Source organism: Furipterus horrens, unplaced genomic scaffold, assembly GCF_987537825.1.
Source record: "Furipterus horrens unplaced genomic scaffold, mFurHor1.1.pri manual_scaffold_7, whole genome shotgun sequence".
Classification (NCBI taxonomy): domain Eukaryota; kingdom Metazoa; phylum Chordata; class Mammalia; order Chiroptera; family Furipteridae; genus Furipterus; species Furipterus horrens.
In genome coordinates this window covers 30,956,410-31,028,498 of record NW_028327177.1, presented here as the reverse complement: position 1 = coordinate 31,028,498, position 72,089 = coordinate 30,956,410, and the positions used below count along the sequence as shown (strand labels likewise).

General features: G+C 40.9%; 1 pseudogene; it reads left to right on the top strand.

Moving 5' to 3' along the window:
- The first annotated feature begins 44,999 nt into the window (after positions 1 to 44,999).
- Positions 45,000 to 45,830, top strand: LOC150004211 (serine/threonine-protein kinase MARK2 pseudogene; annotated as a pseudogene).
- The last annotated feature ends 26,259 nt before the right edge of the window (positions 45,831 to 72,089 follow it).

Sequence of the window (72,089 nt, the reverse complement as noted above, 5' to 3'; positions counted from 1 at the left end):
TCTGAAGCATTTGAAAGAAAAGAAACACCTTTCAGCATGCTTAAACTCAGAATTAGACTACAGATGAAAATGAACATAACACAATGAACCCTTAAAATACCTTCCTGCCCAAGGATTCCTTTCTGAGCCAGATTCTGTCTAATGCTTTAGTCTTTCTTTGATTAAAACAGAAACAAAACTAGGTTTTAAGAAAAGGGGCCCTGGCTTGTGTATCTCAGTGGGTTGAGTGCTGGCCTGTGAACCAAAAGGTTGCTGGTTTGATTCCCAGTCAGGGCACATGCCTGGGTTGTGGGCCAGGTCCCCAGCTAGGGGCATGTGAGAGGCAAACGATTGATGTATCTCTCACACATTTATGTTCCTCTCTCTTCCTAAAAATAAATAAATAAAATATTTTTTTAAAAAAGAAAAAAAGGACAATTCTTTCAAGTGGTTAGGTTGCCAAGGAACCAAACTAAGGGACCTCCTACAGGCTTAAAAGGGCTAAGTTGTTTTCTTAAAACACTCCTCATTTACATAGAACTTTAGATTTTTCAGAGCAGTTTTAGTCTATTACCTAGATTATCTTAATATGACCATATGTGAAAGGGCAGACAAATTTAGGGCCAGAGGCCCAGGGATGTTAAATGCTCCTTACAAGATCCTGTATCTGGTTAAGAACCAAAAAAGCAGGCCTTGAGAGATGGCTGCCGGGTATGTGAGAGCCTGTGAGCCTCTGAGACTCTGGAGATTTTCATCCAGGCTGAGACCAATCACAACTGTCTCCCTTTGTCCCTGTAGTTAGGGCACTGGGAGGGAGTGATGGAAACTGCTGGTGGGAGAGACATTGTTTACGTACAGTGGAAGAAACCATGACATTGGGTGTGGGTGGGCTGGGCACGTCAGATGCCTCAGAATTACCAAAGCACTTTTTAAAAATCATTAACAGCAGCAACAAGCATTTATTAAGTGCTAACTGTGGCAAGGCCCAAGGCAGGATGCAGCAATGAATAGACATGATGTTTGTATATAGTTTATCGGGGGAGGTAAGACACAGTTACTTGAGAAAACACAAATGTCAACACAAGATGGTATTTGGTGAATGCTGAGTGAGTGGTAGAGAAATAAGAGCTCAAAGAGTTTGCAGATGGGAGAGAAAACATGCTCCTGAGGTGGTCAGGGGAGATTTCTAAAGATAGGATCTGGAAAAGTGCAGAAAAGCAGAAAATATTTATGGTTGAGACAAATAATGTAGGAAAATACAGTCAAGAGAGTCTAAGGCTGCTTAGTTGGGATGGGGGGCATGAGTAGATCATTTGGGAGGAGTTGATTTAAGAAAAGGAATGGGAAATTATCCTGGAAAGAAAAAGAGAATGGAGCTAAAATATCAGGCTAAGAGGACTTGGGACTTCAGACCAGGAAACATTTTTGAGTGACATGTAAAGCTGAGTACAGGGGACAGCCCATTCTTTATGAAGGCAGTCATCATAGTTCTGGCTTTCCAGAAGGCAGTCAGTGAGTGGGGCTTTCATATATTCAGTTGCAACTTTGTGCCAGGCACTGCGTTAGTTCCTGGCCATGCAAAGGTGAATAAAAATGGTTTCTGTTTTCCAGAAGTTTTGGTTCAGGTGTTTGGATTAAACTCTTCTTAGTAAAGCAGAGCTACTGCCTACTGCTGCCAATCTGACTTTATTTTTTCTTCCAATGTCTTATTTCCAACCAACATGCTTTTTATGTTTTTCTTTTAGTTCTGTCAATATCTCCCATTAGGTTCCAGTGAGATCTATTAGAGCCTTTGAGCCACTGTCTCTTCAAGGTGACTTTGAATACAGGTTATTTTTGGTCTCAAGTCCAGCATTATGTGATGACTTTATTGGATGATCCTTTTTTGTTTCATCTTTAACTTATGAAGGAACACTTCATAAACTTGAAAGTCTAGACTTTCTGGAGTATATATTGTATTTTATTATGTTTATAAAAATAGGTTCAGAAGTTGCTCATTTCCAATCTTCAGATACCTTTCCATTTTTCACATTTCATGTTGGTAACTGACAGTGGCAGCTTCTCTTTCTTTTGAGTGTAGGTTTGATTTGAGCCTGGAGACCCAAAATTTATTTAAAGCTATTAAATGTTCTCTTTGTAGCTCCTCGACTACTAGAGTTTCAGTCCTTTCTCCACCATCATCATTACCGCTGCCACCTTCATTTTTGAAAGTCTTCTATTTGCTAGGACATGTACTAAAATATACTAGTTCTTTTAAAATTATTTTAAAAATTTGTTGATTTGAGAAAGAGAGGAAGTAGTGGTGGTGGGGAGAAAGAAAGAGAGAGAGAGTGAGTCTGTGTGTGTGTGTGAGACAGAGAGAGTGTGTGTGTGTATGAGAAGAGAGAGAGAGAGAGAGAGAGAGAGAGAGAGAGAGAGAGAGAGAGAGAGAGAGAGAGAGAGAGAAAGAAAGACATCAATTTGTTGTTCCACTTATTTATCATTCTTTGGTTGATTCTTGTATATGCCCTGACGGGGGAATCAAACCCACAACCCTGGAGTATTGCTATGCCCCTTCTATTAACACTGGAAGTTAGCTATTAATATCCCCATTATGCAGGTAAGGAAACTGGGATCAGATTATGTGATTTGCTCCTAAGTGGAGTACAGATCTGAAAGCAGGTCTCAAGTCTCAAAGCTTGAGACAGTCCATTAGACTCCCTCTTACTTTTGTGCCCTGATCATTTGTAACCACATGTTACAATTTGTGGTTTCCTTCAGTACCTTCTCCTTTAAGATACATCCTTGGAGAAGAGGAATTGCTGGAACACTGGCTGGGTGATAAGGGTCAAGACAGACTAGAGCTTGTATCCTGAATCTTCCACTTACTAGGCACCTTGGTGATATTACTTCATCTTGTTGAGCCTTTGTTTCCATATCTGTAAAAGAGAGATAATAACTATTGCAGAGGATGTTAGGAGGTTTCAGAGAGACATGTATGGCTCCTAGGACAGGGCCTGGAATAATAAGTGCTTGACAAATGGGGCTGTTGCTCACAAGGTTTGGATTCACAGCCTGGAGGAGCTCCAGCAATGCCCTTCCTCCTCATCCACTCTCTCCTCTCTGTCAAGCTCTTCCATATACCGCCTCCTTGCCTCTGGTTCCGATTCTCCTCTATTTCAGAAACTCTTTTTTTTTTTTTTAACAGATCTTCATCTCAGCCTGCCTTCTACATTTTGTCCTGTTAACTGGAATGACTTTTTAATTCTTTTACCCTCTCCTTGAGCTCAAGAGTCATTCAGATGTGTAGCACACATAATTGGTGGCTGGCTCAAGGAATTAAAAAAAAGGCAAACATAGTACGTACCCTGCAGGTCATTGGCATTGATTTCTTGCTGTCAAAGTTTTAGGATGTGTGTGTATTGTGCTTTCTCTGAACTAGGGGTTCTTGGGCCCGTAGTCTCAGCATCAATGTGAAAACTTGTCAGAAATGTAAACTCTTGGGTTCTACCCCAGAAACTCTGGGGGTGGCTTATTATTTGTGTTTTAACAAGCCCTTCAGGGAAATTGATCCACACAGTGTTGATGAAGCACTGCTAGAACCCCCTGAAGAGTCACCCATGCATCAGGACCTTGACAGTGATTGTGAACCTCCAGGCTTCCCATCTGCTCCCTCCTTGGGGCTAGCCTTAGCCTGTGGCCAGGTGTTAGTTACTGGTTCTGGTTTGCATATTCTGATTTGTAAACTTGTGCTGAGATCTTTGCTCTGGTAGCTCAGGTGCTGTACTTCTTTTGTATAGACCAAATAGCTTCTCAGAACTTACTCTTTAGAGCTTCATTTTATCTGATTTGAATTAAATTTACGTTAATTTCCTCTTTTTTAAAAAATATATAGCATTTTTATTATTTAGTCTAAGCATATAGCTTCCTTTTTTGCCCTGGCTGGTTTAGCTCAGTGGATTGAGTGTCGGCCTGCGAGCTAAGTGTCGCTGGTTCGATCTTCCAGTCAGGGTACATCAGAGAAGGAAAACTCTGACTCCAAAAAACCTCCGCTGCCTTGCGGCATACCTCTTCAGGGGAAAGGCTAAGGGAGTAAACCCCGACAGAAAATCCGGAGCCGGAGTCCCTAAGGCGGCTTGACGTTGTAGTCAACACCGGCAACTCCTGCGGCGCACCTGAACCCAAGCTGTATCGACTCCGTCTTTCCCTTGGACCCTTCAGCTGCGAAGAGAGGGGGGGTCTGCTGCATGGGCAACAGCAGACCCTCCATATTACCCTGCCCAGGCTCTGTAGCTTCAGCGTCATCACAAGATGTCAATTCAACACGGGAGGAGACAGATACCATGTCACTCCCGAGTCGGACTGCACAGCCATTCTCGGCGGTGCAGATAGACTCTTAAGAAGCTACACCATCGTCTCTCGAGACGGACGGCTGCCGACGACGATAGCTTCCTTTTGTTATATAGCTTAAGTATCCATCTGTCTCTGAAGGATTACCTTTCTCTGAAATATTTGGGATGTGTTATTGTTAGGGCTACTACTTAAGACAAATCTTAGATGAAATCTTGCTTGAGGACTATCCTTGTATTATTAGGAATACAGATTATATTGTGAAGGGGTAAATATACGGATGCAACAATTTATAGGGATGGTATGGTTTGCAGATTGAAATAGATTCAAGAAGAATTAGTCTCTCAGATTGTCCAACTCTTAAGGAGAAGGACCATGCCTTCTTTGCCTTTGTGTCCCCTCCATCTGGCATCATGACTGTCAAATATTTTTTGAGGGCTTACTGTTCACTAGGATTTGGGGCTATAATGATGAAAAAGTAGATGTGGTTTCTGCCTTTATAAAGTTTACATTCTGTTGGTACTCAATGAATAAATCATGATTTAGTGGGAAACAGTATATTATGTATTATTAAGGAAAACTAAGAGCACCTGGGATTTCTTGGGCCCTGGAGTTTATATTGGGGAGGATCACCTAATGAATGAAACTGGGTTAGTACAATACTTAAAAATATTCTTAGAAAAGTCATCACTGTTTAAAGAGATGAAAATAGTGGTATCACTGAGCACCTTGGGGTAGCAGAAGTAATGGTAATGGTAACAGTGACAGTCACAGCCAACATCTGATGAATGCTCATCATGTGTCAGGCAGGGTGCCAAGTGCCATGTAGCTCTTATCTTTTAGTCTTGTGGTTAAAGTGAGCAATGGACACACAGAGAATCCTGTGTCTCCCAGCTCTGCCACCAACCTGCAGTGAGACTCTAGTAAATAGCTTTGGTTTTCTGGGTCTCAGTGTTCTTGTTTATAACATGTGGGGATTAGATGAAATGTTGTCTGTGACTTCTAAGATACCACTCTATTTTTGTGTATCTTGTTAACAGTTCACAGAGAAATATTAAGTCAGAAGTTTAGGCTTATACTTCACCTATTTCTCTCATGTATAATACTCTCTATAACCATGTTTGAACCTTGGATAACATGAAACTATAGAAAGTTTTGCCCATATACTAGGGCATGGCATAGTATCTACAGAGGATATATCCTTAATCACGGCCCTGAGTTAGGAAGGAACAAGCATGAATATCTCTAGAACTATCCTGTTCTTTTGGATTGAATTTACCTCACCAACTAAATTTTTGCTTCTTATAAATACAACGAAGTAATATGTTTAAAAAAGTGTGTTTGTGATATATTATTTTGCTTATTAACAGGCATAGAACTTATGCTAAATTTATGAGACGTGCAACAGAATGTTACAGCGTTCTTGAGCCACCACTGTTTTACAAATTTGGCATCTGCAGGCCTCAAAAGGCTGAAATGTTTTAAATTTATTTACACCCTGCAGTTTCCTTAGGGAACTGTTTTCCATAAGCTAATGAGGCGCTGGTGCAAGGCCTCTCTGTTATTCCTGGCACGAACACTGAGACACATCGGCCTGCTGCCCCGCTTTTTTCCTCAGTAGTCCAGGGCAAATAATAAATATGGGAAAATACATCATCCCTTTGAATGTGGGAGCCAAGCTGCAGGGCTGCCAAGGTTAAAACAAAGCAATTGCGAGCTTGGAGTCCGTTCATGTCCTGTACCACATGTGCCTGTGTTTTAGGGACACTCCGAACGCGGCCTTTATCATGTCCGATTACTTACTCTGAGCACATAGGCAATCTTTTGAAATCTCCTCTCTAAAATAAGTCTTTCTGAAGAAGTTTCCTTTTAGAGGATTAAAAGCTATCCTGAGGTCGGGGAACTTGTCTTCTCGATTATGGGTCAAATGAAATGTATCGGGCACCTCCCAGGTGCCTGACGCTGTGTTGGTAATGGCAACAGGGAGAGGAAGGGAAGCAGGTATGACGTGACTTGCCTTCGCAAGTGCTCGGGTCAGCTGGAGGGGGTGTTTCAGATTATACACCCTTGGCACAGAGTAGGTGCCCACTGAATGAATGAGTGAATGAATGAATGAATTGAGGTTGTTGCTTTGTTTCTGGTCTCTCACAAGAGAACTCCAGCTGGTATTTAACATGGGCATTAAACTAGATTAAATAATTTAAATAACCTCCAGGTTTTCTGACCCCGAGACTCAGCCCCTCTTGCATGCAGATATTCCCACCTCCAGCTGTCCTCTGATATTACCCTGTCTAGCTTAACTCCATATGGGTGATTAAATCTTACTGATTTAATTGGACACATTTTCCTCCTTCTTGTTTCTGCTTTGTTTTCTCTGCTTGTCACTCAGAGCTGGTTGAGGTCAATCTGCATGTGTTTCCTGAGTTTGGGGAGGTAGTAAAGAGAATTTAAAAAAAAATCTATTTGATGGCTCATAAGAAATAAAGACCTCTTCAATAATTAGACATAGCTCCATCTTCGCTATAGTTCTTAGGTAGTCTTACGTCTGGGGCAGAGGATGAACGTGATGATTTTAAAAGTTCTGGGTCTTTACCAGGATAACCCTATCCTTCATGCCTGGGGGACCCTGGCCCACCAGTCAAGCTGACCCACAAGGCTGTGGAGTGGATGAGAACTTTCTCTCTTAACTACTTGTTTGCTTCCTCCAGCTTTCTATGATATGTCCTTGGATTTTGCCCTTAGCTGGCTATCCCTTGAGGTGTTATTGGAGAACCAGAATGTTAGCTAAAAAGGGCTTAAGGAATTACTAAAGTAAAAAAGAGCAGCAAAAGGGTGAATAAAGGAGCTAAAGCCCAGGTTCAGATAATTGCAAATTAGCTAATGTGCCTGTGGCCTTCGGATATACTATTTGGGGCACATGTAGGCCTATTCTGTCAAGTAGGACACAGCCTGTGTTTGCTTCTGTGAGACAACACACCTGAATTCGGGAGTTGCTTCATTCTGCTGTGATTGGAAACAGTCATTTCAACTTAGAGTGTCCATGTGGAGAGATAGGAGTGGAGAGGAAATCAGTTTCCAGGCAGTGCTCTGAGCTGACTTCTCTGGGTGATAGCTGCTTCACATATACTGCCTGTATAATTGCATATTTAAGACAACTTCATGAGATGTATATTTTTTATCACCATTTTACAGATAAGAAAATGAGGGTTCTGAGAGTTTAACTAATTGCTTCAAATCACATAGCTCTTAGTGGCTGAGCCAATATGCACACCGAGTTTTTTGCCCCTTACGGTACCTCATTCAATCTATCAGCTCTGTGAGGTTGTCAGCAATTGATTTACGTTTTCACTGACCTTTGTAGTTAGCCCTTCTGGCTGAGTCCCTAGAGCCTCTTTTCCAACTGTAGTAAAATCTGCAGCATGGTTGTGGTTAAGGGCTGGGCATCTTTTACTCAGACAGAACTCCTGGCCCTGCCCTCCCACAACTTTAGGCCTCTGCACACATTCTCCCCTTTGCCTGAAATCCATTCTCTGACCTCATCATCAAGAGAATATTAGTCTTCTGTAAATCCGCTCCCTTAGGGCCCCGTGTGTGACTCTCAGAAGGAGAGCATCTCTCATGCTGTGTTGTTCTTATTCACCTATATGTCTACCTTTATCTAGAATACAAAATTTGGAATTTCATGGAGACCTTCTTAGGCCTCCATGCCTGGCATAAGAGATGTTCAATAAAGATTTAATAAGTGAATGATGCAGAGAGACAGAATTCTCATCACCCTTCTCTGTGTTTCTGGATGACTTACAACTAATTCTGTCTCAGCGTGGGAGAAAATGAGTCCTGTGGAGGTTATGGTCTATCTTCATGAAAAGGCCAATGGTAGACTGGAAGTGTCAGGGTATACGGCTGACCAAGGTCCATCTCTGCCCAATATAGCTCCCCAATTAGCAATTCCTTTAAGTTGATAAAAAGTCTTTCTTAAAATAGAAGCACCTGCTAAAGGGGTTAAATCTACTGATGCTTCAGTGACATCTATTTTTCTCATATTAGTTACTGTTATTTTAGTCATTTTTAAAAACATTAGATTTACACTACTTTCAGCCTACCTGAGGAGGTGATCTCTTTGAGGGAAATAGAACAGGGAATGTTATGGGGGAGCGGCTTGAGGGAGTGGGGCATAGAAATCCTATAGGTAAAGCACTCCTTTGGGAAGACCTCTTCTCCCCATCATTAGTACCTAAAAGAGGGGTTGTGGGCAGCCAGAAGCATCATGAGGGGTGAGAGTGGAAAAAGGAAGAAGGAGAGAGGAAGCCAGAGAACAGTGCCATAGTGAAGACAACCTTGCACGGGATGATTTCTTCTCATGGTGGATGATTGGGTTAGAACGAGGCTTGGCAGAGAAATGACGATATTTGTGTCACTGTAAGTAATTGCCCTTGAAAAGGAGGCCCTCTGCTGGACGTAGGTGGCATCCATCAATCTAGGAGGTCTCGGTGAGCATAAATTTAACTTGTGCTCAGACACCTCAGTTACCTGGAACGTAACCGACCAGAAATCCAAATTATCTCATGTGTTTAGGACAATTTACAATTAAGATAAAGTAGCAAGAGAGAGCAAGGTAGCATCTACTATTTATAAGGGCTGTTTATAGGGGCCAGATTACAATACTTTTATCTTGCTAATGAGAACTGATTTTCTGAATGAGAACTACAGAGCCTTGCAAGAATCTGATTTATCAAAGTTAGATCTTCTGGTGAAGATGTGGCTAGCAGGTGATAAGACTGTTCTTTGGAGAAAGGCATCGGAACTTGCACACACATATGAGTTTATCCACTAAGTCAAAGTAGCTGATGTAGAGATCTGTACTATAGTTAAAAAAAAAGATTTTATTTATTTATTTTTAGAGAGAGGGGAAGGGAGGGAGAAAGAGAGGGAAAGAAACAATAGTTAGTTACCTCTCACACTCCCCCAACCAGGAATCCAGCCCAAAACCCAGGCATGTGCCCTGACTGGAAATTGAACTGATGACCTCTGGGTTCATAGGCCAGCACTCAATCCACTGAGCCACGTCAGCCAGGGCCTTCCCAGCTAAAACAGTAGTTGGCATCAGGACCTTTTCTGCACATCTCTAAGAAGACTATCAAAGCAAAGAGGGGAGGTCTTGGACCAACACTGATACATGTTCATGGGCCCCTGTAGGACCTGTGGGAAGGCATATTGTTGCAGAGTAGTTAACAAGCAATGAAACATGGGCTTTGTGGTTTGCAGAGCTGGATTTGAATTCTAAGACTAGCTAGCCCTTATGAATCATGAGATCCCTCATAGTCTCAGTTTCCCCATCTCTCAGACGGAGGTAAAAACCTTCGAAGGTTATTAAGAGGCTAAAAGAGAAGACATAGAAATTGCCTAGCATATAGTAGGCTCTTCTTTTGACTAACTCTCACTTATCCTTAATGGTTTTGCTTAGATGTGCTCTCCTTCAAGACATCTTTTGACCTCTAAATCTGTGTTAGGCATCCCTAACAACATTTGTTTTCTAAGCTCCACACTTGAAGTAAACTCTGTCTTATCCCCCAACACCTATCATAGTACCTGACATACTGTTGGTTTGTCATACTCAATATTTGTTGAATGAATAAAGTAAATTAATAAACAGCAGATAGTATTGGTTCCAGTCTTTCGACGGCTGAGGAAGAGGCTCTGTGGTATGGCAAAGCAAGTCTGGACATAAGAATTTTATGGGTCCAGTTTGGTGCTGCAAAACAGATCAAACTGCCTAAATTCCTGATACATGTCCAGGGCTAAACCAAGATTCTTCATATGCCATGTTAGTGCAACACCCGTACCCCTTCAATCCCATAAGTAGACTCAAGCCTGAAATAAACAACTCCACCTATTAACTTCTAAAATTAACTCAAAAGAAAATATTTAGAATTTTTTCTAGCAACCCTATAAGCACTGACCGCATGCACCAAGTGGCCCTCCTCTGCTGTCCGTTTCTTTGATGAAATCAGCCATCAGACTCTGGTTGGTTTAGATGTAAATAGAAAAATAATATGACCAAAGTAAACAAAAGTGGGAGATTGCATTTGTATAATTTAAAAATAATTTATTAAAAAAATTTCAGTCATTTGCTTTCATTCAAACCATTTCCTCTTAGTTTGAGTGAATTATTGCTTTGTCATTAATTGCACTTTGCTTAACATTTTCTCCATTCCATTTCAAGACTAGATACTATTTCTTTGTTGATATAACCACTGACCTTATTAAAATTTTGTCCAGATAAATCATGATTTATGAGATAAGAGGAACACCAACACAAATGTGGAAAGCTGGTTCCCACATGGAGGCTTGGAAAAGTAAATGCTCTACAATTGGTTAATGGGGCCACATTTTACGGTTCTGATTTGCCTTTTCAATTCATTTGCAGACTCACTGGTAGATGGGGAAGGGCTCAGAGTTTACTTGCACATTTGCACAGAATGTTACACTTTAAAGACATTTCCAATGCATTTGATCCAGACAAGCTTTTGTTGGGTGGGAAATTATGTGATGCACCCAAAATTCTTTTTCAGTGTGATACTGAGTGCCATTTTATTCCCATGAACTAGAAGTTCAGTACAAAAGGCCAGGATTGAGAAACACAGTTAGACATTTTATATACTTACATATATCTCACTTAGGATTGAGCCACTGCTGAAAGTTAAAGTTTAAATCTTCCAAATATACCTGGAGGGACCCTCAAAACTTAAGAGGTGCAGTGGCATCTCATTTGTGGGCCTTTTCAGACTTTCATTTTCTTTATTATGTGTGCACGATGGGAAGCTCTTTAATGTTAAAAGCAAACAATGGCCTTTAAGACATAAGCACTCAGATTAGTGAGTTTAAATATTGTTATGTATTTGTAACTGTAGCCAGATTATTTGATAGCACCTGTCTCTGTCTATTATCAAAACACACTTGGAATGCTGTTCTCTTATTTCATGAAGTTTTGCTTCTCAAGAGGAGGTAGATGTTTTAAAATAGGATAACAAGCTTATGAAACCTTAGTTTCAGATGTAAAGAATGGTTGTTTGTCAATGAGAACAGCACATGCCCAAAACAGATAGGCTTTTATTATCACCATCCAGGAGGACCTGCTTTAAATAGCAACAGCCAAGTTTTTTTGATGCTAGATAGGGAGGAGTGAGTGTCCTCTGTTGAAATGTAACTGTTTTACTTATCTTCCCTTGTCTTACTTTATCTGCATATATACTTATTGGGAATGTAATTATCACATTTATCTGCATTTTCTCAGGCTGTGAGGGGGAATTTGAGCACCCTTCCTACCATCTTCCCTCCTATCAAGGCCCTACATTCAACTCTTCTATTGCACATGACTACATCAAAGGCATCTAATACAGACCCATCCTCTGCCAACCAGCAGACTAAAAACTACCAGTTTTCAACTAGTCAATAACTTGAGTTACCATGTCCTGCAGATTTCCACTTTGCAGCATCTAAAGATTCCGATCCCTTGTTCAGTTCCTTTTTCAGCATCCCTCTGACTGGACTCTAGTACACATATAACCAGACTAAATGCTCATCTGCATAATGCACTTCACTCTCTGTGGTGCTGTCAGCTGAACTTCCTCATGGGGCACTTTACTCTCCCATTTCCCTGCTTAAAGTACCACCAAGGTTTTTCACCACTTGCTGAATAAGTGCCAACTTCACCATCTGGCATTCAAGATGCTTATAATATGGTTCCAAACTATTACCCATTTACTGAAAAAGCACTTCAGAGCCTTCCTCATGCACACTGATGGGCTCAGTTGGGAATGTGCTTGCCAGGTAGGCAGCTCGCATTGTTTGCTCACTCTGTGCAAGTGAAATGACCAAGAAAGTAGGGTGAATATTGATGTTGGGGGTTACAGACAATTTTTAGTGAGGAAATTTACAAATATGAAATCTATGAATAATGAGAACCAACTGCATATTAGTCATGTCAAATTTCATGGATGTATATAATTTTTATAATTTGGTAGAAGTTGATTATTTTAACCATCTAACATACCTTCTCACACTGGAAACTTATTATCTTGGGGGTCAAAAACAAATTGGACCAAATGCCTATAGCTTTTATAACTAAGTTGCAACATAGTGAGGATATATTCAGAAAGATGATGGTCCATTCTCACTCTCAGACTTGTAGATGGTTATGGTGGCTTTAGGCATCCCTTTCATACACAACAGAAGAGAAATTGTTTCTTCCCATGTGTCTTCTATTAGTGAAGAATCCTTCCCAGAAGCATTCTGAGAGGTTTCCTTTTACATCTCATTGTCAAGGAGTATGTCACATGTCTAGCCATTCACTGGCAATGGTAATGAGCTATGATCATTGGCTTAAACCAATGCTAACTCATTCCCTGGGTCTGGGGATGCACCCACTTCTTCTGAGGCACATGGCTGTGCAGAGAATGTGACTATGGCTCTGTCAGGAGAGGAAAGGGAAATGGATTTGGGATAATTAGATAATATACCTACTAATGAAGAGTGTGCACTAATATATGAGTAGAATTTTAGCCTCACATTGAAGTTGTCCTTTACTTTTTGTTAGAGTTTATACCACCCCCTGGCACTACCAGACCAATTGCACAGTGACCTCCTGGATACTTAACTTCTCCCAGAGGAGACCTTCAGATGTTTTTTTCAGACACATATAAAATGAGCTGTCATTAGAACACAGGGAAAAATTGTAGGCAAGAATTTATGGGCTTAATCTGTGGTAGAACAGCTAAAACAATTCTGCATCCAGTTCCAGTGTGCGTGTATGTTTCTCATACCACCAAGCAATTCTCTATCTAACACCAGCTGGGTATCCTATAATTCAACTGAATTCTGATACTATCTGCCTGGGGTAGTGTCAGTTCCTCAGGTTAAGGTCTCAGTTTTATAAGGTGGTCCTTGACTTCAGATGCCAATCACAAGTCCAGGTTTTTACCTGTGCTGACTGGCTATAGACTGAAGGTTCCAATGATACCTTCCTTGGGTTCAATTAATTTGCTAGAGTGTTTCACAGACCATAGGAAACTACAGTTGGCCCCTGAACAATCAAGGGTTAGGGGGCTGACCCCATTGCATAGTCGAAAATCCATGTACCAATATATCATTTGACTCCCTCCAAACTTAACTAATAGCCTAATATTGACCAGAAGCTTACCAATAACATAAACAATTAACAACTATTTTGAATGTTATGTGTATAAAATACTGTATTCTTTTCTCTCTTTTTTAAAGATTATTTATTTATTTATTTTTAGAGAGAGGAAAAGAAGGGAGAACGAAAGGGAGAGAAACATTGATGTGGGAGAGAAACACTGATTGGCTTCCTCTCACATGCCCCCAACTGGGGACCTGGCCTACAATCCAGGCATGTGCCCTGACAGGGAATAAAACACAGCAAGATTTTGGCCTGCGGGCTGCTGCTCAATCCACTGAACCACACCAGTCATGGCTTAAGTATTGTATTCTTAAAATAACATAAGCTAGAGAAAATATTAAGAAAATCATAAGGAAGAGAAAATACATTTACAGTATTGTACTGTAGTTATTGATACCACATGTTAATGTCATCTGTTTACAGGATGAATTATCTGTCAGTATCTATGTCAATATTATCTTATGTGCTACAAAACACTAGATGTTACACATACCTACTAGACATAAAAATAAGATAATGTGAAAAAGAAATTAATATTTATTTATAAGTATACAATTAAAATATAATGTGATAAAATTAATATTTATTTATAGGTATAATAATGCATGGATTGATAATGAAGAAACAGCAATATCATCATTTTATGGTCAATAAGATTGCTTCACAGTAGCCTAGTGAGATAAATAACCTGTTATAAAATTTTAACAGTCATATTCATAATATAGTACTGGAAACATTGTTACATTTAAAAATCCATTTACCTTTGATGACAGGCTGATATGCAGTTTCTCCAATTATAAAAGAGAGAGAGGCACACTGTATGGTAATGCACTTCTTGAGAGCAAAGTTCTGAAACAGTAGTAAAACTAGCACATCATTAATTTTATATTAAATATAACTCACATTATGGCTATGTAAGGATAGACTATCCACTTCCATATGAGTCTTACAAACGACATTTTACATGATAAATACTTAGGCGATGATGCTAAAACAAAAATGTCTCATATAGTTCTTGCCGAGCAGCTATTAAATTTTCACACACATACACAACAGGTAAATTTATTAACTGTATAGCATGAAGGTTATTTACTATTCATTAGGTGGAAGTGGAACATCATAAAGGTCTTCCTCCTCATTATCTTTATGTTGAGGAGGCTGAGGAGGAGGAAGAAGAGGGTTGCTCTTGCTGCCTCGGGGGCGGGGGGCAGATGCTGAAAAGGTGGAGGAGGTGGAAGGGGAGGCAGGAGAGTCAGGCACATTGATGTAACTTTATGGAAATACATCATAATTTCTGTCTGATATTTTTGCTTTTTCATTTCCCTAAAGTTTTTCTATGTGGTACCAATTCTTCTTCCTCTGTTGGCTTTAGTTTCAGTGGCTGCATCACAGAAGGGTCCATGTAAACATTGTTCCATGTTGTAAAGGAAGTCCAAAGCAGTCCTGAATGATCAGAAGCTTTCTGCCAGGTTGTCTAATGCCAGTTTGTTTTCTGGCACTGCTTCTTCCATGTCTTCGTCCTCATCACCTGGCGCAGGTTTGGAAGCACTCACTTCCACCAAGTCATCTTCTGTTAATTCCTCTGGTTTCAAGATAAGGATCTCCAAGATCTCCAAGATTCCCATCTTGAAACCCTTCACCCCTGATCTTTTTTTGCCATATCCACCATCTCTTTCACAATTTCCTTGATTGGCTCTTTCGTAAATCCTGTGAAGTCATGTATAACATCTGGACACAGTTTCCTCTAGCAGGGATTTGTTGTTTCAGGCTTGATGGCTTTCATGGCTTTTTCTATAATAACAATGGTATCTTCAGTGGTGTAATCCTTCCAGACTTTTATGTTCTCTCTGCTGGAGTTCTCTTCCATAGCATTGATAACACAGGGAAATAATTTTTAAAATAGTTCTTGTTGAGTTCAATTTTTCAGCTGTTTTAGACGTAAATAGGCATGCTGATTTCAAAACTGCAGTTAGTTTTCTTCTATCACATCAAATTTTCTCTACAGCTTATCTTAATATGACCACTCTAGGCTGGATTGAGCCTGGATTGAGGGAAGCACAAGTACTCTCCTATTGGCTGAGAGCAAAACTTTCTCGAGTGAGGAGGGGTGGGGGGTGACCTTGGAGACCAGTGACAGGTTCATACTTGTCTAGGCTGTTCAGTTACACATGAGACAGTGTGGTGAGAAGTTGTGTGCCGCTCTATATAGTGAATTGTATTCCGAAGTGTAGTCCGAGTTCTGGTCTGTATACAAGGAGTTAGCAGAATTTATTATTTTATTTACATATGTACTTATTTCCTTTCCTTCAGATCATGTCTGCCTCTGCTATTTCTCATCATAAGTGCCTAAAAACCCTGATTCCTTTTGTTATATCTGTGGCAGTTTCACTATTTCTAGTCAAAGGACAAACATCAGCGCATTTGTGAGGCAAGCCTATATTGCATATTTTAAAGCAAAACTTGGTGATCAAGATAAGTCTTGGGCCCCTCACAAGATGTGCAAGCAGTGTGTCGAGAGTTTACGAATGTGAATGAAGGGAACACGTGATCAATTGCCATTTGGTGTACCTATGGTTTGGTGAGAGCCTAGAGATCATTCAAGTGACTATTACTTTTGTATAGTGAAAACGTCAGGATATAACAAGAAAAGTAAATGTAAAATAGAGTATCCTAGTCTACCATCAGCTATACACCCAGAGCCTCATTCAGCTGAAATCCCAGTGCCAGTTTTCATTGAACTACCCTTTTTCAAAAAACAGGAGTATGGTGAAGAATTAAGTGACAGCAACGATGAATATTTTGAAAATGAAGATGACTCAGTTTGTAAGGGATTTAATCAGCATGAGTTGAATGATTTGGCATGAGATTTGGGACTATCCAAAGAGACTTCAGAACTCCTAGCATCAAGACTGCATGAGAAAAATTTACTTAAAAAAGGAGTGAAGGTATCCTACTTTCGATCAAAAGAAAGTGTATTTCTGCAGTACTTTAGAAGTGATGGTGGCTTTGTGTATTGCCATAACATACATGGTTTAATGGAGGAATTGGGAATTTCAATCTGTAACACAACTGAATGGCAACTGTTCATTGATAGTTCAAAGCAGAGCTTGAAGTGTATCCTCCCCCACAATGGCAATTTATTTGGTGCAGTCCCAACTGGCTATTCAGTTTGTTTTCGTTAAGAACAGGAAGACATAAAGAGAGTCATGGATATGTAGCAACATCACAAGCACAATTGGATCATCTGTGTTGACCTTAAATGGTCTGTTTCCTTCTCGGCCAGAAACGTGGATACACCAAGGATCCCTGTGTTCTGTGTATGTGGGACAGCAGAGCTCATGAGAAGCACTGGGTGGAGTTGAATTGGCCCCCAAGATCTGACCTCGAACCTGGTGATCCATTCTACATGAGCCACTTGTTGACAGAAAGAACATTATATTCCCACCTCTGCACATAAAACTGGGTCTCATGAAGCAATTTGTTAAAGTTTGGCAACTGAAGGAGACTGTTTCAAGTATCTCATTTTGGCATTTCCTAGCCTGTCATTTGAAAATATAAAATACCTTAGTATGTATGTTTGATAGCAGAACTTTACTACTTGTACGCAATTTGACTTACAGTAACAATATAAAGCCTTTATATGAATAAAATAACTAAATAAACAGTCTATTCTGGTAATTTTTTCTTTATTTTCCTTTGTATGTACATTTTGTATGATTTTTGGGTCAAAGAGTGTGTATTCTGTACCTTAAAAAGTTGATGCGATAGAGAAAAACTGGGGTCATTTTTGGATTCAGATGCCAAAAGTTAATCAAAAACAAGTGTCAGATCTAACTCAAAGAAAATTGTGTTCCCAGTGTAATATTTTCCATAAAGCACTATGTCTATTGAATTTTAAAGGCCCTTATGATCCCCTGATCTCGAGGCTGAATCTGGAGGCAAGTAGACCACTCCAATGTCTTTGGTGTTGAATTCATGAAGTTCTGGGTGGCAGGGGTGTTGTCCAATATCAAAAGGACTTTTAAAGGCAGTCTCTTACTGGCAGGATACTTCTTAACTTCAGGGACGAAGCATCAGTGGAACCAATCCAGAAAATGGGTTCTTGTTGTACAACCCAAAGACTGGTAGCTGGTGTAATCTTTCCCCTTCAAGGTTTAAGGATTAGCAGCTTTATAGATAAGGGCAAGGGCAGGCCTGATCATAAACTCAACTGCGTTTGTGCAAAACAATGCTTTAAATCCTGGGGCTCACCTCTCTTTCTTATAAATGAATATCTATGGTGGCATTTTGTTTTTTCCAGGACACTTTCACCTGCATTGAAAACCTGTTCAGTCAGGTATTCTTTTTCAAAGATTTTCTTAATGACATCTGGGAACCTGTTTGCTGCCTCTTGGTTCACAGAAGCTGCTTCTCCTGTTATCTTAAAACTTTTTTTTCAGCCAAAACTCTTTCTAAAATTATCAGAACATTCTTTGCTGGTATTAAATTTTCCAGTTTCAGATCCTTCACTTTCTTTTTTGCATTAAGTTGTCATATAATAAATTAACATATTCTCAAATCTATTTGAGTCTATAGTATGCCTCTCTTATAGCAATCCTGCACTCACAGAAAAGCTGCACTTTCAGTATCAGATAAAAAGGTACTTCGCAAACATGGCAAAATTTTTTCGCCTCCTGGCATAGGTGCCATGACAGCTTCATGAACTTCCTTTCCTTTTTCTTTTTCTGCAATGATCCTTATGCTGGATCGATTTATCCTGAAATGCCCAGCAGCTGCAGACCTCAGTCTACAGTACATACCAAGCAATTCCGCTTTCTCTGTACTGTCATGACTTTCCTGGGCTTCTTGGGAGCACTTCCAGCATCACAGACACTTTGTATGGGTCCCATGGTGTTATTCAAGGTTTATGATATTACACTAAATACAATAAAAAACACAGAAGCACTGCGAGAGATCACTTTTTACTGCAATGCACAATCTACTGGAGAGAGAAACTGCTCACATGGAGATGATTAGCGCCACAAACTTTTAAGTGGATACTTGCAACACTTGTGTTCACTGCAATGGCAACAGGACGTGGCTAGAAAATTATCACAGTAGTACAGTGTGTACTACCGTGGATTTCCTGCAGTTACGATTTAACACTGCATCCTTATGCTTGTTTACATTTCTCTTGACTTTAAATGGTGCCAAGTACAGTCTGTAAATGTTTATGTAAGTTTTGATAAATTTTAACTTTTTATAACAAATTAGTGTATCTTTTATGATAGTAAATGATAAAACAGACTAGTATCTACATATATTTTATGCATTCATGGCATAGCTAACTTTTTCTTATTTTTTAAAACATATTTCTAGGCTTCATGTTTCATCTGCATGTTTTCCAAATATTTGTAAACTTCCCCAAAGTGTCCTAATATATTTACTGAAAAATATGCATATAACTAAATTTCACACAGTTTAAACCTGGCTCAACTGTAGTTTACTCACTGTATTTCTGGTTTATTACAAATGATAGAACTCAGGAGCAGCCAGATGGAAGACACATAGGGCAAGCCATGAGGAAGGGGCTCAGAACTTCCATGCATGACACTCTGGCAGTACCTCCACGTGTCCGCCAACTCAGAGGGTCCCTGAACCTTGCCCTTTCTGGGCTTTTATTGAGGCTTCTTTACACAGGCACAATTATTTCAATCATTGGCCATTGGCGATTGAACTCAATCTCCAGCCCCTTTCTCTTCCCAGAGGTCAGGGGAAGAGGGGTGAGACTGAAATCTGTAACCCTTTTAATTGTCTGGTGACCAGCTCCCATCCTTAGGTGACCTAAGAGCATTCCAAAAGTCACCTTGATAACATAACAAAGGCTCCTTTATTTTTCTCATCACTTAAGAAATTCCAAGGATTTTAGGAGCTCTATGCCAGATACAGGATGAAAAGCAAATGCATACTTCTTATTATAAATCACAACATCACAAGCTACCATAGCTAATTGCCCAGCCCTCGAGTTGGGCTGGTCTTTGTGGATGGCCTGATCAATAAAATGTAGTGGAAGTGAAGATCTGAAACTTTTGAGGCTAGGTCATGAGAAATCTTGTAAATTTCACCCATACCTCTTAGAATATTTGCTCTTGAAATATAGCCACTATGGTGTGAAGTCCAAGTATTCCAGGGAGAGGTCCTGTGGAGAGGAACCAAAGCCCTTGGATGTCAGTTCTGCTTGAGGTCTCAGCCAATGGGCAGCATCAACTTGCCAGACATGAGACTGAACCATCGTGGGAGAAGATCCTCCAGTCCCGGTTAGCCTCCCGAGCTGAAGCTGCATGGAGCAGATATGAACCATCTTCACCAAGCTGTACCCTAACTGCAGATTCATGACAAAAATGAACGATTCTTCTTGTTTTAAGCTCTACAGTTTTGGGTGGTTTGTTATTAAGCAATATATAATCTGAACACTTATAAGAGAAAGCAACACAGGCTTAAGATTGCAATAATTCTAGCTGTATGCTTCAGAAACTGATAGGCCTTTAGTTAGACTCTAATTAGCCACCCTATTCCCACCATTGTGCTCAAAAAATGCTTGTTGAGTAAATGAATGAATGGTTATTTCACCCTTGTTGCCTTCAGAATAGTCAGTGAATAAGAAAATTCGTTCAGGCTGTTTTTTCGAGGAATATGATGTCAAGCTTTGGTCCTTTCCAGTTTTTGGAACATCTAGAAAAATCCTAGAATCAAAGGGTTGAAAGGGAGTATGTGTGATTTTTCACCCTGCCCTGGGGTTATATGGCACTTCATTCATATGCTTTCCAAGTTGGTTTTATTGCCTCTTTAACTTTTCTCTTGAACATCTGAAGAGAAGGAAAGCATCAACCTCAGCTTTGTGACAAGCGAGTCATTGATATTAGTTGAGAAAACAGAGAAAAGAAGTACTTTTCTTTTAATTTAGAATAAAACTTATTTTAATCTATTTTTTCTTACATTTATTTATTTCCACTTTATATGAGGTCCACTACATTTTGGAATATTGCCCCAACAGATGAAAGAATTCCAATTTCTTCCACAGGAGTACTTATGGTGGTCTACCTCAGTGGCGAGTGGATGCCAGGTTTCTGTGATTGTGGGGACATTGCCTTGAGTGGCTGGGCTCATCAGACACCACAGAAACAAGTGTCAGGGTTATGACTGCTACCTGCCTGGATATCATCTTTAAATACCTAGACATGTAGTGCTCATTACAGAGATGCCTGGACTCCTCAGATGAATATTATACGTGGAGGACATTCTCCTTTAAGGAAAAAGTTTTGACCAATGAAGTCTTTGCCTGAGAAATAATTTCAGTCTATTGAATTATGTCTTCAATTTCAGCATCTGCCTCAAGGAGGCAGATAGATACTATTGTGAGTGGCTGAGAATTATAATTGAAGAACTGGGAAAGCACACAAATTGGCCTTGTAAATCTTTCTAGTTGTGCAAACCATGTTCTCTACTTAATGCAAAAAAAAAAAAAAAAAAAAAAAAAAAAGTTGGGTTACGTATTTTGCTTAATCCTAAAATCAACAAATTTATAGGACAAAGTAAATTCCCTAACATTGCCTGGAAACCCCTGCGGTGCAATGTTTTCAAAGGGAAGCTTGCAAACCATTTGTACTAAAATTGCTTGATTTTTGTGTGTACTTGTTAAATACTCAAATATCTGGGCCTCACTGTAAACAGTAAACCTGAATGGGACTGGGCAGTAATCTGCTTTTCTAATAAGCATTTTCTGATATTTAAAAGGTCCTGACATCTCCTGCTCTTGGCAAGAAGACAAGTGGTATGTGAGCAACCATCTTAAAAGTAAAAAGAACTTTCAGGAGACACTGAGAGATAATACTGTACCTTCCATTGTCCCCAAACTGACTTGTCAGAAAGTTGGACTTCTTACAGAGAGGTCTTTGGGACTTCCTAAGTGTTAGCCAATAGAGTCTTAGAATGGGAATTGTCAAAATTTGGATCAACTATTTTCTATTTTAAATTTCCACCCATGATATTCTTATGCAGAAGAGCTATCCAGTAGAAGTTTTGAGGATTTTTAAAGTATTGCATTATAGACCTTGCCTAATCCAAGGGTGAAAAATCAAAGGCGATGGATATTTGCCTTTTTAAGAGAATACTTTGACACTTTAGAAGCTGGGGTTAGAATATTTTGTTCTCTATGGTGTCATGAAAAGTTGACCAAAAAAATGTTATTTTAAATTGTTGCAAAGTGGTCCTCGATAAGTCACACCTCCATGAATTGATCCTGAGCTGGCCTGATGACTTGCTCGGGCCAAAATAATTCAGTGGAAGGAACATTGCACAAGTTGTGGGACAGCATCTGCTTCCACTCTCTGGTTGTCCTGTCATGTAAAGAAGCCCAGGCTAGTCTCCTTGAGGATGAGAGGCCATGGAGAAAGTGAAGTCCTGGTGGTGAATGCCAGTGAGCCATCCCAGCTGAGGTGCCGGCCTGTAAAAGGAGCCATCTTGGATTTTCCATCCTCAGTTCACCTGCTAACTGACGAACATGCATGAATGAGTCCAGAGAACTCACAGAGCAGAGACAAGCTATCCAACTGAGCCCAGCCGAGATCACAGAATTGTGAGCAAAGCAATGGTTGTTGTTTTAAGTCACTAAGTTTGGGGGTGATTTGTGACACAGCATTAGAGCACTGTAACAAACACATGCTGTAAAAATGACACAGTGAAACATGTATCATATGAGTCATGTGACACTTGGGCAGATCAGATCGAAGGGAGTATCATGGGAATAAATGGGGATGACAACACTCTGGCTGGGCTGTGGATGCTCCCATTTAGTCTGAGGAGTCACAACACCATGTCTCATGTATACTTCTATTTGGCACTAATCACATCATAACCTGATTAGTTTCTATGCCTATCTTTCCCACTGGAATGCAAATTCCTTGTAGAAGGGGTCATATTTCAATTGTTCTTTAGCTCTAATGCCTAATACAGTGTTTAAACACATAGCAGTTACTCAAGAAATGTTTATAATAAAAAAAAAGCAACAACAACAAAAAATCCCCAAACTGTGCAAACCTGTCTTATCAAAGAATAGAAAGGATATGGATGTACTTTTGAATGAACCAGCCAAGAAAAAGCAGAAATTGTTTCTTTCTTTGGAGTTTATGATTTCTTCTTGTTCTTTGAGTTGTACTGTTATCTTTCCTTTCTGTTTTTTTATTTTTTTTTCCAGTATGCATGCTGCTTCCTACATTAAGCCTTCACTTGGTGGTGTGTCTTACACTGTTTCCTTTTCTTTGTCCTTGTCCCTGCTTTTGTCTTTGTATTTTGATTTTCTGTCTTTTTAAACACTTGTTCTATCTCTTTATCTTACTTAGTATTAAAATCAAATTGTAGCACATATTTTACTAGTTATATTTATTATAAACCATTTTAATAAATATTTTTCTCTTAATTTAAAAAGCAAATAAATAGAACATTATATAATTATCTTTCCTAAAATACCTCAAATCATGAGGAAGTTTTTTTCTGATATAACTCACATCGACTGATTATTTTTCTGTGGGTAGTGGCCTTCAAGAGACAAAATATCTGCTCCACTGGGTGAGATCTTAGATATGATGCTTTTAAGGCCCTATTTCCTCTTTCCAGTCTTCTTGAACTTGAGTAAATGGGGAAAGAGGAGTGAAGTTTGACTTGTATCTACTTATAAGGCCTCAGAAGACTTCCTTGTTTGTGTTCAGAGAGAGGATCCCAGCTGTAATGGAAGACAAATGACAGTCAGCCTTGGCCTCACTGGCCTTTTCTGCAAACTGAGCAGCAGGCTCTTGGGCTGCTCCCTAATTTTCCTGTTGAGCTACCCCATGTGTGGGGCAAAGCCTCACCACCCCTACGTGGCCCAACCTCCACCTGGGTAAAGACAAAGTATAAGATACTGTGATTTCACACATGATAAATCTGCCTCATTTTCTATCTGTTCTTCCTCACAAACTCCATTAATCTTGATTCCCTGGGTCTATCTTTGAGCCCCAAGTCTAAGGTCATAATTCATAAGCCCTACATACCACAAAACATGGTACAGACTGCTGCTCTCCACCAAGAGTCGTTCTTGCCTTCATTCCCCAGCCTCCCTCACATTTATATGTGTCCATATAACTGAATTCTAGCTAATGGAATGTGAGGGAATATGATATGGGGCTGGCCATGATCTTCCATGTGCTCCTCCATTTTTGTCCTATTCTGCTCATCTAGGATGGCAATGCCCAGGAGGACCTTGGAAGCATGGTAGAATGACAAAGCTGCCATCAGCTTGGGTCCGTGAATAATTTCATGTAGTAGACCTCTTTCCCTCAATCTGAAACCACCTTGGATGGTTTTGCAAATGAAAAATTAATTATATTAGGGTTGAGCCTTTGCATTTTGGGTATTTATTTTAGCATTTAACTTAACCAACTAATTAACCAAGATAACTGAACAATTGGCAAAGTGTCCAGTGAACAATTTTAACCTATCATATATTGTAAGTGGCTTATAATAGAAAGAATTCTATGGTGAACATTTCAAAGCAAGTTTATGTATGTATACATTTTACATATGGTGGAAAGCAAATCCTCTCCTGACATATCAAATGATATCAGTTAGCTTATGCTGTTCAACAAGCCACTCCCCAAATATAATGACCTAAAACAATGCATTTTAATTTATTAATAACTAATTATATTATCAGCTCACTATTCTAGCAGCTGGGCAGTTCTGGCCTTGCCCAGGCTCACTCATGCAACAAGCCAGCCGGCAGCTTGCCTGGGAGTGAGTGGTGTAGGATGGCCTCGTGGCCAGAGTACATAGATTCTTCTCTACACACCCTCTCCGGCAGGTTAGCTAGGGCATGTTCACACAATAATCTCATGGTCCTGGGTGCAGCAAGAGAGGGCAAGCCTCAACCCACAAGTCCACCGGAACCTCTTATTGAAGTGTGTTTGCTGTTGTCCCAAATGACAAAAGTAAGTGATATGACCAAGCTCAGGTTCAGGGGTGGAGAAATAAATTCTTCTTCTGGATGGGATTGATGGGAGGAGCTGCAAAATATTGTGGCTTTTGGGGGATCAACCTATCACTCCTGAGCTATGATAGTACCTGAAATGCCACAACACTAAGCAACCTCGCAGAAGGAGGAAGAGCACTGAGGGAGTCAAGAGTCTGGTGCCCTTGTTACTGCTTTATTTTTTCTTTTTGCTGTGGAACCTCAGAAAAATTACTCACCTACATTGTCTCCACCCTGTATGCAGGAACAGAAACACAGGAAAATTGTTCAGCTCAATAATCTCTGGGGTTTTATGCAACACTCTAATTTTATCTTTCTTTCCCAGCAGAGGATTCAGGTTCAAAGTGCACACTATGAGAACTACAAACATCATTTCGTGTGTTGGTTTATGGTAGTACAGGGGCACCTGTGACCAGCCAAACCCTGAGCAAGACTCAGAGCAAACTGGGTAGGTTCCAGTGCCATGGGCAGTGCCAGGGCACAGCCGTGCCAGCCCAGCTGTGGCCACTTCCCTCTCCTTTCAAGTTGAACTCGAGTGAGTGGGAGGTGGGAATCCATTTTTATTTCTGGTGTGTTTCCTGCTGATTGTGATCCTTCCGTTCATACCCTCTTCAGGTTGAATCTCACCTCCACTGTCCTCTCCAGGGCCAGCTTCTCCTTTTATAGGTGTTTTCTTTTGCAGGGGTGGTGGACTGATGCAATTACATTTTCCAAATACAAATAAAGCAGAGTGGAAGGTGCTCTTGAAGGCATTAGTGCTTGGAACAAAGTCCAGGAACTCTGTGGTGTTGTCAGCCGCTTGGGGATCTGCTCTCCTTTGCCAGGGAGTCTGACAGAAAGGGAGGGACAGGTGGCAATGGGGATAATCCTCTGCTTTAAGAAAGCAGTGATAAAAAACCATGAAATCTGCTTGAAATAAAACACTTTTCATGTTTGGAAAGGAAGCCTGGAGGGGGAAAGACATACAGAAGTGTCCTCCAAGGGTGAGGGCAGGATTGTGAGTTCTGTCTTCTACCCAGATGAACAACTATAGTGCCCAGAGGTCCTGTGGCGTTTACATTCCCACACCCCTTAACCCATAACTTTCTTCCGCAAGGATTTGTTCTAGGGGGTTCAGCTGGAATAGTGTACTACAGGCAGCCCTTTTTCCTCCCACCTTTCCATGTTTTCTTTCAAATTGAAAATTCTGCTAACCCACCTGGCTGAGAAAATGCTGGAAGGGTGAAGGAGCTAAAGAAGAACAGCCTCCACGCCTAAGGTGGGGAGAGGCGTGCCTTGAGCTGGAGTGGAGGAAATGATGGACAGAGTGTGTCTAGGGCCTCAGGGCTGTCTGAGTCCCTCTTTAGTGATGCCCCCAATTCCCCTATCCCCCAAGCCCCAGAACTGCCACTCTAAGAGCCTGCCTGGCAGTGCCAATAGAAGAGCTCAAGGTGCAGAGTCCGGGGCTCCAGAGCCGGGTGTAATCTTCTGTTTGAGAAGAACTATGAAGATGGTGGTGGTGCTGGTGTTGGGGGCTCTGGTGAACAGGAAGAGAAGGATGTGAAGGAAGTGAAGGGGGAGGGAGGAGGAAAGAGTGAAATTGGGCTTCCCAACCTAGCCCTACAAATGGGAATTTCTGGGTAACCATGGGGACTCCTTTTATGCTCATATCGCTTCTTCTAGCAATTTAAATATAAAATCAGGCAGAAAACACCAGCCAGTAACTGGCTGCCATTTCCTGTGCTGTGAAGCTCTTTAGCACAATTTCTGCCCTAGAGGAGATACTCAAGAAGGGCCAATTTCTTTGAGATGGAGGAGACTTTTTTTTTTTTTTTTAATTTGATAGGATATCAGATTGGGAGTATATATAAATAACACAAAGACAAATTTTCCTATTGTTCTCACACTAACTTTAAATGATGCTGGCACCAGCATATCATAAAAATAAAGCTGTTCCTATATGCCATCCAATGTTTGTAGAACCAAATGTTCCCTGGTACCTCTTACCTTCTGGCCTCTGGACATTCTGTTCCTTCTGAAACTCTACCCCCATCTCTCTCTTCCCATCCCAGTCCTCCAAAACCTCACCCATTTCCCTTTGTTCAGCTAACCCCTTCTCATCCATTATGTCTCAGCTGGATCCCACTTCCTCAAAAGGCTGCTCCCAAACCTGGGTTAGATGGGCATACTGAGTATATTACTGCTACACCACTGCTGCTAGTTATGATATCATATTATTAGTTAATTCTTATTGAGCACTTATGAACTAAGAGCTTTCTTCTTTTTTAAAATTTAATCTCTATTGTATTTTTTCCCAGTAGCATTTAGTCCCCTTATAGCCCTCTTTCCCCAGCAATCATCCCACCGTTGTTCATGGCCATGAGTCCTTTTTCCTTTTTGCTCCATCCCTCCACCCCCTAACCTCCTCAACCCTTAGCTCACATCCTGCTCTCCATCTGTGAGACTGTCCCCATTTTCCATGTTAGTTCAGTTTGTTCATTAGATTCCACATATGAGTGAAATCACACAGTATTTGTCTTTATCTGGTTGGCTTCTTTTACTTAGCATAATGTTTCCTTTAATCAGACTCTGCCGAGATATTTTTAATGATAAATGAGTGCTAGATTTTATCAAATGCTTTTTCTGCATCTATTGATATGATCATGTGGTTTTTATCCTTCCTTTATATGGTGAACCACATTTATTAATTCATGAATGTTGTACCAACCTTGCATTCCCAGAATAAATCCCACTTTATCATGGCGTATGATCATTTTGATGCATTGCTGTATTCAGTTTGCTAATATTTTGTTGAGGATTTTAGTATCTATGTTTATCAGAGATAATGGACTATAGTTTTCTTTCTTTGTAGTGTCTTTATCTGGTTTTGGAATTAGGATAATGCTGGCCTTGTAAATGAGCTTAGGAGCCTTCCTTCTTATTGAATGTTTTGAAATAGTTTGAGAAGGAGAGGCGTTAGTTCTTCTTGGAATGTTTGGAAAATTCACCTGTGAAGTTATCAAGTTCAGGGTTTTTGTTTGTTGGGAGTTTTTAAATTACTGCTTCAATTTCACTAGGTGTAATCTGTCTCTTAAGATTCTCTGATTCTTCCTGATTTAGTCTTGGAAGATTGAATGTTTCTAGAAATTTATCCATTTCATTCAGGTTGTCCAGTTTGTTGTCATATAGTTGTTCATAATATTTTCTTACAATCCTTTGTATTTCTTTGGTATTAGTCATTATTTCTCCTCTTTCATTTCTGATTTTATTTATTTGGGTCCTGTCTCTTTTTTTCTTGATGGGCCTGGTTAAAGGTTTGTCAACACTATTTATTTTGTTAAAGAACCAGCTCTTGTTTCCATTGATCTTTTGTATCTTTTTATTTCTGCTCTGATCATTATTATTTCCTTCCTTCTACCAACTTTGGGCTTTGTTTGCTATTCTTTTTCAAGTTCCTTTAAGTATGAAATTAGATGGTTTATTTTAGCCTTTTCTCTTCTTTCTTTCTTTCTTTCTTTCTTTCTTTCTTTCTTTCTTTCTTTCTTTCTTTCTTTCTTTCTTCCTTTCTTTCTCTCTTTCTTTCTTTCTTAAAGATGGGCCTGTAATGCTATGATTTTCCTTCTTAGGATTGCTTTCCCTGTATCCCACAGATTTTGGATTGTTGTATCCTCATTTTCATTTGTTTCAAGATGTCTTTTGATTTCTTCCTTGATCCTGTAGTCGACCCACTCATAGTTTAACAACATGTTATTTAGCTTCTTTGTGTGTTTTCTAGTGTTCTTCATGTGATTTATTTCTAGCTTCATCGCATTGTGGTCAGAGAAGATGCTTAAGTGCTTTCTATACATAATATCATTTTCACAATCCAGCAAGTTGTGTTCTATTATCCTTCATATTTTCGGAATGAGAAGACTAAAGATCAGAGAGGCCAAGAGCAATGGCTGCTGTAACAAATTACCATATACTTGGTGGCTTAAAATAACAGAAACTTATTCACTTATAGTTCTGGAAGCCAGAAGTCCAAAATGAAGGTGGTGGCAGGCTGTGCTTCCCTCTGAAGGATCCAGAGAAGAATCTTTCTTATCTCTTCAAGCTGCTGGAGGTTCCAGCTATTCCTTGGCTGTATCATCCCCATCTTTGACTGCCTTCTCCTTTGTGTGTCTGTCTTCTCCTCTGTTTCTTGTAAGGATACTTGTCATTGGATTTTAGGCTCACCTGGAAAATCCAGGATGGTCCATCTTGAAGATCCTTAATTATACATGCAGAACCCCATTTATCCAAATAAGGTCACATTCACAGGCTCTGGAGGTTAGAATATGAGCATATCTTTTTCAGGGCCACCATTCAACCCACTAGAGTAAGTAAGTCAGACAGTTGCTCAAAGGATGTGAACTCGGGCAGGTGACTTGAGACCTCAGGCTTACACTCTCTGTGCTATATTGCTTCCCTGGGTGCTGTGTTAAGCATCCACTGACCCTATCTTCAGGCTATGCACTTTTTTGTTTCCTGTTGACTGGTCTGTACCCCACCAAGACTTGAAAAAAGGAATGACTGTCTTTGTTCATGTGCACTGTTTTCCCAGTTGGTGGTACATTTTATTAGCTGCTGAATGAGTAAATCAGTGCCAGTTACATTGCAGAGCTGTTTAGAGCATATTGTTTGGTCTCGGAGTCACTGTACTGGCCACAAACCTTGACACCTCTTCACCGTCTCCTCCTGTCTGAAGGTGCTGCCCACCTGCAGGGCTGTGCTGTTGTCTGTGGAACTCTGACCCAGTGACCTGAGTTGCAGGAGTCTGAGCTCAGAGCCCAGGCCAGCGTGGCCCTCCATCATGCCTTATTTGCACTGATTGTCCCTACACTTCCAGACTTGAATGGAGTGCCTCTCCCTGGGGGTGGACCTAGTTTTCTGAGCAGCCATGGAGGGACTAAATGATACAACTCAGAAAAATGAAGGGCAGGGCTGGTAAGATCCTTATAGGAAAAAAAGACACTAATAATGTCTGCTTCTGTTGATGTCCTTTGACAGGATATAAAATTGTGTATTATTTTACTAGGCCCAAAAAATTCTTGGGTTGTAATGGAAAGTATAAAAATGATACAACTTCAGATTCACATGGCAGAAAACCTGCATCTTTCCCTTACTTTACTGTTGAAAAGTCACACGATGACCTCAGCATCTACCTTTTTCATCCTGTGTTCACTGAATGGTGCCATTATTCATGAGCTTATTTTACAGCTGAGGAAACTAGGAATATTGCCATGAAGAGATGACAAAGAGGTGGTAGGGAGTGTATGGTGAGAGGCATGGCCATAACTCTGAGGAGGAAACAATGATCTCTAGCTGGGTTGGTCTCTGGGTTGGTAGCCAGTGACATGGGGCTAGAGGATGAGTAAATCAAGGAAGGTAGGAAGGAGGACGGAGGCCATTCCAGAAGGAGAAGGGGATGGTGTGGGCAAAACATGGAGGCTAGAGCTCATGCCATGACATCTCTCCTTCTCACTGTTTCTTGCCTCAACTCCATAACAGTCCTTTTAGAATTGAGATAAAATTCATATAACATAAAATGTTCATAAAACATAAAATTGTTCATTTTAAGGGAACAATTCAGTGGCAATTAATCCATTCACAATGTTGTGCACTCATCACCTCCATCTAGTTTGAAAACATTTTCATCACCCCAAAACAAACAGGCACTTCCCATCCCTCTTCTCCCCCCAGGCCCTGGCAATCATTTATCTTTCTGTCTCTAAGATTCACCTATTCCATATATTTTATGTAAAGGGAATCATATAATATGTGACCTTTTGTGTCTTGCCTCCCATAAGAGCCTATGTAAACATGTTTTCCATCTTCCCTCATTGTCTCTTTCAATCTATTCTCCGTACACAGTCATGGTACTCCTTCTTAACCACAAAGCTGAACATGCTTAAAATTCTTCAAATGCTTTCAAATGCCCTTGGAATAAACTTTGGTGGTCATGCTTTTGCCTACTTCTCCAACAGGGCTTTTGAACTTAGTCCCTGGGCTCCATTCTTACTGCCTGTGTGTCCAAACCCAACTCCTTCAAATTCTTTGCTCATCTCTAGGCCTTGCTGTAACTGTGGCCCTTGCTTGGGGCACTCCTTCCTCACTCACCATCCCCTACCTTGTATGAGATGTGACTCGCCCAAGAAAACCTCTAAATGGGGTTAGCGTTCTTATTCTAACCTCCTACCTTCCCCTCTCCTGTCAGCCTCATAGCAACTGTCACTCTCAGCTGCACCTTCTGGTTTAAATACCAGTCTTCTGGATGGAACACTAGCCTTCTGAAGGCAGGTACTGTGTGGGTCTTCCTCACTCTTCAGCACATGGCAGCAATCTGTAATATTTGTTTAATGAAAGACGGTGGGAAAGAAGAGATTCTTAAGGGATATCAGGTAGAGAAGTTTTTGAAAGGAGGGTTCATATATTGGGCAGTAGTGTCATGACATGACTAGAGTGAGGAAATCCTTGAATGCTAGGGGTTTAGAATTCACCCTGTAGGTCAAAGGCTAACAAGTTATAAAAACTGCTGGAAGGCCAGCAGAAACCATAACAAGTGAAGGGCCAGGAGAGATGCAAAGGTGCTGGTGGGAAAGCAATGCATACTAAAGAGCAGATGCTGGGGACCGGGCCGCTGCTACTCAACATCCGCTGATTATTGCCAGGTGGGAACATGGGCCCAAAGTTGCCAGACTTTCGGAGTTTTTAACAGAACCCAGGAATCTGGGTGCGTGCGTACGTGTGTGTGTGTGCATGCACAGACACAAAATCACTATTTTAAAAGTCAAGTTTTTGAAAGACACAGTGTGAGCCAAACAAAAGCCACCTGGGGCTGGATTCAGCTCAGAGGCTTCTAGTTTTCAGCCTTTGCTTGAGACATTAAAGGTGCTTGAACTGGGAAGTAACAATTTGAAAGTGGCATGGTAGGAAGATAATCACAGAGGTGCGACACAGTGCACCTTGACACGGGAATCATCTGGAGACAAAAAGCTCAGCTAGAAGACTGGCACACCGATTCATCGTTCATTCAGTGCACACTGGGCACCAGCTATGTGCCACATGGTAGGATAACGCACCTGCAGCAATAATACCAACATGCCCTTCTCTCTACCTCTAAAGCCCTGCACCGTGCAATATAGGGGCTCCTTGACAGTCTCTGTCATCTTGCCCTGAGCAGGTGGCCAGTTTGATTGTCATATGACCATTAGTTTGGGCTTGACCTCATCCCAAGCTTGAATCTCTGGATCTCTGTCTTGTTCCTGAGTCTTATTTTCCACTTCATGGCTATATCTTGCTTTTCTTTCTTAGAGACCTGTCTTGGTAACTTGGTACCTCATTCCATCTGAGACCAGCTCCATGGCTTAGATATTTTTTTCCCAGCTATATTGAGACATTATTGACATATAACATGGTGAAGTTTTTGTACACATGCTGGCTTGATATGCTTATATAGAGCAAAATGATTACTACCACAGCATTAACTCCATCACTTCACATAATTACCATTTGTTCTTGTGGTGAGAACATTTACGAGTTACTCTCTTAGCAACTTTCAAGTACATAATAGACTATTATTAACTATAATCACCATTATATGTTATGTGTATGCTGTATGTTAGACCTCCAGAGCTTATTCATCTTACAACTGAAACATTTTGGCCAACATCTCCCCATTCCACTGCCCTTCCCCCAACCCAGCCCCCAGTTACCACCATTCTACTTTCTGTTTCTGTAAGTTTGGCTCTTTTAGATTCCACATGTGAGATCATACAATATTTGTCTTTCTCTTTCTAATTTATTTCACTTAACATAATGTCCTCAAGATTCATCTATGTTGTCACAAATGGCAGGGTTTCCTTATTTCTCATGGATGAATAATATTCTGTTGTATATTTATGTACCTTTTTCCTAGACCTCCACTCACTGCCAAGAAAAAAAAAAAAAGCCTGTACTCAGGACCTTCTTAGGAATGAGGAAGGGAAGAAAGACACCTGAGAGGGGAAGTGTCCTAAAATGGAGTTTAAACTTTGTTCTTAATGGGCTACTTTAATAATTTTGTTTATTTTTCTGCCCTCACCAGGACTTGAGAAAAAAAAATTGTCATAACAAATAAAAGAGATCTTTTTCTTAATAGCTGAATTATAGTGTACATATTTCACCCCCATTCCCCAGTCTCCCACTCATAAACACATACCATACAACAGGCTGTTGTCCGAAACCAGAGGTATGAGGCCTTATGAATGAACACTATATAATCACATGGAGACATACAGTACTTTGTGTCTGGATGTTGGGAATGAGAGAGAAGAAAGAGACCAGGAAGACTCTGAAGGACCGAGTCTGAATGACTGGACTAGGGAGAATGTGAAACACTGATAAAATTAAAAGCAAAGCAGAATGGTGGAAAAAGCTGATCTGCCACAGTTTTAATGGTGCTAATTCATCTATCCTGGAGGTTATCATTGCAGGTCTGCAGTCCTTCTTGCCCTCACCTTGCTCTGGGCTACCAGGTATCTTGGAGGTAGTCTTCTTGTTATATTTTTAGCAGAGACATGGAGAAGAGACAGTGCAATACAATTGAGCCTCCATGGCTTAACCACCTTCTTTAATGAAAAAAGTAAAGTCAAGTTAATTGGCTTTATTACTAGTAGCAGCTTGTGACACTATGGCTGCAAAGGATCTCAGGAACTTTTCCAATTAATTTTGAATGCTGCTGGTATAATTGAGAGTTGATTATACATGTATGAGGTAATCTGAGAAAACAAACTGTACATTTTTGATGTTAGTGTTAATACAGTCTTAAATTTTATTGTAGAATTAAATAAGCTTAGAATCTTAGGGCTTGAAGAAACCTTAGAGGTAATTTAATATGACTTCAGTCCAACACAAGAATACCCAGTAACAACACTTTTTAAAAAATGACATTATTATTATTTTTATTTAAAAAATTATTTTCAGTTAGTTTATATTCAATATTATTTTGTATTACTTATATATATACTTATATATATGCTTATATACCTAAAATATATATATTTGTTTTTATTTTTTTTAAATAATTTTTATTTTTCAATTACAATTGACATATGATATTATATTAGTTTCAGGTGTACACCCCATTTATTAGACATTATATAACATATTAAATGATTATCCCAATAAATCTTGGACCCATCTTACATGATACACAATTATTAGAATAGTATTGACTAGATTTCCTGGGCTGTACTTTATATCCCCATGGTTATTCTGTAACTACCAATTTGTACTTCTTAATCCCCTCATCTTTTTTACCCCTCCCCCTCCCCAAACCTCTTCCATTAGGCAACAGTCAACATGTTCTCTGTATCTATGAGTCTGTTCCTGTTCTGTTTGTTCATTTATGTTTTTTTAGATTTAATTGCTGATAGATATTTATTACCATTTTATTGTTCATATTTTTTATATTTTTTCTTCTTCTTCTTAAAGAAGACCCTTCAACAGTTCCTGTAATATTAGTTTGGTGATGATGAACTCCTTTACCTTTTTCTTGTCTAGGAAGCTCTTTGTATGTCCTTTGATTCTAAATGATAGCTTTGCTGGGTAGAGTAATCTTGACTGTAGGTCCTTGCTTTCATTTCTTTGAATATATCTTGTCAATCTCTTCTAGCCTGCAAAGTTTCTGTTAAGATCAGCTGACAGTCTATGGGAGCTCCCTCATAGGTAATGAATTGCTTTTTTCTTTCTGGTCTTAAGACTCTCTCTGTCTTTAACCTTTGCCATTATAATTATGATGTGTCTTGGCATGGGTCTCTTTAGGTTCACTGTGTTTGGCAATCTCTGTGTTTGGCAATCTCTGTGTTTCCTTGACTTCTGTGCTTTTTCCTCCACCAGGTTAGGGAAGTTTTAAGTCATTATTTCTTCAAATATGTTCTCAATCCCTTGCTGTCTCTCTTCTCCTTCTGGCATTCCCAAAATGGGGATGTTGTTACCTTTCATGCTGTTCTAGAGTTCCCTTAAGCTATCCTTATTTTTTAAAATTCACTGATTTGATTCTCAGTTTCATTTAATCTGCAGTTCATTTCTTCTAATGCATTCTTCATTTCAGATATTATATTCTTCATTTCTGATTGGTGATCTTTTATGGTTTATATGTCCCTTTTATGTTTACTATTTCTTTAAGTTTCTACAGAGTTCACTCATTGTTCCCTTAAGTTCGTTGAGTACCCTTATACCCATTATTATGAATCTGTATCTGGTAGATTGTTTGCCTCCATTTTATTTCATTCTTTTTCTGGGGATTTCTTCTGTTCTTTTATTTGGGTGCATTTTTATTTGTCTCCACATTTGGCTGCTTCTCTGTATTTATTTCTGTGTATTAGGTTGATCTGATATGTCTCCCAGTCTTGGTAGGGTGTTCTGTGTGACTCAGTGGCCTAGTCTCTCTGATCACTGGAGTTAGAAACTCCAGGAATGTACCTTGTGTGGATTATATGAACCTTACTGTTGTAGTTGAGTCATTACTGCTGTTTGCTTATTTGTGGGTTGGATTGATTCTCAGGCTTGCTGACTGTGAGGATTGACTCCAACCGTATTACACATGCTGTTGTGCAGGGACTGACACCACAAAGCAAAATTTGTCCCGGTAACTTCTGGTGCCTGCTGAGACCTCCCTTTGAGTGTGCCACTTATGGAACAAATGAACTGATGTGGTCTGAGGCCAGCCTCTGGGTGTGTTGGTTCTGGAGCATCTTGGAAGGGACTTCATTGTAAGTCAATAGCAGATGCTGCTTATGACAAGCCCTGGGTTTCCTGTTAAGAGCTTCCAAGTGACCCATGCTTGTTGGCTGCCTCTGCTGCACTGGCTATGCATGAAGGGGCCAACTTGCATTGAGGCTGGTTTCCACCAGTATTGAACCTGAGAAAGCACACCAGCCTTTTCTTGCTAACTGCCTGTTAGGTTCAGTCAATGAAAGATCCTCCCATAGTAGGGAAGTTGCCCTGAGTCAACATCCCTCTTCTAGAGCCCATAGTGAGTGCCTGCAAATGAGATTTTGTGTTCTGGCCCTTTAAAAAGGTACCTGGGTTTCTAGCATTCCCTCATCTCACCCTGGAAACTGAAATCCCCATTTATTTTGACTGATGTTATGAGGGCTTCTCTTACTGGCACTGATGTTCTGTGCTGGGGAGCCTGGTGTGGGGTTAAGACTTCTCACTTCTCAGGTTAGACCTTTGCAGCTGAGATATCCCTCTGGATTCTCAGCTGTCACATGTGGGAGTGGGGCCAGACTTTTTCACATCTTCACCCTTCCTACAAGTGTGGATGTGGCTTCTTCTGTATATACTTGGTCAAAAGATTTTTGTTCAGCTCTGTTTAGCTGGGCTTCAGTTGGTTATTCCGGTTGATTGTTCTATAATTTAGTTGTAATTCCAATTTACTCCTGGGAGGAGGTAAGTGTAACTTCCACCTACTCTGTGGCCATCTTGGATCCCCTGAGTAACACTCTGGTGCTTTGTCACCAACACAGGATCCTTAGGGACAGGGATTGTATCTTTCTTATTTTTGAATTTCCAGTGCCTTGTAAGTGTTCGTGAAATGTTTTAATGGCTATTCAATATACTAATCAGTTGGTAAGAAGTAAACCAACACATCTTGGAATAAGTAGTCTAAATCAGTCTCCAAATATAGATTTTTGTTCATTTAAACATAAGTTTAGCTGAGCTAAACCACAGATTCTAGAAACATCTTAAAGATGACTGTAATGGAGATGTTAAGACTATGCAAAGGTTAACATTCTGATTTCCCATGCTAACATATCAGGGTTAGGAATTAAAACTTTATTCAGTAAGAGTTCAAATGGCATTTGAACTTTTTGTCTAGTTAAAAAAATAGATCAAAAACCTTTCAAGACTTTGAACAGGCATACATTTTTAAAAATTAGCCAGATAAACTATAGAATCCTATTTTTAAAATAGGCTTTTAATATTAATGCTGTTAGTATTGAAAGGATAGATTTCACATCTGGGAATAAAAAAAGATATAATGAATTTTCTCTTCAGGTATCAATGATATCCCATCTGCAAAGACAAATCAAGAATGCTAGTTGGGTAAGCATCATTACAGCAGTACAGGGTCTGGAGACTTTCTGACAGGAATATTCACAGCTGGGAGTGAGCACAAATAATCAAATAAAAAAACTTTCCAAAATGATGAGGGCCCAAATTGTTGCACCTCCATAGCAACGGAAAATGCAATATTTACACCTTTACCTTCTATTCAACTAAAAATGCATTGCATTTGTCATGGTAACACCTACATCATATATGCATGTATCACTTCAGATATGCAGCCTGCTGTTCTAAAAAAAAACAAACACATACCAAGACATGAGCGTCATGTGAAACCTCTACTCATTTTACAATGTTTTGATGAAAAAATATGTCCTGCTGGACCTTGACATCTTTTTCTCAAGGACTGTTTTCCAATTTCAGTGGCAAAAAACCCAGGTGTCTCTCTGTTTTTTTCTCTGCCTCCGGAAGTCGCAGTGAGAATTCTGTAGACACGTCATTCAAGCGGCTGTGGGAAGTTCAGAGTAAGAGTGTCAGTGAGAGGACAGACTGGAGGGGTGTATGACTTTGAGAGAAAAGGAAAACTTGCTCTGTGGCCACAATGTCTGATCCTGTGGAAGAGGTGAGTGGAAGAGACAGTAATCTATGTCCCCAAAGTGATATGAGAAGCCTTGAAAGGCCTTTGTCCTCCAAGAGATTTCTTCCCTGAATTTTCACTGAAGGTTGAAGTTCAAATAGTAAATTTCAGTCACAGCAGCAATGTTACCTCTTACAGTGTAATTACCTAGGAGCATAAGGCCTTAATCTCAAAGTAGTCAGTATCGCCTTGGCTCATAAAAATTGGTACAATGGCTTGTCCAAGAATAGAACTTAGGGCTGATACTCAGGAAGAGAAGAAAGGTGCTGGCGATGGGGTCCTGCTGGGTGGCTTCAGAGTTTGGAAGAACTGAACACTGGGTGGCTAAGGGATGGGGCTCTAGATACTGAAAGAAAACTACCCAGAGGAATAAACAGACAATTCAAAGAAATAGTGATGCTTATACCAGGCTCTGAAAATATACTTTACAGTTGTGTCTGTGGCTGCCCAGAATTTCAGCTTTCTAATTTACTCTGCTATTGGCCTAGCATAAAAGTTTGGGGTTTGGCCAAAAACAAAACAAACCAAAACTCATAGACACAGGCAACGGTATGATGATTACCAGAGGGAAGGGGTGGGAGGATGTAGAAGAAAGTATAGGGGGGATAAATGGTGATGGAAGGAGACTTGACTTGGGATGGTGAACACACAATGCAACATACAGGTGATGTATTGTATAGTTGTATATCTGAAACTGAAACAGGGTACAGAGTGCGGGAGGGATCTCCAAAGTCCCCACAGCTCATGGTCAGGGGATGCAGGAAGGAGATAATACAGCTTTTAAGGTACTTTGCATATCTGTGGCAAGCTGATAGCTAGATAATAACTGTGTTACTGCCCTGGGGCAAAAAATGTATGTGACTTTCAGGATTTAAAAGGAAGGGTGGGCAGCCTTGATTCAGAGACCCAGGGGCCATGCAGTTTGAAAGGGTGTAGAAGGCTCACCTTCATCCATTATGAGGTGTGAAAGAAGGTGCCATGCAGTTTGGATTAAGAGCTGGAGTAAGAAAGAGGAGCATGTTGGAGGAGCGTGATGGTGAGTGCCATGATGGAGCAGGATGTTGTAACAGCCATGTGGGAAGCAGCAAGCAGCTATGCAGCTTGCAGTCAGGATTTGGCCATGTGGCCTGCATTAGTAAGAAAGCAGGCATGCTGCTGCTTTGATTGTGTCCACTCTAGCTGACTCTAAAGCCACCAAGGACTCTGCCTTGCAGACCTGGACTCTATCTGAACTCTTGGAACTCAGGACATATGGAGAGGACACTCTTATGACTTGTGCCTTTCCTGGACTTCACCATAATCCAGTGTAACACAACACATGTTTTTCTGGGCAATTATAAGGAGGCTGAAGACAATGTACCTCAGATCCTGAAGGAGAGAGCTTACCGATAAGAGATGGGGAACTACTGGGCTTGGTTTTGGCTTATAGCCTCTTGGGGAGCAAGGGAAGTGATGGATCCCGTGGGGGAACAGGGCTCTGAGCAGGAGTGCTCTGAGCACCACCCCCTCCCCATTGGACTATTGTAAATAAAGACCTGTTTTTCTCAACACTAATCGTTGGGTCTTATACCAAGGCACCACATGAATAGGGCCCAGTTTGCTCAGCAACAAAATCTATATAATTTTATTAACCAATGTCGCCCCAATAAATTCAATAAAACAACAACAACAAAGGGAAAAGTGATCAGTTGAGAGATCAAAATGAAATCTGAAGGCATCACTTAAAAGTAGGAAAAAGCTTCATGAACTATTTTTGCTAGGGAGGACCGTTCTGACAATAATTGTCCTGAGACAGGTGATACCAGTCCATCGTACTGTATGTTGAATATTATTCTGGCAGTACAAACTGGGAGCAGCTCCCTGTGTAAAAAAGTTTCATGGCCTGAGCTTCTCAAGTATTGTAGGTCCTAGTCCTCCCAAAACTATTGCTTTTGGATCTCAGTGGTCCTACCTGGGTTCCTGACACCACAAACCCCTGTCTATAAACAATACTTTCTTATATCAAAAATACAGGAAGTTGTCATTATCAGAAAAACTACCTATCTGCTTCAGAGACCCAGTTATTCTGGAAAATTACTGAACTATATCCAAATGATAAAAACCAAACTCCTAAATTCCAAAAGCTTTTCACCAGGGATATTGTGGCAATTAATCAAAACAAGTGTAATTGCAACATTAGAATGGTTAATGCATCAGTTCTGAGAAACAGCGTGGAGAGTCAGCTGAGGAAGTAGGAAACATCCGAAAGACCTCGGTGACTCAGGGAGCCCTCCCTCTGCGGTGACAGAGATGGGGCCAACCTGGCCTATTGGTCTGTGGAGAAGTGCTGTGATTCACCGAGCCTCACTTCCTGTGGGAAGCTGCTTCCTTTTACCGAGCACCAACTTTCAGTCTGCATTACAGTTTAGTTCAGCTAAATTAAACATTTCACTAAATTAAATGGTGCCCTTGGATCTCAGTGTTTGTGTGTATGTCATCACTGCTTCCGAAATAGGATCAGAGGTCAAAAGAAAGTCTTGTTTCTGTATGTCTCTGAGGTCATGACACTTTCTGTGGAGGAAGATATTAGATGTATCTTATCTGAGATCTTGGACATTTAAACCTGGAGATGACCTTACATCTAATTCCATGTAATACTAGGAGAGATTTAAGTTATGGTCACACTTGGAGTTGGAAAAGAAAAGCTGAAAAGATGACCATGGTTTCATGTTCATGAAAGAAGCACCATGTTGCAACCAGTATCCTTCTAATCTTGATTCTCTGTGCTTTTGATTGACTAATACCTTGGTATTGCTATTACCAAAGGCTCCCTTATTTGATTCTCATGACAGTTCTGATGTGCAGGCAGACCAGGTGGGAATAGAGACATTTTGCAGAAGCACAGTTTCTCTTTCCTTTCTTAGAAAACTCACAGTCTTTTACCAGGGTGGGTGTGCACTGGATAAAGGAAATAATCTGACTTCTCAAAGGTTCCTGGACACTGGCTCTGAACTGACATGAATTCCAGGAGACCCAAATGTCACTGTGGTCTACCAGTTAGAGATGGGCACTTTGGGCAGGTGATCACTGGAGTTTTAGCTCAGGTCCACCTCACAGTGGGCCCACTCGGTCCCCAATCCCATCCTATGGTCATCTTTTCAGTTATGGGGTGCATAATCAGAACAGAAATACTCAGCCATCGGCAGAGTCCCTATATTGGGAAAACCTCCCTCTGAGCTCACTCTCCTTTCTCATCTGACCTCCCCAACCCCTCCTCCCCCTCCTTAGGCAGTATCAGGTGCCCCCCCTTTTTTCTCTTTTAGCATTGTTTATTTCCCCTATCAAAATATACATCACACTGTATTATAATTTTTTTGTGATTGCCTGTTTCACTTGAGGAAACCAGTGAATAAGTAATTGAGGCTCAGGGACATTATGACATTTATCCAAGAAAACCCAGCTGAAAATGGCAGAGCCTGGCCTTGAATCCAGATATCAACCCCAAGGTCAAGGTTCCTATTGACAACATCAGAGACCCTTACCCCTAACTGTTGACCTTGCTCTGGCCCTCTTATTTACATGGCCTAATTTGGTTTCTTGGCCAGTGCTTTGCTGGCAGAGTGGTACTTATTACCAGAACTGGCTACATAATTTGAAGGGCCCAGTGAAAAATGAAAATGCAGGTGGACTTGCTCTAAAATTATTTGGAACGTCAAGATTGAAGTATTGGAGCATTAAACCAAGGATTGGCCCTTCTAAGTGTGCAGTGCTATACAATTGCAGAGGCTGCCCACCCACAAAACTGGCCCTGGTAACCATAAGGAGCACATTGTCCCCTTCAGGAGGTAAATGTCATTGCTGACTCCATGAGCCATGGAGTCAAATGACCCCTATCATTTGAGTGTGGCCATTCTTGGGTGAGGGTTGATCAATCACCTCCAGCAGGAAGGATGTGGTGACAGACACTTCACAGAACTGAATCACAGAAGGTAAACCCTGCTGAGCATGGATGAGCCTACACACAAGACATTTCCCTGGAGCTTTCTTCACAGGGGCAGTGGGCAGTGGGCCCTGGGAGTGAGCTGGAGCTGGGTGAGCCCTGTGGCTTTTCCTCCTCCAATCCTGGGTCTGGACTACCCACTCTGTTTTCACTTTAAACCCCAAATAATCTACTTGTACAGAAACTTCAACTTTGTTAACTTTTAATAGACTTCACAGAGGAAACCCAGGGGCACATACTTGTCTCATCTAAAAACAACTTAAATCCATCACTAGGCATTTGTTTTCTCCCCCATCAGTTATATAGCCTTGCTCCTCTTTCTCCCCACACCCTGCTCCTTCCCTTCACAAACTCCAACCTTGGCCTCCTCCACATCTCACCTCCTCCTCGCCTTTTTAAAATACCATGCAGCTCAGCCTGCCATAGCATCTAACTTCAAATGGAATGGAAACAAAGGGCCCTTCAGCCAATGGGACCCTCTCCATTTATAAGGCAATTTAGTGACCTTTTTTGTTATTTGAGTGTGCCCCTTGGGGTCTCCCTCTTCACCTCAAGTTATAAGTCGATGTTATTTCAAACATTTATAGTGAATGAATGCAATTTGCTTTATCCTTGTTACTTTATCATAAAATTTCTTCTATTCCAGCTTTCACATAGGTCATCCCTACTATGTCCAGCCATGGTGGGGCAGTGGGGAGAGGGTGATGGCTATGGCAGTGTGGTCTGAGCATGTTCTTAAATGAGGTGGAGTCTCTTCCCTGAGCTCCTGGTGGGAGAGAAATATCTTCCTGGAGTTCTGAGGGAGATGGTGGTACTGACTCTCAGCTCTGGATTGCTGGTACCGACTGTTCAGTGAACACTTCGTTCCCTGCCATGAGACTACTTTTATTTTGTAGACCTTTGGTTTTGGTCTGGGCAAGTATCACCACTGGAAAGAAATGGTAAACAATTTAAGTATAGAATTCTGTATATTTTGTTATTATCATGAGAAAATGCTTTATATTTGGCAGGCTTTTGTCTTAAAAAAGAGAAATGCTTTTTCCCCCCCTTCCACCAGAACAAGATGCTAACTTGAAAGGAAAAGAACACAGGAAGAAATACTAGCCATTTGGGAAAAGAGACAGAGACTGTCTGCTCTTCCCTCACAGGAAACATAACACCAGGATTAGTGTTACTAGGTGTGGTCTAATAAAGTCAGCTGGCTCAAAATTGGATAGGATAGAGCTCCTTGAGAGAGCAGTACTCATGTGCTAATGTAGTATGGTAGTAAGTTTGCTTTTCGTGGAAGAAAAACTGGAAAACACAAACCCTTAGAATCTTTCTTGATTAAGTTCAGGGGCAAAGTACAACCTGGCTTAAGTTTTCATTCTCCCTTCTGGAAGGATGCCAGAATCATCTTTCCTTGGAAATTTAGGTGTGTGATACTCTCAGAGTCTCTGGTCCCTTCCTCCTCATTTCAACGCCAGCCCTAAGCCGTTCTATCTCCTCTGAGTTCAACCAAACCAGAAGCTCCCTGGGGAACATACACACACACACACACACACACACACACACACACACACATCCTTCCATAGAGAGGGCTTTTTGTACTGCTAGAATCCTTAGCTTCTTGGGATGGGGACTGGTCCTATTTATAGCAGTGTCCCAGGATTTAGCTTAGTGCCTGGCATATAGTAGCTGCTCAACAAATGCTTGTGGAATAAATGAAGAAACAAGAAAAATTACTCAGTGGATTAAGCACCAGCTTGGGAAACAAAGAGTCACTGGTTCAGTTCCTGGTCAGGGCACATGCCTGGGTTGCTGGCCAGGTCCCCACTTGGTGGTTTGTGAGAGGCAACAGAAGATTGTATCTCTCTCACATCAATGTCTCTCTCCCTCTCTTTCACCCTATCTTTATCTCTCTCTCTAAAAATAAATCAATAAAATATTTTTTCTTTAAAGTAAATATTCTATTTTGTTGGTATTATTTCTTAAGAAACTATTAACACCAGTTTTATAAATGGATATAATTAACTCATAGACTGGCAGCTTTCTTTGAAATTTTCTCCTGTCTGAGCTTATTCTAATCTCTGACTGTAACTTGTAAACATCTGTCTATAATTGATGAAATGATTTGTCCTTTGGGTCCCAGTCAGCTCAGCAACAGAGATTGTCATGCTTAGGAGCCAAGGAGCACTGATACAAGGTAAAAAGTAACAGACTGAAGTGCTGGGGAGGGAAAAGCTCACAGACAAATCCCTCTAAAGAGTCCCTTTACCACAGAGACATATTAAAGGAAAATAAGTCCTAGAATAACTTATACACGTGATTAAAACACTCCATATACTGAAAGTAGGGAGGTTTCTTCAGGATAAGCATGACTATAACATGCCAGAGGCCCCCCTAAGTGTCCTCTAGCTTGCCTGCTCCCTCTGTGCCACCATAAAAGGGCAGAATTGGACCCAACACATCACCTCACCCTCTGTACCTCTGCAGAAGTCCTCCTACCCAGAGGTTTGCAAGTGTTTTTACAAATGTAAATTAACCAGCCTCATCATCATGTCTCTCCATAAGATGGTTCATTTAAGTAACAGAAATTTACCTCAATGGCCTACTAAGGGTCACCTGAGATGTCCTTTGTGTAACCTAGAAATGGATGTTCCAAGTGTCAAGTGACATTGCAGCCTCACTGCAGATCCAAACTGATCACATCTTTAGCAGGTAGCAGTGGAGGGAGGAACGGATCATCTTCTTGAATCTTTACAGCAAGCTCCTTCCCAGTTGGCTTTTCCTCAGGCTCCCTATGTGCCCACATACCTGGAACCCAGATTTCAGCTCTCCTCTTTCATATCTTATCTGTCCCAAAAGCTGAGTGAAGACAGAACATGAATTTTTAAAAGATTTTTTAAATTAATCACTTTGATTAAATAAGTAGTTGACCATATAGTGTCTTGTTACCCCCAAACTTTTATACCTATTAACCACTTACCTTATTGCTACTCACTGTGCTAGACATAGAGAAGACTACAGTAACGCTCCTGCCTTCATGGGAAGGTCGGACAGTGAACAAGAACCAGCTGCCTGTGGTCAGTGCTGTGAAGATGACAAACGTGGTGGGCTGGGTGAGGCGGGTAGGAATGGCTGGGTCAGGGAAGTTTTTCTCTAATCAGGTGATATTTGAACTATGACCTGGAGAATTAGACTAAGTAAGACTTTTCATTTTACTTTATTTTATTTTATTTATTTTATTGTTGCAACTTACAGATTTTTGCTTCTAAGAAAATAAATTTTAATCTTTAATATCCCACATAAACAAAAATCTCATTGGGTGGGAGGGGACCCATTGTTTTTTTTTTTTTTTTTTTATTCCAGAGCAAAAGGGTAGTGAGACCAAAAAAACAAAACAAACCCACTGTAGTTCATCCCCAGCCATGCCTGTTCCACACCATGCTCTGACATCACAGGCACCATGGTGACACCTCTGCAAGTGCATCCTACATATACGGGCCCTGGCGGGGCTGAGATTTTGTCCATTAGAGCCCAGGGAGCTATTGTGGTGACCTGTTGGACTTGGACTTGCGAGCTTTGTTCTTGCCGTTACTTTGAGAGTTTGTTTTCTTTTCCTTACTGTTTTTTTCCCGTTTCTTTTTTTTTTTTTTTGCATTTTTTCCTTTTCCTTTATTACTTTTCCTTTTTAAAAATTTTTCTTATTTGTTTTTCTTATTTTATTTTTACTTATTTATTTTTTATATTTTTCTCTTTGTTTTTGTTTTCTTTTTATTTTTGTTCTTATTTTGAAGCCACCATGGCTGATGACCTTGCAGCCACCATTGCCCCTCAGGAGCGCATTATTGGTGATTACACGCTCCTGCACACCATTGGCAAGGGATCCTTTGCCACGGTGTGGTTGGCCGTGCACGAGCCGACGGGGACAGAGGTGGCTGTCAAAGCCATTAGTCGGTTTGGCTTATCTAGATATCTGGAGGAAGTTCGTTGTCATAAAAGCTTAAATCACCCAAATATCGCACAGCTGTTTGAAGTGATTGTCACTAGAACGATGTGTTACCTCTGCATGGAGCATGTGAGCGGAGGGAGCTTATATGACTACCTTGAAAACTGCGGCCCCAGGACCGAGGAGGCAGCCAGACCCATGTTCTGGCAGCTACTGTCCGCGATGCAGTACTGTCACCAGAAGAAGATCGTCCACCGGGACTTGAAGCCAACAAACATACTGGTAGATGGTGAGAGGAATCTCAAAATAGCAGACTTTGGCTTTGGTAGGAAATTTACCATCAGTAAGATGTCCGCTGTCTATGGCACCACAGCCTATATGGCCCCAGAGCTCTGCGGGGGTCAGATCTATGATGGCCCGAAGGTAGATGTCTGGAGCCTGGGGGTAGTTTTGTATAAGATATTGACGGGGGCTTTGCCATTTGTGGGGGACACACATGGGGAAGTGAAGAAGAAGATCCTGAGAGGGAAGTTCCAGGTACCACGTTTTCTTTCCAAAGAAGGTCAAAATCTCTTAAAAAAGCTATTGACCTTCAACCCCAGGGAAAGACCTACCCTGGAAGACATACTACAGGACCCATGGGTCAACATGGGACGGGGGTGGGGGGGGACTGAGGCCGTATAGTGAGCCACCCTGGGGAGACCTTGACCCCCAAGTGATAGACTTAATGAAGGACATGGGGTTCCCAAAGCACGAGATCCAGGAGTCGTTGACTCGAAAGAAGTACGACAGGGTGATGGGAACTTACATGATCCTCCAAGCCACGACCATGAAGTTCAGGAGCCGCACCATCCGGGTAAGGCCCTGCCCCACCCCTGTCTCCAACATCGGCGAGAGTACAGAAGAGTCTGCCGGTCCCTCAAGCCACCTGGGGTCGAGGACGTCCGTTCCCCTACCAGAAGCCAGCTCCACCACATTGTGGCACAGCCTGGAGAAGGGGTTGACGGTTCCCCCACCCAGCCTGGAGTCCAGGACCAGCACTTCCCTACTAGGCTCCCCCACCACCCCCAGCCGCGACAGCACCAGCGACACTGCAGGAGCCCTAGAAGGAACCACGGCAGACAACTGCCCCCAGGCTTCACGGCCTGAAGGTGGGACCCCAGGCTCTCCCTCTGGCCCTAGCCGGGGCTGGAAGGGTGTGGCTCACAGAACCTTCAGGTTCCTCTTAAAGTGTGGGTGCTGTGGGCCGTCCACTCACAAGCGGCATCGCAAGAGGACAAGAATCACACCAACATAATTTTTAAAGTTGTGGACGGCCTACAGCATCGAAGGTGGACACAGACAGCTGCCGGTGAGCGCAGTGCCAGAAGCGCACGCCGTGTGTGCGGGTGACAGGTGACAGGACCCGGTCCGGTGGGCGATGGACGTTGGAGCTGCCGCAGCGGTCTCCGCTCAGGATTCACACCAGGAGGGGATCCCGCATCTCTTCGGACTGTGTTCTCCTGGGGCCCTTCTCCTGCCCTCCTCTCCTTTGCTCCCAAATTTGTGGGGGTTCTTAATAAAGTACTTGGTTTGTCCAAATTGTGTAATAAACTTGATGATTTGATCCAGAAAAAAAAGAAAAATTGAATAACCCTTTCAAAGCCATCTCCATGTAAAGCACTGGGGCTTCCATGCTGGAGCAATTTAGAAGACCAAGGGCATTAAGACTGCATAGTGGCTCAAGGAAATTTATTCATAAGCTGGGGTGCTATGGTGTTGGGTGTGGCTGGGGCAGCAGCTCATGCTTATGCGTTCTGGAGTCCACTGATGCTACTTGCCCTTAGTAAGTCTGCGTCAAAGATCCTCATCTGGGAGAGGGCAGGAGCTGGAATGAACTGGAGGCTCTCAGCCCATAGGTGAAGCTTTCAGAACTAGAATTTAAATGTTGGTCATGTTCAGCGTGAAATAGAATTCTATGAGTTGAAAGGGGCCTTAGAAATAATCTAATTCAACTTCTCCTTTCTCCCTTGCCATCTTTTCCTCCCTGACTTCTTCCTTTTTCAAAGACAGAAACGAAGTCCAGAGCAGTTAAGAGACTTGTTCAAGCCATAGAGTTAGCTGACAGCAGATTCAAGAAACATGCACCTAATCTACTACCAACTCAAGAACTCATTCCATTTCTCCTTTGCAATGTTATTCTCAGTGGTGAGTCTTAAACTTTTGGGGTCATTTTATGATAATATGATGGAAGCTCTACCCCATCTAACAAAATGGATATTTCTCAAATCACACAAAATTCTACATGTGCTAGGATCCCTATAGCTTTCTATTTTTTCCTCCCATTTTTGTTTATTTTTACCATTGGTATTGGGCAAATGTTAGAAATGTCTTTAAACTAAAACTTAATTTTCACTCAGCATTTTAGGTTTGGCCCACTTTAAGGGTTATAGAACCAAAGGCAATTTTTCCCTTTTATGGGGGATTGGTAATGAAGCTCTACCAAATGGGATGAAACAAGAAAAATTTATAAAAGCACTAGCAGGGTAGAATCTTAAGGGAAAAAAATCTTTTTTGTGTGGAAGGACTGTCAGGATGTGGGGTCATTGTCCAAGGGAGGGACTGCAGCTTCATTGCAAGTATGCCTGGATGCAGTTGAAGCCCACAGACCTTGGGGAACAATGTCTGTCTGGCAGGGGGCAAGTACAAGATGACTTAATAAATCTTTTTGATTCCTAATTTCTGTAATTCTTTGAAATGAAAATATTAGTCATAGACCTCCTAAAAAGCAGGCCGTTTCAGAGCTGGCCTGATCACAAAGATCAGAATTAAAGGTAATGTCCATATCTGGGATTTGAAAGTTTCAAACTCGGTTGTTCACATGAAGACTGCAGGAGGGGTGGGCTGCGATCACTTGCTTTTCACAATGTTGCTTTTCATCACTGGGCACCTCACAGGCCATAAGGAAACAGCAAAACCAGTTAGGCCAAATATGTCCTTTCTCACTGACGGCCATGTGACATTCTGTTCTCCCACATGGGGCTGGAACCACTAATGTCCAGGAAACTTGGCTGCTGGCTCTGTCTTGTCACATTCTGCCTAATATTACTAGGATGAGTGGGTTCAAGTTGGCTTGTCCTTTTGACATATCTTCATCACTCTTTAAGCATTCCCTTGTTTTCTGGTACAACAAGAGGTTCTAGACTCATTTTCCACTTTTCCTACCCCAGACTTGGAGTAAAGAAACCCTGATCTTGGAGTGCAGAATAGTACTTAGAAGCCAAGATTTGGTCCTGACCTGGGTGGCTCACTGGTTTGGGCATCCTTCTGCAAACTGAAAAGTTGCTGGTTCAATTCCCCATGAGGGCACATGTCTAGGCTGTGGGCCAGGTCCACAGTTGGGGGCATGCAAGAGGCAGCCGATTAGTGTTTCTCTAGCACATTGATGTTTCTTTCCCTCTCTTTTTCCCTCCCTTCCCCTCTCTCTAAAAATAAGGGAATAAAAAAGTTTAAAAACATCTTAAAAAAAAACAAAAGAAGGTAAATTCTGGCACTAGCTGTTCTCATGCCACAAAACTCTCTTGGTGGACAGAGCTAAGAAATATATGTATGTACATACCTACACATAAACAATAGGTAGATATAGATGTGTGTATGTGTGTGTACATATATATTACATTATACACACACATATACACATTACATTCACACATGCATACAGGTTGCCTTATGTAACTTTATCCTGCTTGGTTTCTGACTCCTAAGATCAGATGACTCACCTGCAAGGGATGCTTCTCATCCTGCTTGATGTGCCTTATTTTTCATTTTATTAATTATCTCTTTGTTTCCAGTCTAGAGTTCATCACATCTTTTGAGTCTTTAAAAATTTTAGTGACTACTTTTTTTATCTCTAAGATTTCAAATAAGTTTTTAAAATCATGTATACCACCAGTCCTTTTTTAATTGTTGTGTGTGTTTTTAAATTTAAATTTTGTTTAGTTTTAATGACATCTTTCTTTCATTTATCTCTCTCACCATCCTGAACATAGTTATTTATTGATTGATTAATTGATTGAGTGTGAAATTCTTCCATACAGTTTATTTTATCTGGAGTAAATTTATGTTCAAATTTTCTGGCTAACTTTTTTTGTATTATATTCCTTGTGTTTTAGTATTTTGGTTTGAAGATTTATTTTAAGTGGGAGCTTTCATCATTGTTTTGTATTTTTCTCTTCCTCAATGAGGTTTTGTTGTTGTTGTTGTTCTTGTTTCATTTTTGCCTTAATCTATGGGTTGCCAGACCTTAAGATTGAGCTTCGATGATCAGCTTAGTTCCTTGCCCTGAAACTTTGTCTCTTTCCTCTCATCCCCTTCAGCTCACAGCTACTTATGAAGTTTATCCTCCATATTAAGTCAGTATCCTTTTATTTTCTAGCTCCTTCCGCAATCAAGAAAACCCCAGTCCTAAATGGCTTCATTCAGAGAAACTGGCTTCATACCTAGTTGCAAATGAGCGCCTCTAGTCCCTATTACCCTGCCTTACTTCTGGCTGGTCCTGGCCACCACTGCTTCTGATTCTAGAACCCAGTAAACCCAAAGCTTCAACCTTGACTTTAGATATTTATAGATATTTTGAGCCTAGATATTGTCTTATGGTTTTATTGCTTTCTGTTTTCACTTATTATTTGGTAGAGAAGGGAAACCAAATCATGAAGTTATGGCATTATCTTGACTAAGATCTTTATTCTTATTTTTTAATTTATAATTCTGTGAACCATGGACCCACTTAGCGAAATGAGACTTCCCAATAACTTTCAGCCACAGGGAACCTCTTATTTATGCCCTTGACTTTTGGAAGACAACAATGTGCAGTCCTTCACTTACTATTTTTAGTATTACCGGGTCTTATCATTGGAGGATCAAAGTCTTACGGTTGAATGATCAACCACATTTGGGGTTCAGAAGATGGTGAAAATCAGTTCTCTTCTCTTCCAGATTTTTCCAGTCCATACTGACTGCCCTCGGAGGAGCTTAGGGTACCTCTCTTCTCTGGCTGTATCCTCCCTTCTTCTCCATCATGATCCTTTTTTGCACTTCCCATGGCTTCCTCTTCTTTCTCCTCCTGGCTTCTGTCAGTACCTCCTAGTACCTCCCAGTGGAGCTGGGCGTTGGTGGAGGTGGTGGTGCTCTGAAGGCTTTAGGTTTTGCATAGAGAGGGGAAGTCGTGAAGAGAAGTGGCTGTGCCCAAGTATTCTGAGAACATAACTCTGGAATGTTATTTTGTTAACTGTCTTGGCCCCTTTCTCCTCCATTTCAAAGACTCTCTTCTATTACACTCTGTGGCTAGGTTCTCCAAAGGAGATGGTTTTTCTTCCAGTCCTAGAAAGCAGGTGTGAAGATGAAGAAATTCCCATCCTGCCATACTTTCCCAGAAATAAGTTGAACCCTATGAAATGTCACAGAATAAATACCTTTTTGAAAACTTTTATTGTCCATTCTATGTTTTTAGACCCACAAACTAAATGTAAGGTGTCTCCTGAAACTTCTAACCCACCTTAGAAAAATAGGATCAAACAGGCAAATTCTTTACCACTTTTGGGGAATAAACTTTAGATGCAAATAGGTAGAATCCCATTAAAAGCTATCTTGAACATTTAGAGGGTTAACGACAGCAGTAGAGTGACCTGATCATTTCAAGACTGAAGACTTCTAGTTAAATGGGAGTCTATTTCACTTCTCAAATCATTTTGGAGCCCAATAATATGGTAATTACATGAGGTTGTTTTACTTTGTTTAAAAAATACTTCATCTCAGTTTTTGTAGTGCTCTCAGATAAAATCTGCTTGGTACCTCCAAAGGCTGGAAACTCTTGTTTCTTGCCCAGCTCAGATTTTCTGCCTCTCAGGAGGACCAATTTCTTCAAGTTGTACAGTCTTCGGAATCAGGCAGTCTCATGTGAGAATACTTTTCCAATACTCAGATTTTATTTACTTTGGTTTTGATGAAGAAGAGCCACTTTTTAAACAAGCAGGGCAATGATGACAGAAGCCAAGGGCCCTCTGTCTACCCCCATTTCCCAGTCTCCAGAGGGAAGAAGTTTTGTTAGAGCCTGTTGCTGGAAAGCATTTGGAAGGTTATCTCATCAGGGATGAAGTTCTGGGGGAGATGAAGCAGATAAATGGCCTCTCTGACCTATGTCACTAGTAATTGATCATCTGCTAGAACACACTGAGAAGGAAGGGCACCTGAGTGCAGGAGAGACCTTTCTCTGACCAAGAATTCGTAAATCCAAAGGCTTCACTGACCTCCAAGACCCTGTCTTAGTTTGGGTGGCTCCTAAAAATAGAACATATTGTAATGACACATGAATGTTTTATAGTCCCATTTATCTAGGTATGGCAATATTAATTGAACTGTCAAATTGCTGGGGACTGAGCCACTTGGTTGAAATACTTGGAATTACAGAGAAAGAAATTCCCAGGGGGTCAGACAGCTGGACTCAATGTGGAATGCAAAACTCACAGGGATAGTGCTGCCTGTCGGCCTTTATCTGGTCAGAGATTCCAGGGAGCTGCTGGACTCATTCATGCCTGAAGGATTAAATTAAGAAGCCTGGATCTTGCAGAGGTGTCTCAGGCAAACATGTTGTGTGCACAGCTGGTTCTGTTACCTTAAAACACCAGTTAGCCTTGAATTAAGGCTTTGATGAAAGATGTCAGTGTTGATCTTGGGAAACTCTCTACACATTAATTCAAGAAGTGTGTTAGCCAAAGAGTTTGGGCCATAGGTTTGGAGATGTACTAAGAAGGAAAAGGGAAACAGGCATTATTTTCCATGTTATCTGCCTCTGGATGGGAAAAGGTGTCAGATCTTGCCACCTTCTGAAATTTGGAATGGGAGTTGAAACACAGATTACCATTGATTTCAAAATGTTAGGTTCGTTCAATTATGAATTCAGCATTCAGCCTTTTCCCCATGGGCATATGGCAGTGGCAACTCTATAAGAAACAAGAGGGGAATTAACTTTTGGTTTTGCAAATAGCAACCTGGAATTCTAACTGCCCAGAGTCCTCTGAAAATAAATTCATTGAGTCAGTCCAGTGTTTGCAACTGTCATGAAAAATTTTATGTTTGAAAACCTCACCCAAGTTTGTTATTTAAAAATGTGCTGTGTTGTGAAATACATGCACCTTAAGGAAACAGTTCTGGAAACTGGTCGTGGAAGGCAGGTGAGTGAGTTTTAGCCTGTGCCCAGTTGGTCTAAGAGAAGTACCATTGTATGGAAATTTTAAGTAATGACTACCTGCCTACTTCCATGCCATTAACAATATATCCCCCAGTTAGGATTTGTCAGTTCCACAGTACTGACTTTACACCTGTCTTTTTATCTACTCACTATTGACTTCCTTCTAAATGAGGTGACGTATGTATAATTACTTGGTAAATTGTAAACTCTCTTAAATTAAGTTATTGTTTTTCTTGCCTTCATATCTTTGTTTACTCCATTCTTTCCACTTTTCAGTGTTCATCCAGAATCTCCCCAGTTTTCTCAGGTTGATACTTAGCTTCCTAGAGCTAACTAGATGTTCAGTAAATACCTAAGGAATAAAATATAATAAAAGGTCCTCTTGAGACCTAGCTTTTTAAGAAAGCATCTCCAAATCACCTCCCAGTGATATATCAATTAGATGGGCTTCCTAAGGTGAGTCTAGGCACAGTCACCATTTGTGAGGTCACCATTATCCAGGTGTCGCTGTTACCTCAGAGCTCCTAAGTTGTTCTGTGCTCCACGGAGCCCACCATGTGCCAGAGTCACATGGTGGTCAGGACAAAAATGGGAAGCATGGCCATGTCCACTTTATTGTTCATTTCCTCCTGAGAGTTCAGAGTACACACAGCTGTATGTCCTTGACTCACATCTCCAAACCTCCATGTAGTTTTGTTAAATCCGAGTTAGAGACATTGTGCTTTACCCAACTCATCCATTTATTCATTCCAAAGATCATTGCCTGGACCTTCTAGGTGTCAATCACTGGACCCGATACTTAGGTTATAATGGTGATAAGGTAGATAGAGTCCTTGCTCTCTGGAATTAGAGGGTGGTATTGAGCAGACCATGTGTCAGCTTCTATTGTCTTTCAATGTTTTTTCTGATACCTCAGACTCTCAGCAAGTGGACTCTTGGCAGGTTTGTCCCACTCTTCTGCCAGCTGAGGCCAGGCAGGTGTAATGGGGCTGCATTTGACAGCTGTCCCAACTGGAGGAGGTGGTGGGCAGTGAGAAGAAGGAGGAAGTCTCTGGGTCATTTGTTCACTCCTTTCAAAGATCACATTCTTGTGGCTTATCTTTTCACACTAGTCCCTGCCTTGCTCAATGTCAGGACTCCCAGCCTTGCTTTCAGGATGTTTATGAAACTGGTGAACTACTGTATAGGCTTTGCTCACGTGGCACAGTTTAAATGGGCCAGGAAGATTGTTGGGTGTTGTGCAGCTATTGGAGGAAGTGCTCAGAGGTGGGAATGAGGCCAGCTAAGATCAGAAAGGATCTCACAGGAATAGTAGGCTATTAGTCTGCAGCCCTGGGCTCAATAACCAAATGGATTCTTGGGGCTGGTGACTGGCTTTGTGTTGGGTAAGAGTCTGGACAGTCTTTTAGAGCTAAATTAGCCTCTTTTGGTTGGTCCTTTCAGGCCTGGTCTCCTCAACATAGACTCATAGAGCTCTAGCCAGGTCAGCTTCCTCTTCTTAGGCTGGGCGGCTCTACCTCTGGTCTCTATATACACTTTCTAAATTTTCATTTATGTTTTTTCCTAATTCATTACTTTGAGCAATTTTTTAAAAAGTGGTTTGTGAAGTTTCATGCTGGAGATTTATTTATTATTTATCAACAAGGTTAATTTATTTTATTTTTATTTTATTTATATTATTTTAGAGAGAGGGGAAAGGAGAAAGAGAGGGAGAGAAACACATCAATGTGTGGTTGCCTCTCACGTGCCCCCAACTGGGGACCTGGCATGCAACCTAGTCATGTGCCCTGACTGGGAATCAAACCAGCGATACTTGGTTCACAGGCCGACGCTCAATCCACTGAGCCACAGCAGCCAGGGCTGAGCAGTTTCTTAATGAGGGTGTTATTGGCATTGTGATGATTAAATAATACCTCCACCAATATTTCCATCTCAACCCCACTTCCCAGCCCCAGAACACTTGAGATAGAGGTACCACATCTCTCACGGATCAAAACTGAAGTCTTATTGTGACTCTAAGCTTTGTTACCTTCAGAGTTTAACTTTAGATTCTCAAAAAATCTTTCTTTCTTCTCTCAAAAAGGTTAGTTTCTACAACACAAAAATTTTTGGCTTTCCACATTCTTGTTTCTGTTATGAATTTTTAATGTCTATGTAGAAGGTCAGAAATAAAATGTTAGAACAGTTCTTCTCTTTGCATCTCTGCTATCATTCTACTTGGGGCAATGAATGGGTGAGAGAGGGAAAGGCCCTGGTAGCTTCAAGGAAAATTTTAGTTTAAAATGTCCAAATATCATCCCAGCTCATGTCTGAGGCTCAGCAGAAAAATATGAGGCTCCTTACTGTATCACCTATAACATTCTAATTTTTACCCCTACTTCACTTTTAATGAAGCCAGAAAGAAACACAGCATGGCTCCTTTAAGATGTCCAAAAATAATATAGAAAAGTCATTTTCTAGGAGACAGAGGGGCACTGATTAGTAAAGAGATGTCAGTAGGCATCTCTGGTTTGAGATGATTTGTAGCAGAAGGCAGAGACAACTTTGGAACAAATTTTGAGCAGTTCAGGGTCTCAGGCTCTCAGGCCAAGGTTAAGAAAATTATTCAGAAAAAGCAGAGCACATTACTAGAAAAAAAGGTGTGAAGTAGATAGGTAAACACGAAGGAAGAAATGCGAATGGCCAAAAAATGCTTGTCTTGCTTTACTAGAAACTGAACATTAGTCAAAATGGCAAAGGGTCAAAAAATTTTTAAGAGTTGTCAAGGCAGGTGGGTGGTAGGAATCTGTTTACTTTGCCATTGGGATAGTAAACTCAGATATCCAGAAAATTCTGGAGTACAGTTTGACATTAAGCATTGAAAGCCTTAGAAATATACATACTCTTTAGAAAACAATTTTACTCTAGTACACAAAAATGTTTATCATAGCATTATCTATAATGGAGAAACATTAGAAAATACCTAAGTGTAAATTAGTTGAAGATTCGTTAAATAAACTACAGTGTACATTTACCATGAGAATGTTGATCTTTATTTATTGATCAAAAAATGTAACCACCATATGTCTTTTAAGTAGAAAAAGTAATGAAGACTGTAAAGCAGGATGGGTAGAGTCTTACCATTTTAGTAAAAATTTTAAAATTATATATGTGTATCTATGTATATAAAATGTGTAAAAAGATATATACTAAAATGCTATCTCTGAGTTGATTTTTATTTTCTTTTTTAAGAACTTGTTTGTGTTTTATAAATGTTTAAAAAGAGAATAATCAAAATAAAAATATTTATTCTTAGAAGTACAGTTTAGGTTATGTTTTCCCTCTTATCTATAGCTGGAAAGTGGCTGGAAGAGATGAGACAGAGAAACATGCAAAGGTCCTGGGACAGCCCTGGAAGACCTTCTTTCCAGTATGAAGAATAAAGAAGATTTGGTAAGTTAAATGCAGTCTGAATTTCTTTTAACTTTTATTCTGCCTGGTTGATAGCCCTGTTATGAGAAGGCATTTGTGATACCATGCCAACGTTTTATTTTCCTTAGGAGAGAATGGTATATTTTGGTGTCCTTATGGAGATAGTGGGGTATGCTTATTTGTCTCTGTGGGGCTACTTACACTTTTTATCTTTTCTAACATCATCAACTGGAAACTGACCAGAAAGGTAAGAAGATTGCCTTATGTTCACTATCTTAGAGGAGTTTGGAAGAGGCTGGAAGAAGCAGACACCCAGGATAAAATGGAGGAGACTGAGTCTAGTGTAGTTTAGAAGTCTAGTTTGATATTATCAACTGTTTTGTGAACAATAGAAATAAGCACAGCGAGCATAGCCACACTGTGGCTATGGTGCTTCCATGCTGGAGCAATTTCAAAGGGCAAAGGCATTAAGACTGCATAGTGACTCAGGGAAATTTATTCATAAGCTGGGGTGCTATGGTGTTGGGTGTGGCTTGGGCAGCAGCTCATGCTTATCTGTTCTGGAGTCCACTGATGCTGCTTGCCCTTAGTAAGTCTGCGTCAAAGATCCTCATCTGGGAGAAGGCAGGAGCATGATAGGCTCATAGTCTGGTTGGAGCTTGGATCAATCTCCTTTCTACATGCTGAGGAACCAAACTTCACAGACTCAGCAATGGGTTGCTTGTAGGTGCAAATGGTTAGGCACTGTAGGGGGGTTATTGGAATTATTGGAAGTGTCAAAATTGAACTGTACTTTGTAGACTGGTATTTTAGTATTCTTATGCCAGGAAGACTGTAAGGTTTGAATTGTTGATATCCTTTAGTGAATAGATAACTATGCCAATAGCTTTTGTGAATGTATTTCTGAAACGTGCAACAAAATTTATTTGTCTTAATCAGCAAGCAGATTAAAAGTTCCTCCTGCAATTTCATTTAAGTGTTTGAATTTATTTCCCAACCCCTCATGAATACCAAAGGATAACTTTAATGTCAGCACACAGTGAGTTCGTATATGCAATTTTCATTTGATCATTGAAACATGTATATATAATAGTCTCTGAGCTCTGCAGCCCAATTTCTTCCCCCTCTTGACCCTACCAGCCCCCATTTCACTCTATCTTTGTGCAGTGACCTCTGCCCCTACCAGCATTTTTGTCTTGCCAGGCCCACATATTCATAACTGAAATATCATGAATTCCAGATGAGAGGGATCCAAATTTGTGAGGTTATTCTATATGCTTATTAACTCCTCTGCACCACACAGGTGGAAATGTGGTTTTGAGAGATGCTGGACACTGGGAACTTTCCCCATGCATTGCAAGGATGGAAAAAACATGTGCTAAAGAACTCTGAGCTGACTGACTATAAAAACCCGCAGTACTCAATAGCTCTTAAATTTTTATAATGGCCTGCTTACCTTTGGTGGTCTCATTACTAGACTTCAGTAATTGTACTTTGGGACTCTGTCTGAAGGTGGAAGCATGAGGTAACATTGCTTTAAGATTTCTTGAATGAGTTAATACCTGGGAGGTACCCTTGTCCTTCTTCAGCCACTAAACAGCTTTTTGTCTCTTAGTTTACATTAAATGCATTTAAAGAGGACAAAAAGAGGGCCTAAAGGGAATAAAAAATGTACTGGATTGAGATTTTAAAATGCTAGTAAATGTCAAATCCTGCATTCAAATTTACAGTGGAAATCTAGGTGGTGGTCTGCATCATTTGTTTAAAAGAGCACTACCTGCCATAGATGAAACTCTGCATAAACATGGAAAATAAAGTGGAAAAACTGGGTCAGCATGATGCCAAATTGTAGACCTCTTCTGAAATAAGTAATTGAAGCAAAGTGTTTTTAAAGCTTTATTCAATTAAAACTTCCAATTATTCATTTATTTGAAGTGTCTGTCTAGTTTCATGGTTGAGATATTGCTTCTGGTGTCAGACTCTTTGTGTTCAGTTCGGTTGTACATGAGATGAGTTGCTCACTTTCGTAAGCCCTGGTTTCCTTATCTGGAGAATGGGGATGGCAATGGGTATCTGTTTTATAGTATTGTTATGTGGATTAAATGAAATAATCCTTATAAAACATTTCAACAGCACGATGGCTGGACTCAGTAAATACTGTTAACCTACGGGTATTCCCCTATCTACAGATGGTGTTATTCCTGCTCTAGACTTGAAAGATGGAATATATTTTCACACAAAATGTGTCATTTGATTCTTCCCACTGTCCTTTGAGGTAGGCAAGGCAGGTATTATCATCACCCTGCATTGTTCCAGTTAAAGTAAACTGCAGTAACAAATAGTACCTCAAACTTTTAGTAGCTTCACTCAATCAATGTTTAATTTTTGCTCATGAAACAGCCCATGGAAGATACTTTGGTTAAAGGGCGGCTTTCTTTCCTAGGGTAATTCTGGGATATGTTTCCTGGCTTTGCCATCTTAAAAATGTGGACATCAGTGTCTCTATCATTAACCATATGCCCTTGGTAAAAAGAGAAAAAGAGGGCACACTGACTTCTTGGCCTGGAAATGGCACCAACCCCTTCTGCTCATATTCTGTTTGGCTAGGAATGACTGTCACATGGCCACCCCTAACCACGAAGACAACTGGGGTATATACTCTAGCTGTGTTCCCAGGAAGAAGATGAAACAGATTCATGGTGAACAACCAGCAGTTTCTGTCCCATACTTATTTAACGCGATGAATCTGAAGTCCAGGGAAGTTAATGTGATTTGCTCACCAGAGCACAGATATTTGTAGCCATTGTCAGTACGTTGGGATATAATAGGAATCTGAACTGGAATCATAATGGAGGGTGGTGAAGGAAGAGAGAGATGAAGCCGTAGCCTTGACAATAGGCAAGGGGATACCCCACCCAGCAAATGCCCCTGCAGCCTTCACTTTCAGTTTGCTCACTTTTATCGCTATTTCTTGTTCCCATTTGTAGATGCCTGGTGGGCTGCTTGTCCTTAGTGAGGGGGTTTCAGATCTCCGCAGAGATAAAACAATAGCACCCCTCCAGCTGCTATTGTTGCAGGCATCCTGGCTGCAGGCTCAAGGAGAAAACCTTGAATCAATTTGTCTCAAGAAGGCTGAGGGGTTGGCTGCGTGCCCTTCACAACTTGTTAAAATGAACACTTTGACTGTGGTGGGGGGTGGCAGCAAAGCTATGTCTGTGGGGGTGATTCTTACCCGGTGATGCTCTCCGCTGATTCTTCTAGGTTCTGGCGTCAGCGTCACAGCACTGGGTGTGGGGGGAGCACGGAGCTTTCCACCTCCTTTCTTGCCCACCTGAAATGCCTTTGAAAATTAACACTTTACATTTGCTGGATTTTCTCCCAGATGCCTTTTCTCTCTCAGCCGGACTCACTCTCCCAAAGTTGTTCCTTGGGACAAGAGCCTCAAAAGTCCACGACTCCTTCCTTTCTCCGAGGGCTGATGAATACCCAGGTCACATGTGCTTCAGACGCGCTGTGGAAGGGGGCTCCCCCTCTACCCTGGCCAATGGCCGATTGGACCAGCCAACAAGTTTTGTTTTACTGGACATGAAAGCAGGTTGAAGTTAAGCAGGAGACATGTTTTTGTTTCTTTAATAAATAAAAGTAAGGACCCCGTACATGAATAAAAGTAAAAGTCACTCCCCTGAGGTTTTTCAGCTTCCAAAAATAGCCCCAAGCTTAGCCAAGGCTAATGCAGCCAGAATTTCCATGGAAAGCTTTGCTGGTGAGGAAGAGGCAGTGCCAGTGGGTACAAACAGGCCGGCGGTCCGCGCCCCCCTCCCCTTCCTGTTTCAGTCACAGCGAGTTTAGAAAACAGGATTTTTAAAAATTGTGTTTATATTCTGGTTTGAGATGAAGACAACTGAGGCAGCAGCATTATTTATTTATCACGGAATCCAATTTGAGGGCCTCAGGAGGATGGGGAAGTGGATGGTGAGGAGGATTTAGGATGGGAAAGTGGGGAGAAATGTGTGTTTTTCTTTTTTCTTAGGATGTATTTCTTTAGAAAAAGAAAGATGAAGCAAGAAAATTATACTAAGTACATTGATGTTTAAAAAATGTTTTCAAGTAGCTTTTCCTTCCTCTAAATAATTGATTATTCATGGCAAGGTAAGCTGGTTAACAGCAGGAAACTGTCTTCTAGTATTTTTTTTCTGGAGACCCTTATGCTCAGGATTTGCCTCACAGCAGAGGGGTGGCTCCAGCAGACAGCACATGTGTGGGTCCCTTACCATCCACCTGCAGCTGTGGCCAACCTGCTGTTCCCAGGTCTGAGGTATTAGCATTTGTCTGCAAACTTGCCTGCAGTGCAGGGTTTCAGGGAAACTAACTGCTAGCAATGTAGAGGGAAAGAACTGCACTGGCCACGGTGGACTGCAACTCTCCCTCCTGGGACCCCGTAGGAGTTGCTGTGGCTTGAGGGAACAAACCTGGAAAGTTCAGGAACACAGATTTAAAAAATAAACACTTTTTTGTTGGAGATGAAGGGTGGGTGATGGTAATGTTTTTGGCTATTAAAACTTCAGCTCTGCTTGGGAAAGAGTGCATAGTTGCTTTAAAACACATTTTTATACACAAATCCATTCTTCACCAAATCAAGGTGATTTTCAAAAAGGGTTCAAAAGGTAAAATGAGAAAATTCTCCAAGGGGTACCTCAAACTGAATAAAAAAGTCAAACACTCTTTCCTGCCATAGCAAGACATGACTTGAATTTTCTCCTGTGTCCTATGGAGGATGTGTATAGGGAAAGCAGTGTGTGTGTGTAAAAAGTAAGCAGGAATGGATATTTTAAAATTTATACCTTTTTTTTTGTGGGCAAAATAACCATGACAGTGAAGGGAATTTTAGGAGCAAGTCCTCCAGAAGTCACCTTCTGCCCGTGGCTATGGTAGGCTAGGTCAGGAACAGCCTGGGATGAGTGGCCATCCTTTTCCTGCTGAGTAGCTGAGTCAGCTGACATAGGCTCTTCATGTAGAGATGCTTGGTCAGAGAAACTGAAATTGGGTCCCAAGTCGTAGTAGCCCTGTGTGGTGAGGTGATCAAGAGTTTGACAACATAAGAGACAAAGGTATGTCATCTCATTTCCTTGATGACATTGGGCATTTGGAGGAATATAGAAAGCTCATTAACTCTGAAAAAGAATATAAGCCATATGTTCATTCTTGAGTTTTCACAGAAACAGTTTTAAAAGAACCTGCCCAATCACTTAAACTTTTCAAACAAAACTCTAATAATCACAATATCTTTTTTTAGCTAAAAAATAACTCCTGCATTGGAAAAGCAAATTTTACTTGGGATGGAAGTGTGTATTTAGCTCTGGCATGCTGAAACTCTGAGATTCTGTAAAAATGTCCATTTTTCTTATTTCTAGTGTTGGTCACTTTCCTTGTTCAGTTTTAGCTACATACATACTTAAAAAATGAATCCTATCTTATGTTTTGATTCCCAACTCTTCAGCTATTTGTTTTTGTTAGAAGAATATAGTGTCACTCAAGAAATGTTTTAGTCTCATGGAAGAAAATTTCACTGTAAATGTTCAAGAGCTCAATTCCACGTGTGAATTCATGTCTATGTAATGGGAAAACATCTGGGTAAAGGGTAAAAAAATCAGCTTATGAAAGAGATTGTGTTTTACAGTACATCAGATTTTCAAATGTTAGTATACCCTGGCAGCGCACCTGTTGTATAAAGCAGTGCTTTTTTTTATACCACAACACCCCCTTTCAAGCTTTTAGTCATAGAAACACAAGTTTCGGGAAACAAGCCCATATTAGCCATATGCTAGGCTTTTCTCAATTCCACAGTCTTCAATTTTAATTCTTCTTGCTAGGAGTGGCTCATTTGTTTTGATCTGTCCGTTTAAGGAAGTTTCTTTTCCTCCCCAGTGATAGTTTCCCTCATCTTCAGGACAGTGTGCCAACATTTTCAGTAATTAGAATCATGGACTGTTGCTTGCCTTGAAGGGCATCTGACCTTCACTCCTGATTTACAGTTTAAAAAATTCTGAGCCCAGAATGGTCAAGGGTTTCTCCCATCTCAACGTGAAAATAAGAATCACCTACTTGGTTAGCTAAGTATTGCTATCACCATCTCTTTCTCCCCACAATCACTGCCCTGGTCTAGCCTTCATCACCTTTCCGTTGGACCCCATCCTAATAGCCTCTTGTCTGGCCTTCCCTGATCTTTCCCTGCCCACTTTACACTGGCCTGTCCTACTGGAGTTAGATTAATCAATCTAAAATATGAACGTGACTAATGTCACTTCTGTGCTAAGGTCCCCGTCACCTTTAGAATGAATTCTGAGTTTCTTCATCCAGCTCACCTGCTGCTCTGTGACTTGAGCCCTGTCTGTCTCTCTAGCCTCGTTTCCCATCCTTTTCACATCACCCTTCATGCTCTCTTAATATTGAACTGCTTGCCACGCCCCCACCATACAGCCACAGCCGCCAAGCTGTCACTCACCTGGGAGGCGGGGCTCACGTCATTCTCAGCTTAGTCAGATGTTTTGGTTGCAAATAAATGAAACAAACCCTGATTGATTTAGGCGGAAAAGAGATGTATTAAAAGGACATTGGGCAGCTCACAGAATTGCCACAAAAGCGGGAGAACTAGGCCAGAGGCTACCCAGCTGAAATTCCTGTAGCTGAAATCATGCTCCGTAGCAGGTCTACTGAGGTTGCACCGCACAGGCCCGCACACTGCAGCCTGCTCTGCCTGCCACGACCCGGGTGGCTGGGAGCTGTCCCGGCACCAGTGCCTATGGAAACTGTGTCTATAATATGGCTGCTTCCAGTGCCAGAAGTGATTTTTGAGGGGGTCTGTGTTTCTTCGTGTCATTTGCTTCCAATTTAACATTTTGGCAAATGTATCTGCCTGTCGAAGCCCAAGTCATATGCCCGTCCCTCAATGCACAGGAGGAGGGAAAGAAAACATCAGAAATGTCCACTTTCTATGCTGAGAATCCCACAAATCTTCAAAAATAGGGAAGTTTTCTCAAAGTAAGGAAGTTCGGATGCTGAGCAATCAAAAAGAGTGACAACTGCCCACTATGATTCTTCAGCATTTGTGACAATTCTGTGAGCTTCCCAGTGTCTTTTTATGTATTGATTCACCCTTATTCACTTACTTAATTCTTGCTTATGTTTGAACCTAAGGACAGGTGTCTTTGCCTCGAGAAAGTTTTCCTTGCACTCAAGTTGGGGTTTGTCTCTCCTTTAGCCCTTTGAGTACTCATATATTGATGCCTTATCCCTTATGACACGTGAATGTATTCTCTTTAGGTATTTGTGTCCACCTCTGGTTTTTAAACTACCCAGGAGTAGGTACTGTGCCTTACGTAGTTTTGGGTTCCCAGTGCCTACCACAGTGTCTGGCTCACAGGTATGCCTGACGAGTTCATTTGTTCATTTGTTCACTGTTAGTTGAACTGAATGGAACTGAATAGTCAGAGGTTACACAGGTAATGAGTGGTAAAGGTGGGAGTAAAGCCCAAGTGTCTTGACTTCAGTGTTTTTAAAATAAGAGAAACGGGGACATTTCTCCTTCCCCGTCTTCCATCCATATTAATTTCTTCCCAGGGTTTAGATTCTGCCTGTCTTCATCATTCTCAGTGGATTCCTTTCCCAACCATTGCCATGGCGAACAGTTTAAGGAACCCAGAGCTGTTGCTTTCAAACTGTGATCCTGTCCAGGATATCGAGTAGGCAAATGCAGATAACTTTTGGGAAAATATGTGTAGCTACAATTTGGCCTTGAATAATTATGCCACAAATTGAATTAGGTTTCCTTGGAGCAGAAGGTCTAACAGTTCAATGCTCTGGCCCGTGAACCCTCTGGCCAAGAAGTGCATGCATTTTAAAGAGGAATATAAACATAACTCATGCTGGTCATACAGCAGTTTGGGTGAATGGATTTATACTTCAGCAGACAGTTGGTCCCTGGGTAGAAATGTGGGCCAAGGGCCAGGAGACCCCAGTTCAATTTCCAGTTAAGTCATCTATGTTTATTTCTCACAAAATACATATTTAAAAAAATTTGAAATTGAAATGTCATGCTTAAAACACTCTATAGTAAACAGAGGTCTTAAAAGAAGAGTTGTTGCCAGCACCACTTTTTGTTAAAGCTGTATCCAATTTAAAGTTTATTTTATATGCAGGATACAGAATGGTGTGTGAGTGCTACAGAAGTCACCACGCATATGGGCAGCACTGGTCAGACATTTCAGCAGGCCTTTTCTCTGGTAAGATGCCCATGAGCATGGGGGTGGCTCTGGGCATTGCTGAATGCACGTGGATATGCACACGAGGCACTGGAAACTAGGTGTGTGATCTACAACCCACTCCTTTCTGCTGTGCTCCACAGGACCCGTTGATTTTTACCTTTTAAATATCTCTTTTCTCTTTATCTCCTTTCCTATGCTGGTCCCATCACCATCATCACTTGATTGGTCTACCAGCACCCACTATTGCCTCTCTCCAATTAGACCTGACTGTTTCTCTTGTAGAACCATCTCTGCTGCAAATCCATTGGTAGCGTCCTATTGCTTTTAGGATAAAGGAGAAAATCTTTAACATGGGCTTGCTCTTCTGGGGGGCAGTCACAATGTCAGTCCTGGGGGCTTGTACCATGTCCTTAATAACCTAAAGTCACTCTCATGCTGTTCCTTCTTCTTGAAAACCTTTTCATGTCCCACCTCACATGCTCTTCATCTCATTCATGCCAACCCATCCCTCCAATTTCAGTTCAAGAGGTCACTTTTTAGGAAACTCTTTTCCACCCTTGTACCCCCAGTGAGGATATTTGTTTGTATATTTGCAACACTGTAAGAGAATTCTTTTGCTGTTCAGTGTTTATCATCATTGGAACTTACACATCTGTTTCAGTGATGATTGAATATCCTTGTTTTTCCCAATGCTAATGGAAACATTTATTGAGTACTTCATTTTTGGTAATTTCTAAATCCTATCAATGCTTTAACACATTTAATCCTCACAAAAACTAAGAAAGTATGTATGTCCTATTACTAACCTCCCTGAGGCCTGAAGTAACTTGCTCACAACTATGCAGTTAGTAAGGGCAGAGGTGGGATTTGAGTCAGACTGACTCCCTGTGTACACTTTTAATCAAGATATTGTCTTGCCTTCCTACTAGTTCATAGTTTCTCAGTCTTATTTCAACATTAGCCTCTTAAAGGATAATTTTAAGGTATGTTTTAGGATCCTCCTTCCATAAAATGTTAATACTACTGATAAACTGTTGTGGTGGGCAGAATTGTGGTCCCCTAAAGGCATCAACATTCTAAAAGCTGAGACATGTGAATAAGTCATATTACATGGTAAGGGGAAATTAAAGCTGCAGATGGAATTAAAGTTGTCAATCCACTAAACTTGAGATGGGGGAAATTATTCAGTGGGCCCAATGTAGCCACAAGTATTTTTATAAGTGAAAGAGGAAGACAGGAGAGTCAGTGTAAGAGAGGAAGCATTGACTGCCACTTTTGGCTTTGAAGATGGAAGGGAGTCATGAGCCAAGGATTACAGGCAGCCTCTAGAAGCTAGAAAAGGCAGGGAAACAAATTCTTCTCAAGAGCCTGTAGAAGGAGCACAGCCAACACCTTGATTTATCATTCCAGTGAGATCTGTTTCAAACTTCTGACTCCCAGAACTGGGAGATAATAAATTTGTGTTATCTTAAGCTACTAAGTTTGTGGTGATTTGTTACAGCAGCAATAGGAAACCAATACAACCATATGTGTGTATATATGTACACACACAAACACACAGATACATACACAATTACATAAAATGAATAAGGTTTTTACACTACCTAGGAAGCAATTTTCCCCTTTAGGGGCAATATTGTCTCTATTGAGAATGTGGCTATTGGACTATAGGAACAAAAATTATCTCTGGTTTTGTTTAGTACAGTAGCTTCTGTCCCTAGCATAGTGCCTAGCACATAGGGGGTTCTCACTGAGTATTTGTTGACTGAGTGAGTAAATGAATAAATGGGTGAATGATTATGAATGATTTGAATTAAGGGACATAATTCTATTTATGAGAAATAAAAAGAGCTAAAGGAACCAATGTTAGGAAGTAGGTAATTCAATGTTTTTGAATGACTGAGACTGTAGTGCTGGGAACAACACATTCACCTCCATAGATTTATCAGTGTCCAAGGGTTCTTGTTGCATTTGGCTAAAGTGATAGAGGCTCTGGCAGAAATGGGCTCAGAAATGTTGACTCTAGGGTGCATAGCGGGCACAGCGATGAGCAAATTGCCCTAGTCTGCCTGAGGTCTGGGAAAAATTGGATGAAGTAGTCTCACATTTAAGGAAAGGAATTAAGATCTACTGTGAGCGGGGTGAAACTTCTTGGTTTATCAATAATCAAGCTTCCTACATACCAGGCTTCTTTTCTACACTATCTTTACAAAACCTATGCAGGGTCAGTATTTTAATCCCCATTATACTAATGAGAAAGCTCAGAGAAGCCAAGTGTCATACTCAGAATCTCTTTACAACAATAGTCTAGGCATTCCAAACCTAGAGAAAGAATGCTTTCCAATATATCATCATTATTATTATACTTATAGTCATATCTCCGTAGTTGTTGGCTTCAGAACTCGTCAAACTCTGTACTCATTGAATTTTGATAAGAAAAAAATGTTTCAGGACTCGGCACTTGCTCCCCACTTGGTGCCCCTCTCTCGAGATGAAACAGTGGTAAACGTGCCATTCTCACAGTAGCTTGTGGACAGTTTGGTACTTGTCCTTTCAGTACTTGTCACGAGTTCTGGAATGAATTAACGATGAGTACCGAGGTACCACTGTATTATTATTATTATTAGTTAATCAGAAAAGCTCTAGGATTTGGTCTTAAACACTCATTCTCAGTTTTAGGTGGAGCCAAGAGCTTCACAGGCAGATGCTTCTTTTCTGCCAGTTCCTCCTCTTCCTTCTCATCTGTCAAGTGTGTGCTTGGAAGAAATTTTCCAGAGTTCAGGTACTGGTGGCACACTCTGGGAAGGAGAACCTACAGCCCCATGTGGGATGGTGCAGGCTCTTCCCAGGGCCTGCTCTATGTTGGTATCACAGCAATGATGATAACACTAACCTCCCTTAGAGGACAGGCCATGCTGGCTTGGCTTTGCTCCTGGCACTGGCGAGTTGCTCACATTCCTTTGGACTCTCTTAGAGCTGCTGTGCAGGACAGTCAGGCAGAACCATCCCACTGGGATAAAGCCAGGGGGATGAAGTGAAGAATGGGCTGAGCTCTGCACTTGCATGCCCTTCCATCCTTCAGGGAGGTGGCCAAGGTGGGGGAAGGGCACAGTGCAGTGCAAGAGGCCTCTGGGAAAGTCATTTCTCAGGTGCATGTGAGGGATGGCCTAGAGCAGCACTTGGCAGAGCCCGTCACTGGGCTTGATTTGACGCATGGCAGTGCTGATCTCTAGGGCCCATGCATAGCTAATGAGGAACACTTGTCTGGCATTCACGTTTGCAAATAACTTTGCTGTGAAAGATCTCAGAATGGTGAATCTTGAGGGGGTCTGGCCCAACCTCTCAATGGCTGTTTTGTTTCCATACTTTAGCAATCATCAATTCTGATGCCCACTGTGTGCAATGATAACAGCAAATGCAAACATTTGGGTTGCATTTTCCATTCAACATATTTTCTGACTTCATCCTCATATCCAATCCTATGAGGCTGGATCTTATGACCTAATTTTTCAGATGAGAAAACTGATGCTCAGCAAAGCAAATGAACACACACTGTTCATTGGGCTATGGATAATAATAATAATATGATCTAACAATGTATGTATAATACTACTGTAAGGGCTTATAGTCATTTAATTCCCAGAGCACTGGGAGTAAGCATTATTATCACTCTCAGTAGACAAAGGCAAAATCTAACAACTCACTCAAGTTCACACTTGAGTACTAAGAAGAGGCAGGCTTTGAACCCATGTAGTCTGAGGTACACATCATAGTTCACACCACTGTGCCATTTTGTAATCCTACAAAGTAGTATTGCCAAGGATGAGTTTCACACCCTTCTTTCATCTCTATCATGGTACTTTTCTATGTCAAACAATCTGAGATTGAAAATGATGTTGTCCCTGATTACAGACTGCTTGGAGAAAAAGATGTGCACCAGACGACTCTTCAGGGCAGAAAGCCATAAGTGTTAATCAGAGGTCAAGGGGAGCTCTGAGGACCCCAAGCAATGACCCAAGAGACAGACCTGGTGGTCTCTACAGCCCTTTTTGTACTGATCTTGCCTACACGGGCCTCCTCGTTCTGAATTCTCTCTTATATGGAGCAGTCCTTGCAGTTGTCCTGAATTAGTCATTTTGATCTCATATTTGGGGGTATGGAGCCATGTCCCAAGAATATTTATTTCTTCTAGGAAATTTCTCCATATGCAACCTGATCAGTAAACATAGAGATCACCATCAAACAAACTGCTCAGAAGAAGAAACCTAAACTGTCCTGTACCAGGTGCTCTACTGCCTGAAGATGAAGATTCTTTGGGCTCTAGCTTTCCCTGGCTGGTTTTTACCAACTTGGAAGGCCCATCTGTTGCATTTCTGCTGGGTGCTGCCTCTCCTAACCTTGGATGAACCCAGCCCTCATGGCTACTTTCCTCCAGCCACCAGCTCAGTTCAGCCTTGACTACTACCTTCCTCGGGCATAATTTTCTAGACCTCAATGCTGTCTTTTGCTATCTTTAAACCCCCCCAAATGGAATATGTGGTTTGCTACATATTTGTATACTTCTGAGGTAATGTCTTGTCATATCTGCAATTAGAGGTGTCATTCAGTTTCTTGAATATTTCTTTACCATCACCAACACTCTACCACCATAATCTTGCCAGAATCCTTATAGTCTGACTGCTGTGACCATCTCTTTCTTCCTGTTAGCCATGAAAGCATCTCTCTTTTCTGCACTGGGTTCTCTCCTCTCTCTTTTTTTTTTTTTTTGCCCACCGCAAATCTATGCCTTTATCATCACAGCTTGAAACGCCTGAACTCCTGGCTAATCAATCAATGCCTTATATGGGTCTTCAGGGAACATTTATTTATTTAGAGAGTGCTTCAAAATTAGCTAGGAATTCCCCCCGAGTTGGCATGTAATTTATCTGGGTATTTGATATTTGGGAAATAAGTTACATAGATGTTGGTGTCTCACTCACCTTTAATAATCTTGTATAGCCTTGCTTTGTGTCTTACAGGAAGAAAGTAATCATCTGCATGCATGATTGTCTCACTAAGTAACATAAAACCAGTTCAAGTCATGTTTCCTTAGCACTTTGCTTAACTGCTATGTAGCTTTTAATGCCTTTATTAGAATTGTTTCCATGCCTGTTTCTCCTATAGAAAATAATCTTCTCAAGACCAGGAATCTTTTCTCATTCAACTTGACATTCTCAGTTCAAGCATGGTGCTTGGAACACAATATGTGTTTACTAAATTGCATAAAATATCAAATTAATATCTTTGATCTGTTTTATAAACAACTCATTAATTTTACCCACTGAGTCATAACTATATATTTACGTCTCCTCTACCAAGTGTTAAGTTTTTAGCTTGGGCCGTTTAGTACCAATTGTAGATTAATATTTTTATTTTTCTGTAGCAATCCTGTGCTCTTCCCATTCCTCTAAGCATGTGGTAGTGAAACTACATAGCATACACAAGAAATCAACTACTTTCACTAATATTAATAATAATTCCCATAACATTCAGATAATACTTTAAGACTTGCATGTGTTATTATAACAACCTCATTATTTTCTCCATTTTGCCAAGAACTAAAGCAATGTGCCCAAGGTAATACTAAGTGGTAGAGCCAGAAGCCAAGCACTTAGATGTTACCCTCTATTTCCCCCTTTTTCCCCCTTTTGAGTTAACCAACCAGCATCTACTGAGATTCTCTGTGATCAGTGCTTCCACATTTGTTTTCTCATATAACCTGACAGCAAGACTAAGAGGTAAGTATAATTATTAGTCTTATTTTTTAATTGAAGAAACTAAAACTCAGGTTAAATGCTAGTCCAAGGTCATGTCACTAGTAAGGGTAAGAGTCTGAATTCAGAAGCAGATTCCCTGCTCTTTCCATCAAATCACAGATGAATACAAATCAATGAATTAATGCTAAGTTCCTGGGGCCTAGTTTGTTATAATTTTCACTTGGCATATCTGAGTCTTAAGAGAAGGGGTTCTGGGGTTTGACAGACCTTGGTTCGAGTCTTGGCTCTGGGACATTGGTCAAATCAAATTAATCTTTTGGTGTCTCAGTTTCCTTTTCATGAAAATGGGTTTCCTGTGTGAAAATTAAAAGAGATTGTGCATGAGGAGATTGCCCAGTACACAGTAAAGCTCTGTACATATTAACTTCTCTTCACAAGGATGGCAGATGATTACAGGCAGCATCCAGTGGCAGAAGGAGGATTTGAACTCCCAACTCTTTGCTTGACGCCATTAGATTTCTCTACTTGTCATGTTTCCTCATGTGCTTTCTCTGCAGCTTCCAATCATCACCTTACTTAATGGGTTAGTGGGTGGTGGTGGGGAACAAGTGCCTCTTGCAAAATTAGCAGCAAGTTTTATTGATGTCTCCTTAACTGATTTCCAAGGTAAGAAAATAGTTATTTTAGAACTAAATAGTTTTGAGTACAACATCACAAAGTCAAAGAAGGAGGGAAAATAGAATTAGGTCTGTGGGAATTTGTAGTCTGAGGGTCTAGCATCAGTTAAACCTTATCCAGTTTTTCTGGAAGTAGCTGCTTAGAGCAACACACAACTCCTGGAAAAACCCCCAGAAAGATCTGATAACTCCTAGGACAAATCAAAACAAAATGAAACAAAGCAAAGCAAAACAAAATTAAATAAAAATAAAAAATAAAAAGAAAGAAAAAATACCTCCTACTCCAAGAAAACAAATGGGTCTCATTTAAAGGTCATCAAACAATGCCTTACACAATTATTTTTACTCCCTGAATTTAAGAAACCTCAAATTTATGGATTATGGCTCCTTATCACCTTCTGTAGAAGCAAAATGGAGGTAGGATCAGCCTGAGAGGTGAATTTGGATTTCTGAAAAAGAGAGAGGCAGTGATCTGCATTCTTTTCAGGGGCCTTTGTCTCCTTGGTGGTCGAGGTGGCCTGAAGGCTTGAACTTGGGCACCCCAGGGCTCTCCTTTTTATTCCCTTCCCCACGAGCTGTGTTACTTTCTTCAAATCATGAATGTTCCTTCCCAAGTTAGGGGACAAAAATTCTCCAGAATGGACCATGAACCCAGGATACAATTACTCATATGGTTTAATTTAAAATGCAGAATCTTTGAAAAATAGGTATTTTCAAAATAAGCGTTTTGGTCTGGAGCTCTGGTTCTCATTAACTTGGCTGAAGCCCTTGATGATATGTTGGAACTGCTCAGACACCAGCTCACACGCCTGCTCTCAGGTGTTCATAAACCCGCTGCCTTCCCAGGGGACCCTGGTCAGCAGCATCTGACAGGGCTTCGCCGGGCCTGGTGTTCCCCTCACTCCATCCGTGACTTTTTGAAAGGGAGCTGAGTAGTTTAATGTGATGTTTTGGTAATCTCTGCCCACTCTGCTGAAGTGCATGTTGCAGGAATGACAGTACTTGGGTCTGATTCTGTCTTCCAACACTTACATGATTCCTCCGGGTGCCTGGGCTCCTGCCTCCCCTGCCCACCATGTCTCCACAACCAGGGACTTACTTTCACTAGAGTTCATTGCACAGGAATCTTTAAGGAAAAACTGGCTGAGGCTGAAGAGTCATTCCAATCTGATGGGAGTGTATTGAATATTATTAGTCCAAGCCAAATGTAATCTCTTCACCTACTGTTAAAACTAGAATATATGGTGAAAAAAAAAAGCATTCCATAGGCATGTAAAATTACATGTTTATTTTAAGACATACCTTTTTATCTATAATGTTAAAAAAGATACTAACTGCTGGTTTTCTGGAATGACCTTCATTAGGGAAGAAGGCAAGGAACCTGGTAATCCTTTTTCTACAGGTCCTCAAGAAAGGGATCAGAACTCCGCAAACATTGAAATCTCAGGGTCCCAAGCCCTAGACAATGAGTATGAGGTGCATGGTCCTTCTCTTCCTAGAACATGTGAGGAGAGCTCCTGCATTATAAATGCGAAGTCTTAAGCTCCCTGGCCATGCCTGGAAGCTGTGATTCCATGGAGAAGGTGCATTTGGAAAGCCTTCCTTACTCTTTA